The sequence below is a fragment of the Solanum tuberosum genome, unplaced genomic scaffold (genome assembly GCF_000226075.1).
Source record: "Solanum tuberosum cultivar DM 1-3 516 R44 unplaced genomic scaffold, SolTub_3.0 scf00251, whole genome shotgun sequence".
In the NCBI taxonomy this organism is placed as follows: Eukaryota; Viridiplantae; Streptophyta; class Magnoliopsida; order Solanales; family Solanaceae; genus Solanum; species Solanum tuberosum.
This window is the reverse complement of record NW_006239173.1, coordinates 591,624-663,554: the sequence shown is the minus strand read 5'-3', so window position 1 is coordinate 663,554 and position 71,931 is coordinate 591,624. Positions and strand designations below refer to the sequence as shown.

Below are 71,931 nucleotides of genomic sequence, written 5' to 3'. Positions count from 1 at the left end.
TGATTTACACATTATTTTATAGTTATTTTTTATTTTACTTGATGAATTTAGAAAAGAATATTTATTTATTTTACTTTTTTTATTGGTCGAGTTAAAGGTATTTTTCGTATTTGATTTGTTTTTATTTTTTTATTTTTGTTTTTATTTATTGTAGTCAAAGATAGAAAATTGAATTAGATCGTATCTTTATTGTCATTTGTCATTTTTTTATTTATTGTTAGTCAAAGATTGATAATTGAATTAGATCGTATCATTATTATTATTTGTCGTTTTTGAGTTAATAAACTGTTTACTTAGAATATAAATAAAATGGTATAATTTGGTGAAATAGAAGACTCAAGGTAAAGGGATTTTCAATGTTTTGGATGCAATATCTATAGTTGTTTTTTAATTTTACTTTATTAATTTAGATAAATAGATTTATTTATTTTTATTGGTCGTGTTAAATGTATTTTTTTTTTGTATTTAATTTACTTTTATTTTTTATTTTTGTAATTCATTTATTTTTATTTATTGTTAGTCAAAGATTGAAAATTGAATTAGATCATATCATTATTATCATTTGTCGTTTCTGAGTTAATAAATTGTTTATATAGAATGTAATAAAATGATAGATTTTGATGAAATATAAAGACTCAAGGGAAAGGGTTCTTGAGTATTTTGTATGCAATATTTATAGATATTTTTTAAATTTAATTTACATTTAGAAATAAAATTATTTATTTATTATTATTATTGGTCATGTTAAAGGTATTTTCGAATTTGATTTACTTTTATTTTTTTATTTTTGTAATTCATTTGTTTTTATTTATTGTTAGTCAAATATTGAAATTTCAATTAGACAGTACCATTATTGTCGTTTGTCGTTTTTTATTTATTGTTAGTCAAAGATTGAAATTGAATTAGATCGTATCATTATTATTATTTGTCGTTTATGAGTTAATAAATTAATTAATTAGAATATAAATAAAATGGTATATTTTGGTGAAATATAAGACTCAAGGGAAAGGGTTCTTGAATATTTTGTATGTAGTATTTATAGTTATTTTTTATTTTACTTTATTAATTTCAAAAAAATATTTATTTTATTTTTATAAATCATGTTAAATGTATTTTTCGTATTTGAATCGCTTTTATTTTTATTTTTGTAATTTATTAGTTTTTATTTATTGTTAGTCAAAGTATGAAATAAGAATTAGATCATATCATTATTATCGTTTGTCGTTTTTCACTTAATAAATTATTTACTTACTATATAAATAAAATGAAATATTTTGGTGAAATATAAAGACTCAAGGGGAAGGGTTTTTGAATATTTTGTATGCAATATTTTATTTTATTTTATTGTTATTGATCATTTTAAAGGTATTTTTTGTATTTCATTTACTTTTATTTTAATATTTTAAGGAATTTATTTTATTTTATTGTTATTAGTCTTGTTAAATGTATTTTTTTCTATTTGATTTACTTTCTTCTTTTTTTAAAGTAAATTATATTTATTGCTAGTCAAAACTTTGAAATTTGAATTAGATCGTGTCATTATTATCGTTTGTCGTTATTAAGTTAAAAAATGTTTACGTCATATATAAATAAAATGATATATTTTGGTGAAATATAAAACTCGAGGGAAAGAGTTCTTGAATATTTTGTATGCAATATTTATGATTAAAAAAATTGTTATTGGTTGTTTTAAATGTATTTTTTGTATTTAATTTACTTTTTTATTTTATTTTTGTAAATTAGTTTCTTATATTTATTGTTAGTCAAAGTTTGAAAATTGAATTAGATTGTATCATTACTGTTGTTTGTCACTTCTGCTTTTGAGTTAATAAATTGTTTACTTAGTATATAAGTAAAACGATAAAAAAATATCGAATTTATTAATTTAAAAGCATTTTATGGAACGATGAATTTCTTAGTTGATATGAATAGACTGTATTGTTGATTAATACCTTTTATTAAAAAAAAATGTTGATTAGTAATGAAAAGTGAAGAAATAATCGATAAGATATAGAGTTTTATATGCAGAATAAAGATATTAAGATTTCTTTTTAAAGAATGTAACAATTTTTAAGTGTGTATTTTTTGCATGTATATGTATCACCGAATCAAAGCGAGAAAGGGAGAGGGAGAAAAGAGAGTGTTATGTTTTTTAGTGAAATATAATACTCAAGGGATAGAGTTCTTGAGTATTTTGTATGCAATATATATTTATAGTTATATATTTATTTTACTTTATTAATTTAATTTTTTTTTTATTTTTTTACTTTTTTATTGGTCGTGTTAAAGGTATTTTTCGTATTTGATTTAAATTATTTTTTTAATTTTACTAATTTATTTCTTTTTATTTATTGTTAATCAAACATTGAAATTTGAATTAGATTGTATCATTATTATAGTTTGTCGTTTCTGAGTTAATAAACTATTTACTTGTATTTTGGTGAAATATAAAAACTCAAGGGAAAGGGTTCTTGAATATTTTGTATGCAATACTTTTGATTTATTTTATTTTTTGTTATTGATTGTTTTAAAGGTATTTTATTTGTATTTGATTTACTTTTATTTTAAGGAATTTATTTTATTTCATTGCTATTAGTCTTGTTAAATGTATTTTCTTTTATTTGATTTTATTTTATTTTCTATTTTTATAAAAAAAGTAAATTATATTTTTTGCTAGTCAAACTTTGTAATTTGAATTAGATCGTATCATTATTGTTGTTTATCGTTACTGAGTTGATAAATTATTTACTTTGTATATAAATAAAATGATGTATTTTGGTGAAATATAAGACTCAATGGAAAGAATTCTTGAATATTTTGTATGCAATATTTATGATAAAAAAAATTGTTATTGGTTGTTTTAAAGGTATTTTTTGTATTTAATTTACTTTAATTTTTTATTTTTGTAATTTAAATTTTTAATATTTATTGTTAGTCAGAGTTTGAAAACCAAATTAAATTGTAGGGAAAAGGGTCTGATATACCCCTCAACTTTATTATTTAGAGCTGATATACCCCTCATTATGAAATTGGCTCACATATGCCCCTATTGCTATACAAATGGCTCACATATACCCTTTTCCTCTAACGGAAATGAAAAAATTAATTTTAATTATTATTATTTAAAGAAATATATAATCCCATATGGGTATATTTATTCTCCTCACACATTTTTTTTTTTGACTTTTTCTGTTTCAACGACTAATTTAAAGTTATTATTTTGGTCTCACCCACTGGACCTCGAGGCGTGTTGCCCCGAGGTCCCACTCTACCCCCCACCCTCGCCTCACCCACTGAATCTTGAGGCGCCGTTCCCCGAGGCCCCACCCCTTAATCATTTGAACCTCGAGGCGTTGTGCCTCGAGGCCACCCAAAGAAATTTTAATCTATATCGTTTTATTTGTTATTTTTTAAGGGGAAAAGGGTCTGATATACCCCTCAACTTTATTATTTAGAGCTGATATACCCCTCATTATGAAAGTGACTCATATATGCCTCTACTGTTATACAAATGGCTCACATATACCCTTTTCCTCTAACGGAAATGAAAAAATTAATTTTAATTATTATTATTTAAAGAAATATATAATCCCATATGGGTATATTTATTCTCCTCACACATTTTTTTTTTTGACTTTTTCTGTTTCAACGACTAATTTAAAGTTATTATTTTGATGGTCAAATTTATTTATGTTTCACTAATTTTCTTGTAAACTTTATTATAGATGACCCAATTTTTTTTCAATACAAAAACTAAATAACAATATAGTCGAAAAAATAGTTTTAAATTATAATATAGCCACAAAAAAATTAGTTTTAAAATTTTCTCTTTACACTAACGAACGAAAGAAAAAAAAATATAAGAATAAGAAACTCAAAAAATAATAATCAATAAAGACGTTAAAAAATATTTTTTGTATAAAAAAGATTAAAATATACCTTGAAATTCGCTAGAAGGATCATATATACCCCTACATGATTTTTTTAAAATTTAAAAGTCAAAAACATAAATTTAAAACTATTTTTTTCACTTCGGTTAAATTAAGGGTATATGTGAGCTCATTTTGTAACGGTAGGGGTATATGTGAGCCGTTTGTATAACGGTAAGGGTATATATGAGCCACTTTCATAACGAGGGGCATATCAGCTCCAAATGGCAAAGTTGAGGGGTATATCAGACCCTTTTCCCTGAATTGTATCATTACTATTGTTTGTCGCTTCTGCCTCTGAGTTTATGATTTCTTTACTTACTATATAAGTAAAACGATAAAAAAAATGATTTTATTAATTCCAAAGCATTTTACGGAACAATGAATTTCTTAGTTGATATGACAAGACTTTATTGCTAATTAATAATGAGAACTGAAGAAATAATCGATATGATATAAAGTTTTTTATACTAAATAAAGATTAAGATTTATTTTTAAGGAATATATCAATTTCTAAGTGTCTATTTTTTGCACGTATATTCAAATCAATTAATATATAGTATTAAAAAGGAAACGTTTTTTCTTCTTTTTTCCTTTTCTTTTTTCTTTTTTTGCTATTGATCGTGTTATATGTATTTATTGTATTTGATTTACTTTTATTTTTTCTTATTGTATTTGATTTACTTTTATTTTTTCTACTTTTTGCACGTATATTCAAATAAATTAATATACAGTAATAAAAAGGGAAATTTATATGTTGATTTACTCTCATTATTTTATAGTTATTTTCTTACTTTACTTTATTAATTTAGAAAGAAAAAAAATTTGAACTTTTTTTTCATTGGTCGTGTTAAAAGGTATTTTCTTTTTTATTTACTATTTTTTTGTAATTTATTTATTTTTATTTATTGTTAGTCAAATATTTATATTTGAATTAGATCATATCATAATTATTATTTTTCATTTTTGAGTTAGTAAATTATTTACTTAGTATATAAATAAAATAATATATTTTGGTAAAATATAAAACTCAATGGAAAGGGTTATTGAATATTTTATATGCAATATTTAAGATTATATATTTTCTCATTGATCGTTTTAAAGGTATTTTTTGTATATAATTTACTTTTATTTTAGTTTTTATTTTAAGGAATTTATTTTATTTTATTGCTATTAGTCGTATTATTTTTTGTATTTGAATTACTTTTATTTTTGTAAAAAAAGTAAATTATATTTATTATTAGTCAAACTTTGAAATTTTAATTAGATCGTATCATTATTATCGTTTGCCGTTTCTGAGATAATAAACTGTTTACTTTGTACATAAGTAAAATAATAAATTTTGGTGAAATATAACATTCAAAGGAAAGAGTTCTTGAATATTTTTATACAATATTTATGATTAAAAAATTTATTATTTTGAAATTTGAATTAAATCGTATCATTATTATCATTTGTCGTTTATGAGTTAATAAACTGTTTACTTTGTATATAAGTAAAATTATAAATTTTGGTGAAATATAACATTCAAAGGAAAGAGTTCTTGAAATAATTTTGTACAATATTTATGATTAAGAAATTTGTTATTGGTTGTTTTAAAGGTATTCTTTGTATTTAATTTACTTTTTAAATTTTTTTTAATATTTATTGTTAGTCAAAGTTTGAAAACCGATTTAGATTGTATCATTATTCATGTTTGTCGCTTTTGCTTCTGAGTTAATAATATGTTCTTAGTATACAAGTAAAACGATAATTTTTTTCGAATTTACTGAATTTAAAAGCATTTTATGGAACGATGAATTTCTTAGTTGATATGAAGAGATTATATTGTTGATTAATAATGAGAAGTGAAGAAATAATCGATATGGTATAGAGTTTTTTATGCTAAATAAAGATATAAGATTTATTTTTAAAGAATATATCAATTTATAAGTGTGTATTTTTTGCACGTATATTCAAATCAATTAATATATAGTAATAATTTAAAAAAAATCTTTTTCTTTTTGCTATTGATCATGTATTTATTGTATTTGATTTATTTTTATATTTTTACTTTTTGCACGTATATTCAAAATCAATTTATAAGTGTGTATTTTTTGCACGTATATTCAAATCAATTAATATATAGTAATAATTAAAAAAAATCTTTTTATTTTTGCTATTGATCATGTATTTATTGTATTTGATTTATTTTTATATTTTTACTTTTTGCACGTATATTCAAAATCAATTTATAAGTGTGTATTTTTTGCACGTATATTCAAATCAATTAATATATAGTAATAATTAAAAAAAATCTTTTTATTTTTGCTATTGATCATGTATTTATTGTATTTGATTTATTTTTATATTTTTACTTTTTGCACGTATATTCAAAATCAATTTATAAGTGTGTATTTTTTGCACGTATATTCAAATCAATTAATATATAGTAATAATTAAAAAAAATCTTTTTATTTTTGCTATTGATCATGTATTTATTGTATTTGATTTATTTTTATATTTTTACTTTTTGCACGTATATTCAAAATCAATTTATAAGTGTGTATTTTTTGCACGTATATTCAAATCAATTAATATATAGTAATAATTAAAAAAAATCTTTTTATTTTTGCTATTGATCATGTATTTATTGTATTTGATTTATTTTTATATTTTTACTTTTTGCACGTATATTCAAAATCAATTTATAAGTGTGTATTTTTTGCACGTATATTCAAATCAATTAATATATAGTAATAATTAAAAAAAATCTTTTTATTTTTGCTATTGATCATGTATTTATTGTATTTGATTTATTTTTATATTTTTACTTTTTGCACGTATATTCAAAATCAATTTATAAGTGTGTATTTTTTGCACGTATATTCAAATCAATTAATATATAGTAATAATTAAAAAAAATCTTTTTATTTTTGCTATTGATCATGTATTTATTGTATTTGATTTATTTTTATATTTTTACTTTTTGCACGTATATTCAAATAAATTAATATACAGTAATAAAAAGGAAAATTTATATGTTTTATTTGCACATTATTTTATAGTTATTTTTTATTTTACTTTATTAATTTTGAAAAGATTTTTTTTTTTTTACTTTTTTATTGGTCGCGTTAAAGGTATTTTTTGTATTTGATTTGTTTGTTTTTTTTTTGTAATTTTTTTTTATTGTTAGTCAAAGAAAGAAATTTGAATTAGATCGTATCATTATTGTCGTTTGTCATTCTTTTATTTATTGTTAGTCAAAGATTGATATTTGAATTAGATCATAACATTATTATTGTGTGTCGTTTCTGAGTTAATAAATTGTCTACTTAATATATCAATAAAATGATATATATATTTTTAATATAGTTGAATGTAAAAGCATTTTGGGAAGGATAAATTTGTTAGTTGACATGAAGAAATTTTATGATGGACAAAGATATTAAGATTTACTTTTTTAAAATTATATTTACTTTTAAGTGTTTATTTCTTGCACGTATATCCTAATCAATTAATATATAGTAACAAAAAGGAGAAACATTTTTTATTTTTTTGCTATTAATTGTGTTATATGTGTTTATTGTATTTGGTTTACTTTTATTTTTTATTTTTGTAATTTATTTCTTATAAATATTGTTAGTCAAAATTTGAAATTTGAATTAGATTGTATTATTATTATTGTTTGTCGTCTGAGCTAATCCATCCATTTATAAAATTTACAAATTCTACAATTCAATGACTATCATTGCAGAACAAGACGTACCATTCGTGAGGTTTCTCCATGACGCTAGTCGGGAGAGATATGAGGACTATCGATGGACAAGTTTCTGCTATGAGAGGGCCTTTTGTATGCGGATGTGACGAAGAAATCTAAGGACTCTCCATGCTCAGACTGATAAGTTCGGCTGGGCCCATTAGTGAAGGCTCCCCTGCCTGGCATTTAGGTTAGATGAGAGAGTTATATACCGTACTTTCTATCGTGCATTGGGATGGCCCCAACTCCACTATTTATATTAGATGAGTGAACATCCAATGTTCAGACTAACAATGAGGTGTTAGAAGTGCTTGATGTTTCAAATGATGCATACGAGACCAAATTCCGGGGGATGATCATGAAGTGGTTGAGGGACACAGTAAGGGCATTACTAGCACTTACTTCACATTCGATGCTAGGAGGTGGATGAGCTCGGTGTCTTGGAGGATCCATCCATCGAAAAACCTCAGTGATATGACCTACCCTCGATCTTTGGTGGTGTCCAACACCATACGGGGCATTAAGCTGAATGTGGAGACTCAGATTGAGTCGGAGTGAAAGGACTTCTATTGGAGTAACAAAAAAAACCCTTTTTCTCCCGGATCTGGTGTCGTAACTATGCCGGTGAGTTGGGGTACCACGAAGGATACCAACTTGGAGATTGGCATAGATGCCCTTTTTAATCCTCTCCGGTGAAGATGGTTGGCTCTAAAGGGAAGAAGTTGAGTAAAATGGGTGAAGTAGCTAGGCTGCAAAGGAGTTAGATGGTTATGATGACGACCCTGCCCCCTTTCCACTCTCAGTCACCGATCACTGGCAGTCGCTTGGAGGATGACTTGGCTGCAGTCATGAGATTCATGGAGGCTACCCCTGCCGGAGCAACAACCCCCCTCCCTCTATCTTCCTCATTGTATTTTGTATTTTTTTCCACTCCCTCTTTATATTTTGTAATTTATATTTTTATCTCCTTTTTTTATTTTCTATTTTTACCTCTCTTCTTCATTGTATTTTGTATTTTCACCTCTCTTTCTTTTTGTATTTTGTATTTTCACTTCTCTTCCTTTTTGTATTTTGTATTTTTACCTCTTTTTGTATTATGATATTTTTTTGAAAATATCATGCGAATGTATTTGATGTATTCCTGCTTGCATTTAGGTTGTATACTATGCTTCCACCTCTCTCCCTCTTGTATATATCACTTGTATTGATTCGCTCTTGTATCATTTGTATTCAATATATTTAGTATCATTTGTATTCAAAAATTTAACCACTTATATTTATTAGTTCTTGTATTATTTGTAATCATTCGCTATTGTATCACTTGTATTCATTTATTCTTGTATTAAATAATGTGTATCAAAAAGACAAAAGAAAAAAAAGACTAAAACGGGAGAAAATATATAATCACAAAGTTGAAAATATAAGAAAAAGGGCAACATAAAGCGATGGAGAGAGAAAGAGAATATGCAATTGATATAGATATACAAAACTACTACAAGAAAAAAAAGGCTAGAGAGAGAGGAAACGAGAGAGCAAAGATATATAATTGATACAAACACACAAAATAAATAACAAGAAAAAACGCTATAGAAAGAGATAAAAAGAGAACAAATATATAGTTGGTACTTGGTACAAACAAACAAAGCAAGATATATGAAAAGAAGCTACAAAAAGAAGAAAGACAGTGAGAGAAGAAAAAGGAGAGAGAGAAAAATATACAATCTATATATATATATATATTTCTCTCTCTCTCTCTATATATATATATATAAATGAGAAACATAGAAAATGTGATGTGACACCTCACTATGACCTTCATTCCTATTTATCTTTTTTTGGCTTTTTTTTTCTTTCATTTTCTCAATAAATAATTTGTTTATTAATTTGAATATTCAATCATATTTACTATTCTAATTATGTCTAATAAGTTACAAAAGAACTTCTATCTATTTATCTTCTCCACTTAAATAACATGTCTCTTCAACTTCTTTTTAACTATTGTTATGGTTTACCCAATCTATAAATAACAATGATCTATAGAGATGTTTAATGTTCATTTTCATTTTTTCATTCTTTCTCTTTATTAGTATAGTTTTTTCCTCCTTTTTTTTTCTTTCATCTTTCATCTTTCATGTACTTAATAATGTTATGATATGATCTTCACTTTGATAAAGGTCATATATATATATTCTTCAAAGATTCATCATAGAGATGTTCACATTAGTTTTGTACAAGTTCATCAAAATGAAGAAGAAAACTTAATTATCTTGGAAGATTCATCAAAAGAGATGATCATATTAGTATAAAAGTTCGAATAGTTTTCAAATATTTTGAAAATTCATTAATGTATTAATTTGATTTCCATTAATATTATTTTATTCTTTTTATTTTATTTTGATCAGATATATAAATTTCCTTTTATTCAACAAAATTAAATTATGAAACTCTACTAACCAACATATTAGAAAGTTCAATTAGCATTTTTTGTTAATTAACTTTGTTCTTCTTCTTCTTCTTATTATTATTATTATTGTATTATGCAAATGAATGAAGATGAAAAGTATCACATTTTTGTTTTTGTGTATATTTGTTTGTCAATTTCTAATTAATATTCTAATTTTTTGTCATTGTTGGAAGGTATAATATTACCTATGGTACATTTCTCATAGATATTAGATATTGATGCCCCTAAAATATATATGATATGGTCTATTATATTGGAAATCAATCACAAAATAAACAAATAAACCATCTTTTTAGTATTTTTAATTAATAAATAAATTATTTAATGAAAAGAATGAAGAAAAAAATCTCATTTATGTGTACATATTTAATAAAAAATTATTTTATAGTTATGTTATGATAAATGTGCATTTGTGATTAATATGTATTTAACTTATAATTATTTAAAGAAAAAATTATATGTAACGACCTGATTCCATCGTTATGGAAAAGCCAACGGGGAATTTTTTGGGCCGGAAAACTTTTTGGTAGTATCTTGAAATTTCCAAACCTATTCCAAATGTGGACGAAATCGGAGTCAGTGAGGTCTAGGAAAATCTGGTAACAAATGGGAGATCTAATTATGATTTTGATCACATGAGTAAATAGCTAAGACGTTAAGGAACTAATACGACTTTACGGAATTCAATTCAGGTGAATAGAACTCCCAGAATTGATCTTAGCGTGAACGAGTATTTTCTGAGTGTCGTGGGATGAAGGTGTGTCGTGAAATGGGGGTATTGGAATTATTAAATTGCTCACTATTCCATGCAAGCCACTATAGCGGGATTTCTGCCGCCAGGGCTGGGCCGTTGTAGCGGGGTGAGACCGTTGTGGCGGGACAGACGCGACTTAAAGTCGGAAATAAATCCCAAAAATATTTTATTCTGCAATTTTCGAACTTGAGAGCTAAGGAACGAACCCAGGAGTCTTCTTGACAATTTTTCACCATTTTTTCGGCTAAAAGTAAGGTTTTCACTCCCCGAATTCATTTTTCGATCCGTGAAACCTAGTTCCTTAGATTATTATCGATGAAGAGGGTTTTGATATGTGGTTTATGGTGGAAGAAACCCTAACCTGGGTATGGGAATCAAGGGTTTGGCCTAGGATTGATAATGTTGATTATAATCTGGGTAATTAGGCCTTGTTTATTGATCCTTGCGTTAATTGTATGTTTTTAGACTACGAACAAGCGAAAAGAATCCGAAAAGGGAAGATTCAAGTGTCTTAGGGGATTCAAGCTTGGATTCGAGATAGATGATGGTTGTGATATATGTTTGTAATTGCTCATTATAATGCATGTATGTATGCGAATGTTGCATTATTGATCACCCTAATCGTAAATAAGGATAATTGAATAATTGTAAGTCATAAATCACCTCTTGTTGTATGATTGTCAGAATATACATTGTGATTGTGATTGTGGTTTGTTGAATGGATCGAGTGTTACGTTCCGACAAACTAACTTTAGATCGGTTGCCACGTTCCGGCATAAATATGGGATCGGTTGCCACATTCCGGCATAAACGTTGGATCGGGTACCATGAACCGATACACTAACAGTCTGGATTCGAGTTCCATGAGAGAACCATTGAATTGAGTTTCATGAGAGGACCATTGAATTGTGTTATGTATCTACCTGTGATGATTACATTCATATCTAATGGTGATTGAGGTTGAAAGATTGTTGTTGCTCTAAAACGATAACCAATGTGTATTATTGAGAACGTGGAATGCTACATTGATCCTGAAAAAATGACTAATATTGTATATGTTCGGTATATGCATGTTTATAATGTTGTGGTTACTTGTAGGGGTGTACAAGTCAAACCGAAAGAAAAAACCGATTTGTGGTTTGGTTTGGTTGGTTTGGCAGTTGAAAAAAAAAACCGACCACTCTTGGTTTGGTTTGGTATTAAAAGAAAAAAAGTCAAATCAAACCGACATAATATATATATATATATATATATATATTTATTTATTTATTTTTATTCATAGATAAATAATATTATTTATAATCTACTTTGTTAATATATTTTTAGTTAGTTTATAGTTTTCAATGTTTCTATATTTTATTTCAAATTTGGGCTTGGAAATTTTTGTAAATACTTTTTAGGAAAAAGTAAACATATACTAGTTAATTAACTAATATAGTTATAGTTTGAATTAATTACGGCTTGCAACTTAATTTTAGCTTTAATTACGTCACTTGTCCTCTTTTTATACATATACAAATACAAATTATACACATATATATACAATTATATGACATATATACGTATACAATTAGCCTCTCTCCACTCTCTGACCTTTCTCGCTCGCCTCTCTCCTCTCTCTCCCAATCTTGCTCGCCTCTCTCCTCTCTTTTCCAATCTCGCTAGCCTCTCTCCTCCCTCTCCCAATTTCTCTCGGCATATATACAAATACATATGTATATCAGTTATATATCTACAATTATCTGACAAATATACATATATAGTTTGCCTCTCGCCACTCCCTGCCCTCTCTCGCTCGCCTCTCTCCTCCCTCTCCTAATCTCGCTCACCAGATATACAAATACATATGTATATTAGTTGCATATATACAATTATTTGACAAATATACATATATAATTCGACAAATATACATATACAATTTGCCTAGCTACGAATCGTAATTAGCAAACTATAGCTATGGAGAGTAATTAAGCTATTTTTGAGTGGCTATACGCGAAAGTTTCCCTATTTTATAGTATAAAAAATACTATTTATAATCTACTTTGTTAATATATTTTTAGTTAGTTTATAGTTTTCAATGTTTATATTTTATTTCAAATTTGGGCTTGTGAAATTTGTAATTTTTTTATTTTGTATTATGATCCGAAGTTACAATTATATTGTTATAGTTTTTCAAATTCAAAGTTAACAATTTACTTTGTAAATATTTTGTTTTGTATTCAGTTTGCATGTAATCTTTAATCTTATTAATTTAACATAATGTACGTTGATATTTCAAAAAAAATATTTTGTACTCATGTGAATTTTACCGTCTTTTCGAAAATTTCTATTCATTTAACATATTTTAAGTTTAGCTTATCACACAGGTAAGTAAAAATATATTTGATCTCTTTTTCAAACACCGTATAGTTGTAAAAAATCGAAAAAATAAAAAAACCGAAAAAACTGATTTTATGTGGTTTGATTTGGTTTTTAGATTTAATAAACCGACATAATTGGTTTAGTTTTTTTTTAATGAAAAACCAAACCAAACCGAACTATGTACACCCCTAGTTACTTGCATGTGTTTCGCTTATTGGGATAACCGCGTGATTCTACCAGTACACTGTGGTTGTGTACTGATACTGCACTTGCTTGTTCTTTGTTGAGTACAGGGCATCTTCAGGCGGCTATTGATAAACCTTAGCTAGGTGACTATTGAGCGTGACCGAATTCAAGGGTGAGCTAGTTCTTTCAGGCTGCCATGGATCTTTCTTGTTTAAGTCCACTCTTTTCGGACTCAAACTATTTGTTTAAGGTGTTGTTTAGTTTTGGGGTTGTACCCCATGTTCTTAGATTTGTCGTTAGTAGAGTTTTTGTACAATGACTTTCAGGTATTAGGGGTTGAATTTTCGCATTAGTTTGGTTAGTTAATTGTTTAAACCTTTGGAGTTTATGGGGACTCCATTTCTATTGTCATTTAAACATGCTTCCGTATCTTTAAATTCCCTAGTTTTTAGTTAAGTTGTTAGTTGGGTTGTAGTAATGGTTCTCCCACCAGAGGGTTAGTGTGGGTGCCAATGACGATGGTCTGGGTCGTGACATTAACTATCTTAATTTTTCACATAAGGAGTTATCTTTTGAATAGTTATTATCATATATTAGTTTTTTTTTTAGTGATGACTACAATAATAATTAGATTAATGTTATAAAACTCTTCCACTCCTCTACATATGCTAGAGACAAACATTGATCCAACTCTTGGTATACCTTTCTACAACTTCACACTTCATGTACTCTAAAAAAATTAATATTTTATCAATCTATGATATTTTTTATATAATTGAGTAGATAAGTAACACATCAAATTACTAATGACATCATGACTTCTTATAAATATACATTTTATTTTATATTATGTGTTTCAATTCTTTTATTTTCTATTGCAAAGTATAACCTATGATGTAATGTTATATAATCAACTTTTTTTTTTCTTAAGATACTTTTTATGTTTTTCTTCTTTTTATCGGTAATGTTAAGCGGAAATTAAAGTACAATTTTTTGTATAGACAACATCAAGACCATGAGTTGATTTGTATTATTTTTTATACACTTCTTATTGAAAATAGTCAATGAACGATATCAATTATTTAAAAATATATATTTAATTTTGCACGAAGCGCGGATAAGTACACTAGTTAATACAAATACACAAAAAATACAAAAAAAAGCTATGTATAGAGAAAGGGAGAGCATATGTTAGGGACAAACATTGATCAAACTCTTGGTAGACCTTTTTACAATTTCACACTTCATGTACTCTAAAAAAAATAAAAATTTATCACTCTATTATAATTTTCAGGGAAAAGGGTCAAAAATACCCCTCAACTTTGTTTTATTGGTTGACTTTGCCCTTACCGTTAAAATGAAGTTATTTTTACCCCTACCGTTACTAATTTCACCATATATACCCCTCATTTGACGAAAAGTCCCAAATTACCCAATTTTATTTAAATTATCCAAATTTTAACCAGACCCGACCCAATTAATGATATAACCCATTTCTTTTACCCAAATAAATTTTGTTTTCCCCCTCTACTTAAACCACCACCAAAGCCACCATCCTCTTCGAGATCTCCTACACCACCGTGGCACCGTCACACCGAAACCACCACCTCGATCTCCCACTACTCTACCCCCTCCAAGTCAGCAGTCCTATCAAAACCCATCAATGTCTACAAAAGTAGCAAGAGAACTTTCTTATATCATCATCCACGTCTAGTTCCTCAAAACCCATTAACATTTCCGCCTCAACATTCTCCCATTTCATTCATACACCAAAATTAACAACATAAATCACATAAAAATCCAATCTATAATTGAAAAAATCCCAATACTTCTAACACACAAAGGGAAACTTATCAGATCGAGACTGAAAAGTAGATTGATAGCGCCTGGAAGCGAAAGATTAACGAGCAGTCGAGCACTCCATGAATCAACATCCATATTTGCTTCACTCTACTTTAGAATTATCAAAGATTAAGATCTAACTTCTTATTTGAAACCGTGAAATTCAAGTACCAATTCAACTCAATCGTTCGTTCATAAACCCTAAGAATGATGATTTGATAAAATAATGAATTGTAAGGAATGTCGGTGCGAGAGAGAGAGTGTGTGATTTGTTGAACGATGAGAAAAGAGTGTGATTTTGATGTGAGAAAATGACGACGAATCAATGAAAATGATGTAGAAGAAGAAGAAGCAGATGATGGAGAGGAGGTAGTGAGGTCTTTAGGCTTAAAGCAGGTGAAAATGTGAAATTCCACCAAAAACCAGACGAGAGGGGTCGGGGCAATTGGGTTAAAAATAGGGAATGTTTTTTTTAATTCTTTTTGGGTAATTTGGGTCAATTTGGGGCTTTCCGTCAAATAAGAGGTATATATGGTGAAATTAATAACGGTAGGGGTAAAACTAACTTCATTTTAACGGTAAGGGCAAAGTTAACCAATAAAACAAAGTTGAGGGGTATTTTTGACCCTTTTCCCTAATTTTTATATAACTGAGTAGATAAGTAACACATCAAATTACTAATGACATCATGACTTCTTATAAATATATATTTTATTTTATATTATGTGTTTCAATTCTTTTATTTTCTATTGCAAAGTATAACCTCTGATGTAATGTTATATAATCAACTTAATTTGTTTTCTTAAGATACTTTTTATGTTTTTCTTCTTTTTATCGACAATGTTAAGCGGAAAGTAAAGTTTGAAAATATCTTTCTAACAATTTTTTCTGAATAGACAACATCAATACCATGACTTGATTTGTATTATTTTTTATACACTTCTTATTGAAGATAGTCAATGAACGACATCAATTATTTAAAAATATATATTTAATTTTGCGCGAAGCACGAATAAGTACACTAGTTAATACAAATACACAAAAAAATACAAAAAAAGGCAATGAGAGAAGGAGATTTTTTTCCCTGATTATTTTTTATTTTTTAAAACGTCATCTCCATCACAATCGATAAAATTTAATATAACTAAATATCCAAAAATCTCAATAAGATAAAATATATATTTTTGATTTATAATATCAAATGCAATATGCCTATTATTTTCATCATAATCATATGATGTACTAGGAGTTATTATGAAAAGGTTACTAAAATTGTATTAGATTTAAATTGAAATCTATAATTGAGTTAGTTGATTAAGTAAGTTTGTCTATTTTAGCATCCTTTGATAACAAGATAGTTTGTTATAGTTGTATGTGATCACTATTCTATCAAGCAAGTGTTTCATTTCATGTAGTTCATTATAGAGATTTCAAGTAATCTACAACTAACATTATGAATTGAATATGACTTTTGCAGCTATGCAAAAACTTAATGTTTAGATAATCATAAAAAATAAATTAGTGTTGAGTATTTCTGTTGTCAACGTTGAATTTGATATTAAATTTCGTTTAAATAAAATTCACTCAAATTGTATATATATATATATTCGGTTCAAGAATTTTTTGATATTTCTATAAAATAAATTGTTCATCTTAATTATTTAGCATATTTATAAATTTATATTGTAACCTTCAATTTTATTTTTTAAAATATAAAAATTGATTTAGTTCAATCATTTTGTTAATAAAAAATCATTGACACCATAATAAAAATTAAATGAAACCATTAAAATATGTAATGAAGTGAATGTGTCTTCTCGTCATTAATCATAAATTTCGATTTCATACCAATCACACAAAAGTTAAATTGATATCGGCCCTATGAAGTTTTTTTTAAATCAAAAGTATATAACATCAAATAGGCCTAGCCAATATGATATGAATTCAAATTAATCCGATTCCAAAGCGGATATCATACATGGGAAACCAAAACAAAATTGAAAGCAAGAAAGTTTCTAGAAGCTCCATACCCTAGCCTTTGTATATATTGCACCATAAAGCCCCAATCTTCCATTGTTGTTCCAACTGATATTAAATATACACAGCCACGAACCCTAGCTTTACGTTTACATTTTTTCTCAGATCTGACCATTCTGCAATACCCAATCTCTTCCATGGGTTCCAGGAAGAACGATTTCGGCGATGGCGCTAGTCCTGGGTTCGTTTTTTCTTTCTTTCTCTTTTTGTTGGATAAATAATGAGCTCTTTAGGAAAAGATGTAGATGAATTCCCCAAATTATTGTTTTACATACGAAGTTTGATGTGTATTGATTAGGGATTTTTGTTGTTTTGTTTTTTTCTTAAACAGAAAAATCTTTATTGGAGGTGTAGCGAAAGAGACGACGCGAGGTTAGTGTTTTTGAACACTTGTTTTGATGTATTAACTGTTTCTTGCTAGTGGGGTTTTGATTTGCTGACGAGGGTGTTAATGAAAATTGCGTAGAACAATTTGTGAAGTACTTTGAGAAGTATGGGGAGATAATAGACTCGGTGATTATGAAAGATAGGCAAACAGGTAGACCCAGAGGTTTTGGGTTCATCACTTTTGCGGATCCAACAGTTGTAGACACTGTTATAGCTGAAAACCATATTATCAATGACAAACAAGTGAGTAGTTTAGCTTCAGTTTTATACTTTGAAATCGAACTTTTGATCTTATTCTGCTAATTTTTTGTTATATAAGTACTAATTAGTTGTACAAGTGAGTAGTTTAGCTTCAGTTCTTTATGTAGCTCCTTCTTGATGTTCAATTGTAGTCGAATTTGAGTTGAAATATTAGAGAACTATGGTGAATTTTGTTGACTACTTGCAATATGTAAAAGTACTGTAGTTAGCAGACATATGCTTGTGAGTTGTGAGTTCGTGAGCTTGGTTGAGGGGTTTCATTTATTTATCAGAGTTCTAAGTTTTACTGATTTTCTAAGCTTTAGCTGAAAATCATATTTATTAAAAGCACCTGCAAATTGTGGTATTGATTTTTCCAGCTTAATGTATTTGAATTGAATTGAAACATTATTGATTACTTGCAATATGCACAGTTAGTCATATACTTGTGAGACTGTGAGCTTGGTTGGTGGGTCTCAATTATTTATTAGTGTTTTGAGTATTACATGTTTTCTTTAGCTTCAGCTGAAAATCATCTTATTATAAGTCCTTGAAAGATTGTGGCTTGCCAATTGTGGTGTTCTCTTTTTCCAGGTTGAGATTAAAAGAACCATCCCAAAAGGATCTGCTGATTCAAAGGATTTTAAAACAAGGAAGATTTTTGTTGGTGGCATTCCAACTACCATGACCGAAGGTAACATTGTGCCATTTTGTTCTATACTAACTAGTTCTGTTGTCTGACAGTTGCAGTAGTATTCTTTAAGCTTGAAGTATTTAAACTGTTGTCTCTTGTACATTAATTGTCAGATGAATTCAAGAACTTTTTCTCTAAGTTTGGGAAAGTAACAGAGTATGAGATCATACGAGATCACGTGTCCAAGCGTTCTAGAGGCTTTGGATTTATTGTGTTTGACAATGAAGAAGTAGTTGATAATTTGCTGGCTGAGGGAAATAGGATGGACATGATGGGTACTCAGGTAAGTTTTGTAGGATATTTCTTCATGATCTCAAATGTTCTGGGACATGACTGTCGTGCGTACATAGTGGATCCTCAGGATTGTGCTTTCATAGCATACCCCAGCCTAATTTTCTCCTTTTAACATATACCTATATGCCATAAGGAGCTGCTGCATATGTGGTAGTTTAATGTAATGCAAGGAGTATAGGTTTGTAGGTTTCTCCATTGAGTATGCATCTTTTAGTGCTCAGCTGTCAGGCTATTATGCAGGTGGAACTTCTAGGTTAACTTGCTTCTTTGTTGTAGGTTGAGATCAAGAAGGCAGAACCAAAGAAACCCTCAAACCCAGCTTCTGCTCCTGCATATGGTAGTAATTCTAGGGGGCGTGGATATGGTGATAGTTATGGAGGATTTGCCGATTCATATAGCGGTTATGACAGTGGAGGTTTTGGCCCTGCTTCTTATAGGTCATTTGGATCTAGGTATGGTGACTATGGATATGGTGGTAGATATGGAGACTTTGGCAGTAGTGAATTTGGTGGTTACCGTGGAGACCCCTCACTTGGTTATTCCAGTCGTTTTGGCTCGTATGCTGGTGGTTATGGTGGGGGATACAGTAGCAGTGGGCTAGGAGCATATGGCCGTGGAGGTGGTTATGGTGGTTATGGGGGAGCTGGCCCTGGTGCTGGTTATGAATCTGGCCCTGGTGCTGGTTATGAATCTGGCCCTGGTGCTGGTTATGAATCTGGCCCTGGTGCTGGTTATGAATCTGGCCCTGGTGCTGGTTATGAATCTGGCCCTGGTGCTGGTTATGAATCTGGCCCTGGTGCTGGTTATGAATCTGGCCCTGGTGCTGGTTATGAATCTGGCCCTGGTGCTGGTTATGAATCTGGCCCTGGTGCTGGTTATGAATCTGGCCCTGGTGCTGGTTATGAATCTGGCCCTGGTGCTGGTTATGAATCTGGCCCTGGTGCTGGTTATGAATCTGGCCCTGGTGCTGGTTATGAATCTGGCCCTGGTGCTGGTTATGAATCTGGCCCTGGTGCTGGTTATGAATCTGGCCCTGGTGCTGGTTATGAATCTGGCCCTGGTGCTGGTTATGAATCTGGCCCTGGTGCTGGTTATGAATCTGGCCCTGGTGCTGGTTATGAATCTGGCCCTGGTGCTGGTTATGAATCTGGCCCTGGTGCTGGTTATGAATCTGGCCCTGGTGCTGGTTATGAATCTGGCCCTGGTGCTGGTTATGAATCTGGCCCTGGTGCTGGTTATGAATCTGGCCCTGGTGCTGCTTACGAATCTGGCACTGGTGCTGGTTATGGTGGATCAGGAGGTTTATATGGAAGTAGGGGAGGGTATAGTGGCAGTGGCCGTTACCATCCTTACTCCAGGTAGATTTTCCTAAGCTTTGTAGGAGTTGCATTCAGGTATCTTGGTTACTGCATCCTCAGGCAAGGGTTGAGTAGATATCTTGGATCACTAGCAAAGGAGACACCACCTAGAAGATTTGGAGAGCCCTAGTTTGCTACTTCTTATTACGACTGTGCGACCAGAGAACCATATCTAGATAGATATGATATAGCTTGTGCTTTGTCTTAGTTTAGATATTTTCTCTCTTTATGAACTATGGATTAGCTAGAACCTTCTTTTGGAGTTCTTTTGTGTTTCTTGTAAGTTTGGTTTCATAGATACATATGATGCTGGCTCGTATTGTTCTATACTTAGTAAGTACTCTACTTCTCAGGTATCACTCTATGATAAGTTCACGAGCTTTTTACTTTTAAGAGATCTATGGTGTCTGCTGGTGTCTAGTTATCACTTTGTGTGGGTTAGTGGGCTTAGCTTGGTCGTGCTCAATCATAGTTGTGGATATTTTAAGTTATTTCCTTTTGTGCCACTTAAGTTTATCAGAAATGTGTGCTGAGCCAGATCCCTGAAAGAATTTGATGAAGCCATTTACCTAAAACAGTAGATTGTTGGTCTGACTGTTACTTTGTTTTAGAACCTGTTTATATTGATTTATTTTAAGGCTCTTAAGCTAGCTCTCAAGTACTTCTTGAGTAAATTTAAGAAGTGCTTATAAGCTAGGTTGCACGGACTCTTCAAAAATGTCAATGTCAACATGTACGTGCCAGATACTCCAAAAGTAGTGCATTTTGTTGAATTTGACACGGGTGCGGCAAGAATTTTGGAGAGTCCAAGCAACATAGCATAAGCACTTGGTTTAAGCTAAAATGCTAAAAATAAATGAAAAGCCATAAGTCAGAATTTCTTATGACTTTTGGCTTAAAAGTAATAAACGAAAAGCAATCCAATCAGGCTTAGTTTTGAAAGGATCTGCATGTCTCGTTTCAACCATTCATAGCTTAGGGTGCCTGCATCTTATATCTTATTAGAAGTGGGAGTGGAGGGGTGCGCGTACAGCTTACTGGTTTGTGCAGGAACAACAGTCCTATAGTACTTACTTTCTTTTTGTATTTTCTTTATCTTTATTCCGTCACTTAAATTATTTTCTTTTGGTAATCAAGATCTAATTTTTTTATAATCTTTGTAAATGGCTGTAATTCATATTTTAATTTGTGTTGAATATGTTGATGATGTACCTGTAATTCAGCTCATGTTCTTTATATTATCATTTAAAATGTGAAGATGTATTTAAATTGTGTTGATTTGTTTTTGGAAGTACTTTTACCTTTCAAAGTCTCAAATACAATCTGGGGCTAATTAGCATTGTAGCTGTTTTAGTTGGTCTTTTATCATCACTGATATTAGGCGTTTGATGGAATTACAAGTTAATTAGTTGGTGTGATCTATGTAGGTGTGTCTTTTTGCCCCAAGAATACTGGTAACACGATTCCATCTTCGGCTCAAATTGTATAATAGTAATTTATTTCAATTTCCAATTATTTTTTTACTTTTAGTTTGGCGCACTAGGAGGATCAAGGATCTTTAAATGGAAAAGAGGGAGAATAGATGCTCATGAAGTGGTTGAGGGACACACTGATTGAGGAAGAGTTCACGAGTCAATTTCAGTACTGAGGGCATCACTAGCACTTACTTCATATTCGATGCTAGGAGGTGGATGAACTCGGTGTCTTGGAGGATCCATCCATCGGAAAACCTCAGTGATGTGACCTACCCTCGATCTTTGGTGGTATCCTACACCATACGAGGCATTAACGAGTCGGAGTGAAAGGACTTCTATTAGAGCAACAAAAATCTCCCTTTTCTCCCGGGTATGGTGTCGACACTATGCGGGCGAGTTGGGGTACCCACTTGGAGATTGACATAGATGCTCCTTTTAAATCCTCTCTCCGGGTGAAGATGGTTGGCTCTAAAGGAAGAAGTGGAGGAAAATGAACTAAGTAGAGAGTAAAATGATTATGGTGAGCCACCGATCACTGGCGGTTGCTCGGTGGATGACTTGGCTGCAGTCATGAGATTCATGGAGGCTACCCTGCTGGAGCCACAACCCACCTCCCTTTATCTCCCTCAGTGTATTTTGTATTTTTCCCTATATCCCTCTTTATATTTTGTATTTTATATTTTTATCAATCCACTTTGTATTTTGTATTTTTACCTCTTCTTTATTGTATTTTATATTTTCACCTCCCTTTCTTTATGTATTTTGTATTTTTACCTCTCTTTGTATTTACTTATTTTTTAGGAATCATGTGAATGTATTTGTTGTATTCATGCGTGCATTTAGGTTGTATACTATGCTTACACCTCTCTCCCTCTTGTATATATCACTTGTATTCAATTTACTTATTTTTTAGGAATCATGCGAATGTATTTGTTGTATTCATGCATGCATTTAGGTTGTATACTATGCTTCCACCTCTCTCCCTCTGGTATATATCACTTGTATTCATTCACTCTTGTATCATTTGTATTTAATCTCTTTAGTATCACTTGTATTCAATTTTTTTGTACCACTTATATTTATTCGTTCTTGTATAATTTGTAATCATTCGCTCTTGTATCACTTGCGTTCATTTATTCTTGTATTAAAAATGTGTATCAAAAAGACGAAGGAAAAAAAAAGACTTAAAAGGGAGAAAATATATAATCACACAGCGCAGAATATGCAACATAAAGAGATGGAGAGAGAGAGAATATACAATTGATATAAATACAAAACTAAATACAAGAAAAAAGGCTAGAGAGAAGGGAAAAGAGAGCAAAGATATATAATTGAGACAAACACACAAAATAAAATACAAGAAAAAAGGCTATAGAAAGAGAAAAAAAGAGAGCAAATATATAGTTGATACTTGGTACATTCCAACAAACAAAGCAAAATATATGAAAAAACTACAAATAGAAGAAAGTGAGAAGAAAAAGGAGAGAAAGAAAAATATACCATTAATACAAACACACAAAAAATACAAAAAAAACACTTTGTATAGAGAAAGGGAGAGCAAAAAAGATAGAGTAAATATACAATTGTTAGAAATACACAAAGCAAAATATATGAAAAAACTAAAAAAGGCAATGAGAGAAGGAGATTTTTTCCCCCGATTTCTATATAGTTTGATTATTTTTTATTTTTTAAAACGTCATCTAACGTCCGTCACAATCGATAAAGTTTGATATAACTACATATCCAAAAATCTCAATAACATAAAATATTCTTTTTGGATTTATAATATCAAATGAAATATGCCTATTATTTTTATTATAATCACATGATTTACTAGGTGTTATTATGAAAAGGCTGCTAAAATTGTATTAGATTTAAATTGAAATCTTTAATTGAGTTTGTTGATTAAGTTTGTCTATTTTAGCATCCTTTGATAACAAGATAGTTTGTTCTAGTTGTATATGATCACCATTCTATCAAGCAAGTGTTTTATTTCATGTAATTCAGCATAGAGATTTCAAGTAGTCTACAACTAACACTATGAATTGAACATGACTTTTGCTGCTATGCTAAAACGTAAAGTTTAGATAATCATAAAAACTAAATCAGTGTTGAGTATTTATGTTGTCAATGTTGAATTTGATATTAAATTTCGTTTAAATAAAATTCACCTCAAGGCCAAAGTATATATATATATATATATATATATTCGGTTCAAGAATTTTTTGATATTTCTATAAAATAAATTGTTCATCTTAATTATTTAAATTTATATTGTAACCTTCAATTTTATTTTTAAAAATATAAAAATCGATTTAGAAGGTGTTAGGATTGTCTTAAAAGTTGGTCCAACCTACTTTTAAGTCAGTTTTTGATTTCTGAAAGTGTTTGGTAAACATAAAAAATAACTTAAAATAAGTAAAAAAATGACTTAAAATAAATTATGAAGTGTTTGTCAATGTAAAAATGACGTTTAAAATAAGTCAAAAACTAAAAATAGATCTCCCCTACTTTTTATTTTTGACTTAAAAAAACTACTTTTAAAGCCAATTCAAACTCTCAGTTCAATCATTTTTAAATAAATAAAAAATCATTGACACTATAATAAAAATTAAATGAAACCACTAAAATATGTAGCACAGTGAATGTGTCTTCTCGTTCATTAATCAGAAATTTCGATTTCAAACCAATCAGGCAAAATTTAAATTGATATCGACCCCTAAATATGAAAAAATTCTTAATCAAAAGTAGAGCCGTCAAAACGGACTTAGCCCATGGGGCTGACCCAATCCAAACCGTTATTGGGATAGGGTTGAGATAGGATTTGTCAAGCCCATTTAAAACTAGGACTTATAAGTCCGACCCATATAAGCCCTTTGTCCTTGAGGCTTGATCGGGGCCAGGTCGGGGTCGGCCCATTGGACAAAACTTTTTATTTAAGGGTAACTTACAATAATCTCACTAATATATAATCTAATTACTTAAACGGTTGTTTGGTTATTGGTTAGAGTTATTAAGGTATTAGTTATGCATGATTTAGTTATGCAAGTATTAGTTATGCATGATTTAGTTATGCGGGTATTAGCTATGGAGATATTAGTTATGTAGGTATTATTTAGTTATTTAGAGATTACAATACATGAATTATTAACTATTGAATATTAAACTTGTTGTAAATTATTAATATATATTATTTACAAAATAATACATGCTAATAGAATGCAAAATATATTGAATAATATATAATGCTAATATTTGATTAGCATATGTACCGTAAAAAAATATACAATCAAATTTCTAATATTAAAAAAATATTTATATTTGCATAAATAAATAAAAACTGTAAGTATATAAAAGGGAAAAGGGTCTGGAAAATACTCCAACTTTGGCCGAAATTGTTGTTATGATACCAAACTTTATGGAGGACCTTTTACCCTCTTGCACTATTTAATAGTGTATTTTAAAGGTATATATGTGCCCACGTGGACACATTACTATTTATAATGATGCAATATTTATGATGTCCACATGGACACATATTGTCACGACCCGATTTCTCGAGTCATAATGGCACCTACTATGCCCTACCAGTAGGTAAACCAACTCGTAACCCAGAACATCAAGCAATGAGTGAAAGAGCAGAAACTAGCAAAAACAATAATCTAAACAAGGACAACAAGGCGGAAGCAAACCAAAATAAATATATACAGAAATCTCTCCAGAACCTAGAAGTCACTAGTACAGAGCTATCTAATAAAGGGTACAAGTCCCAAAAGTGGACCACAACAAAACGTGTCTCAAAGGCAACAAGACTAGCTAAAACAAAAGAAGGAGACAAGACAAACCCAAAACGCCAAGTGCTCGCCTTCGTCTTCGAATCACAGATGCAAAAGAAGGCTGGACCTGCATCACGAAGTAGATGCAGAGTGTAGCATGAGTACCAAAACAACATGTACTCAGTAGGCACCACAGGCCTGCTGAGCAAAAAGGGTAAAAACAATAAGAAATGATAGAATCTAGACACAGAAAGGTCAAAACGGATATGAAAAGAGAGCACACGAGCATACCAGGAATAAACTAAGTACAACTAAACTAAACCTAACTGGACCCCCCATAAGCCCAGAAGGTACACTCGTGCGCAATTTTAAATAAAAACCCTGAAACGGACCCCCCATAAGCCCGACAGGTACACAGAATAACTAAGTCTAATGAGAAAGAAGAAAACCAGGCTCCCAGCCCCAAGTAACCAAGATAATCCATCAAATTCCACCCAGCCAGCAGTGCACTCTTAGCCCAGCTAGAAAAAGTGACCCAAGGGGGCACCCAACCAAACAGTCCACTCCCAGCCCAGCTAGAAAGAGGGACCCGTGAGTGAGGTAGATATCACGAGTCGTCCTACCATGCAGTCAGCTTCCAACTCAGCTAGAAAGAGCGACTCGGGGACACCCAGCCAGCAGCACACTCCCAACCCAGCTAGAAAGAGAGGCCAGGGGGCGATCGCCGATATCACCGAGTCTACCCAGCCAGCGATACTCTCTCAGCCCAGCTAGAAAGAACGACCCTGGGGTGATGGTATCTCTAATAGGATCCAATCCAACAACAGCCACCATGGAGCGCAGTCCACTCTAAGAAATCACAAAAAAGGCTCCAAGCCTATACTATCTCAATCCCACACCTTTAGTGATGCACCAAACCTTCGAGAACGCGTCGGAACTAGAGGGAGAAGATACAGAAGTGTAACAAGCAACGATAACGCCTAATCTAAGGCTCAAACTATCAGACTCAAGTCTGCTACTCCAGTCTACAAGGAGCTAAGTCATCCGAACGACGTCGGCAGAAATTCAAGGCTATCCAGCCCACACGGGTCATAAGTCTAAGGCAATGCTAGCCTAACCTAGACTAAGGATATCATGCTTACGGTTAAGGATAAACAAGGCATACAACACATAGCATAGAAGCATACAATAACATTTAGCACATAAACATGCAACTCTACTAAACCGGTTAACATGATACTACACCCGAAATATGACCAATCGATCCTAACATAAGGTATCTAATTAAAGTAAAGTAGAAAATTGGTACCCACCCCCATTCACTCCAATCGACATACTTTTGCACAATTAAGCTCAATCTAAAAGAAAGGAAGCCGTAGCCTACCTTAAGACCGACCGCGCGCGCTCCAAATTACTTTGCCGGAGCTTTTCCTTCCCGAACGACCCTTGAACGTTGCCACTCTATCGAATATAGGATCACAACGTTAGTACGGTCGTTTAGACACCAAAATCACAACAAACAAAGACGAGTAAATTTTGGAGTCACAACGAAAATCGTGGAACCCGCACCGAACTGTTCTAATTTGACTCCGTCAAGAGACCCAAAACAGTACCCCGAACTTGTGTTTCAAAATGGAACACAATTTGAGGCTCAAAACACAACAAAAATCAACAAGCAAGAAAATCACACTTTAATTAACTTAAAAGAAAACAACAACAGTCTAAACTCGGAATTAACGAGAATCAAAAAGTGCCCAGCACTCCTTGAACACTCTACGACAACGACAATTCCCAACATGTGGGACTTCGAATCATCCAAAACCGAGCTAAAATGACTGAGATATGACCAAAACAAGAATGCCAAAAATAAAAGCTCAAAAAAGGGTACAACAGTCAGGTTTATCGCGAAATTACCTCAAACTACGTGCACCCAACAACTTTCGAACACTCTACAACGAAGCCACCGAAAATATGAAGCTCCCGCACTTCGAATCGCCTAATTCGGTTGAGAGATGAGAATGAGGGTTTTAAGTTTGGAAAGGGTTGCTTATATTTTCTGCATTTATAGTAGACCTCCTGGTCATTTCTCATATATACCTTTAAAATACACTATTAAATAGTGCATGGGGTAAAAGGTCCTTTCCAAAGTTCGGTATTGTTACAGCAATTTCGATCAAAGTTCGAATATATTTTAGACCTTTTTCCCTATATAAAAAGAAATGAAAATGGTCTATATATTAAAAGAAATAAAAATAACAAACGTAGATAGGAAAACAATAAAGTTTCCAATTAAAAAAGATTAAAATTAATAGGGTAAACATGTAATTTATCATTTTAATACATGTATAACTAATACCCATCTACCCTGCATAACTTTATACATAGATTCCCTCATAAGTTATGTTGGTGTTAATTATGTAGGACTACAAAAAATGCAACCAAACACAGTATAAATTAATACATGAATAACTTTTATACAACATTTAAATTCTTACCAACCAAACATGGTATACGTTATGTTGACTTTTATACCTAATACAAATTACAAAACTTCTCTCAAACATAGTAAAGCTAATGTAACTTTTTATACACGAATAAGATGTATCTTATACAGTAATCAAACGACCCCTAAGTACACACTATGTTGTAATATTATGAATCTTACTAGATTTTGGTATGTCCAGATACATGTATCTCGGAATATATAGACTCAAAATTAGATTAATTTGTTCTAGATAACTCTATTCAAGTAGATTCACATGCATTTGAGATACATAAACAAATATCGCTCCTTCGCCTTCCTCCCATCTTGCTTGTCATTCTCTTATCTCGCTCGCGTATTTGGTGTACGAGATACATGTTAATTACACTAGATCTTTTGCTAGTGTTATTGAAACAACACCATTGTTTGTCATATTTAATTTAAAAATCTTCTTATTTTACTTGATGTTATGGAATTATAAGTTTAAAAAGAAAAATAAAATAAAAATGGCTAACCCGCCCCAACCCTCGGCCCTTCTATGATTAGATTGAGTTGAATATTTCCAGGCCCTTCAAATGAAGGACTGATCCGCCCTAGCCCTTTAAATTCCTTGGCCCGTGAGACTTGGACCAGCCCTTTTTGAAAGCTCTAATCAAAGGGATAGCCTCAATAGGCCTGATATGAATTCAAATTAATCCGACAACTTGTCGAAAACCAAAACAAAATTGAAAGCAAGAAAGTTTCTAGAAGCTCCCAAGCCTTTGTATATAAAGCACCATAAAGCACCAATCTTCAATTGTTGTTCCAACTGATATTAAAACACAGCCACGAACCCTAGCTTTCCGTTTACTCTCTCAGATCTGACCAATCCGCAATACCCAATCTTAGCCATGGGTTCCAGGAAGAACGATTTCGGCGATGGCGCTAGTCCTGGGTTCGTTTTTTTTCTCTCTTTTTGTTGGATAAATAATGAACTCTTTAGGAAAAGATGTAGGTGAATTACCCAAATTATTGTTTTACATACGAAGTTTGATGTGTATTGATTAGGGATTTTTGTTGTTTTGTTTTTTCTTGAACAGAAAAATCTTTATTGGAGGTCTAGCGAAAGAGACGACGCGAGGTTAGTGTTTTTGAACACTTGTTTTGATGTATTAACTGTTTCTTGCTAGTGGGGTTTTGATTTGCTGACGAGGGTGTTAATGAAAATTGCGTAGAACAATTTGTGAAGTACTTTGAGAAGTATGGGGAGATAATAGACTCGGTGATTATGAAAGATAGGCAAACAGGTAGACCCAGAGGTTTTGGGTTCATCACTTTTGCGGATCCAACAGTTGTAGACACTGTTATAGCTGAAAACCATATTATCAATGACAAACAAGTGAGTAGTTTAGCTTCAGTTTTATATGGCTTTATGTAGATCCTTGATGTTCAATTGTAGTCGAATTTGAGTTGAAATATTAGAGAACTATGGTGAATTTTGTTGACTACTTCCTATGCTTGTGAGTTGTGAGTTCGTGAGCTTGGTTGACGGGTTTCATTTATTTATCAGAGTATTTTCTAAGCTTTTAGCTAAAAATCATATTTATTATAAGAACCTGCAAATTGTGGTATTGATTTTTCCAGGTTAATTTATTTGAATTGAATTGAAACATTATTGATTACTTGCAATATGCACAGTTAGTCATATACTTGTGAGACTGTGAGCTTGGTTGGTGGGTCTCATTTATTTATTAGAGTTTTGAGTATTACATGTTTTCTTTAGCTTCAGCTGAAAATCATCTTATTATAAGTCCTTGAAAGATTGTGGCTTGCCAATTGTGGTGTTCTCTTTTTCCAGGTTGAGATTAAAAGAACCATCCCAAAAGGATCTGCTGATTCAAAGGATTTTAAAACAAGGAAGATTTTTGTTGGTGGCATTCCAACTACCATGACCGAAGGTAACATTGTGCCATTTTGTTCTATACTAACTAGTTCTGTTGTCTGACAGTTGCAGTAGTATTCTTTAAGCTTGAAGTATTTAAACTGTTGTCTCTTGTACATTAATTGTCAGATGAATTCAAGAACTTTTTCTCTAAGTTTGGGAAAGTAACAGAGTATGAGATCATACGAGATCACGTGTCCAAGCGTTCTAGAGGCTTTGGATTTATTGTGTTTGACAATGAAGAAGTAGTTGATAATTTGCTGGCTGAGGGAAATAGGATGGACATGATGGGTACTCAGGTAAGTTTTGTAGGATATTTCTTCATGATCTCAAATGTTCTGGGACATGACTGTCGTGCGTACATAGTGGATCCTCAGGATTGTGCTTTCATAGCATACCCCAGCCTAATTTTCTCCTTTTAACATATACCTATATGCCATAAGGAGCTGCTGCATATGTGGTAGTTTAATGTAATGCAAGGAGTATAGGTTTGTAGGTTTCTCCATTGAGTATGCATCTTTTAGTGCTCAGCTGTCAGGCTATTATGCAGGTGGAACTTCTAGGTTAACTTGCTTCTTTGTTGTAGGTTGAGATCAAGAAGGCAGAACCAAAGAAACCCTCAAACCCAGCTTCTGCTCCTGCATATGGTAGTAATTCTAGGGGGCGTGGATATGGTGATAGTTATGGAGGATTTGCCGATTCATATAGCGGTTATGACAGTGGAGGTTTTGGCCCTGCTTCTTATAGGTCATTTGGATCTAGGTATGGTGACTATGGATATGGTGGTAGATATGGAGACTTTGGCAGTAGTGAATTTGGTGGTTACCGTGGAGACCCCTCACTTGGTTATTCCAGTCGTTTTGGCTCGTATGCTGGTGGTTATGGTGGGGGATACAGTAGCAGTGGGCTAGGAGCATATGGCCGTGGAGGTGGTTATGGTGGCTATGGGGGAGCTGGCCCTGGTGCTGGTTATGAATCTGGCCCTGGTGCTGCTTACGAATCTGGCACTGGTGCTGGTTATGGTGGATCAGGAGGTTTATATGGAAGTAGGGGAGGGTATAGTGGCAGTGGCCGTTACCATCCTTACTCCAGGTAGATTTTCCTAAGCTTTATAGGAGTTGCATTCAGGTATCTTGGTTACTGCATCCTCAGGCAAGGGTCGAGTAGATATCTTGGATCACTAGCAAGGAGACACCACCTAGAAGATTTGGAGAGCCCTAGTTTGCTACTTCTTATTATGACTGTGCGACCAGAGAACCATATCTAGATAGATATGATATAGCTTGTGCTTTGTCTTAGTTTAGACATTTTCTGTTTATGAACTATGGATTAGCTAGAACCTTCTTTCGGAGTATTTTTGTGTGTTTTGTATGTTTGGTTTCATAGATACATATGATGCAGGCTCGTATTGTTCTATGCTTAGTAAGTACTCTACTTCTCAGGTATCACTCTATGATAAGTTCACGAGCTTTTTACTTTTAAGAGATCTATGGTGTCTGCTGGTGTCTAGTTATCACTTTGTGTGGTTTAGTTGGCTTAGCTTGGTCGTGCTCAGTCATATTTGTGGATATTTTAAGTTATTTTCCCTTGTGCCACTTGAGTTTATCAGAAATGTGTGCTGAGCCAGATCCCTGAAAGAATTTGATGAGCTAGCTCTCAAGTACTTCTTGAGTAAATTTAAGAAGTGCTTATAAGCTATGTTGCACGGACTCTTCAAAAATGTCTACATGTACGTGTTAGATACTCCAAAAGTAGTGCATTTTGTAGAATCTGACAACAGGTGCGGCAAGAATTTTGGAGAGTCCAAGCAACATAGCTTATAAGTACTTGGTTTAAGCTAAAATGCTAAAAATATATGAGAAGCCACAAGTTAGAATTTCTTACTTATGACTTTTGGCTTATAAGTAAAAAATGAAAAGCAATCCAATTAGGCTTAGTTTTGAAAGGATCTGCATGTCTCGTTTTGACCATACATAGCTTAGGGTGCTTGCATCTCATCTTATTAAAAGTGGTAGTGGAGGGGTGACTACAGCTTACTGGTTTGTGCAGGAACAACAGTCCTATAGTACTTACTTTCTTTTTGTATTTTCTTTCATCTTTACTCCGTCACTTAAAATGTTTTGTTTTGGTAATCAAGATCTAATTTGTTTATAATCTCTCAGGTTAAAGGCTTAATCTGTGTACATACTCAATTGTAAATGGCTGTAATTCATATCTTAATTTGTGTTGAAAATATTGATGATGTAGCTGTAATTCAGCTTATGTTCTTTATATTATCATTTAAAAACATGTATTTAAATTGCGTTGATTTGTTTTTGCAAGTACTTTTTACCTTTTAAAATCCCAAATACAATCTGGGGCAAATTAGCATCGTTGCTGTTTTATCATCACTGATATTAGGTGTTTGATGGAATTGCAAGTTAATTAGTTGGTGTGATCTATGTAGGTGAATCTTTTTGGCCAAAGAATATACTTGTAACGCGATTCCATTTTCTGCTCAAATTGTATAATACTAGTAATTTATTTCAATTTCCAAGAATTTTTTACTTTTAGTTGGCGCACTAAGAGGATCAAGTATGTTTAAATGGAAAAGAGGGAGAATTGGTGTTTTAATAACCTCTTGAAATTTTCTAAAAGTTACTATTTTCAATGATGTCCCGTTTAAGAAACGGGTTGTTGAAGGTGTAATGGCCTGTGCGCATCGGCCGACCGACGTCGGCCAATGGTAGGCAGCATCAGCCAAGGCCAGGCCTGCACATTGTGCATTGGACGTGGCCTGTGCGCATTGGCTGGGCGACATTGGCCGCCCTTCCCCACTCAAGAAAGTAAAGAAGATTCCTTGAATCTTTATTCTTACGGTTTTATATTATAGATATGTGAAATGTATCAAAATGTTTTTAAACATATTACGACTAAAATTAAACAAGCTGTACCAAAACTAAGCATAACGATATGACTAAAATTTAAGCTTTCTTCTCGAGTTTGGACGATACTTTATTAAGACCCAATCAAAAAAATCAATGAAGTAGGAAAATAGTGAATAAGTCAGGACACAACTGTTGAACAATCCAATCACAGAAACCCTAATACCAGCGGCCTGTGAGCTTGTCACGAATTTTCAGTTACAAATTTTACTTTGTGAAAATTCTATTTTTGCCAAAACTTCTTTTTAAAGAAAAAAAGACGAAATAGGACCTGTATTTTCTTTTACTCTTTTTCGTTGTTGGAGGAGCTCCGGCTATGGGTGCAAACTTGTATTTGTGTTAATTTTTATGTGTGAGAATTTTTATTTTAAAAGTGTGCAATTTATGAAGAGGAGAAGATCAGCAGAGAAATGGAGGGATATGCCGAAAAAATGAATGTAATCTCTTTTTCCGATGTAAAGTTGAGTGTCGATTTAGAATTTACATTGGGTATGTTGTTGTTATTGAACTTGAGCTTGCCATGTAGTTTTTGTTTTTATTACAGTGAATAAAACACAGGCAATAGGCATTTTTATATTATCTTTTTCTTGTTAGTCTTTTTTACCGTTGGAGAAAACACGATGCACATTATTTCTTGCGATAATTAATGGTTCACAAGTTTATTTTATCTTCAATTCATTCTACTGCAATCTTCATAAACATAAAATAATAAATAAAAAGGAAAACTTATGTCCAGATGGCAGAGACAAGAAGAAGTATTAAATCAATTAACTTGTTATTCTTAGGCCTCATATTCGTGCTCTATGAGGTTTTGCTAAAGGAAGCCAAAATACAAAAAAGTAAACACGTGAAGAAGAAAAAAGAAGGAAATTCAACATGTATGAGTCATATAAAATTGAAGTCTCCTCACTAATTCAAGATTACAGTCCCAATCAAGTTAAGAATGTACGAACAAAGGCATTGATATGAAAGCTTTCCCTAACCATTGAAGGACCTTTTGGCTTACAGTAGACTTGGTTGATATATCGGGAGGATTTGATTCTGGGTCGGAACTTGCTGATAGGAATGGAGAGAAAACAAAGCAATGCCAAGACATCCGTCAATCATGAACAGATGCAACATCCTTTTTTCTTCTCACGAACCACGGGAGTGCCTAGTGCCCAAAGGAGCAAAATTCATTTTCTTTCGGGGCAAGGGCTATGATTAAATTCACCTGTCGCTAGACAAGAACAATCAAAAGCAACATAGGAGTAGTCAGAGAATAACAGTTTGCATATGAAATGAAATTTGATCTACACATGAACAAAGCAATCATCATAAGTTTCAGCTTGGAGGATCTCAAGAAGAAATGGTCAAAGATTACAAAATTACTAGTATTGAAAGATAACAAGAGGTATGACCAGCTCAGGACCTTCCCAAAAAGATTAAGAAAAGGCCAATGTATGCAAGTACCAAAATGAGCATAAAGACAGAAATTAAGGTGCACGATTTACAGTGTAACAGGAACAAAGTCCACATAGGCAGAACCAAAACGTCAGTTGCACTTAACACCAGCTTCTGCAGCACGGCAAGGCTTGTTTTTCCGCCTATGACGGAAAACATTATTGGACCTAGCAGGTTCATCAGTGCTTGATCTTGTTCCATTACCATTTTCCTCTTTTACTGAATCATGCTTCTCTTTCACCCGAGTATTCCGTCTCCTCTTCTTCCCATTTTCTGTTGCAGAACCTTTTATCTCCAAGTTTTGAATTCCAAGTTTTTCACTCTCAGAATCTTCCTCTTCAATCATCTCAACTGCTTCTTCATCAATGTCATCTTTGAGTGATTTTTGTGGCCTTCCTCTCCTCTTCTGTGTGGGGATCTTTTCTTCCTCATCACTTCCTGGATCATCAGGGTCAAGTACAGTCAATTTCTTACCCTTTCCTCTACCTCGACCCATTGCCTTGAAAACCCCAGAGTTTAGCAAAATAGCAGCAGAAACACCTGCTAAATAAAACATCAGGAGACATGAATCAACTATGTTTTCCAATGGAATGATTCAAAAAGACAATTACACAGACGGATGTTCAGGTCATATATAGAAAAGTGCACACAACACTTAATAATCATGGGCACATCAACAATCATACAATCTCTCTTTTATCCTTTTTAAGTATTTGCAGGGGATTACAAGCATGGGAATGGGAGGTGAGAACTGGCTGTCCACAGAGAAGACACAAAGGTACCACTGTGATACAAAGAAAAGGTTCACATGGTTTTTCTTTTCATAGCTAGAAAACGTACATTAATTGTCTAAGTAACAAGATGTACTACCCAGAGAACATAAATTATGTGACAATGCAAGGAAGTCAAGACCTCCATTACCAGGTAACTCTGATTGATATGAGCTAAAGTTTGAAGTTGATATATGATTGGTAAGTTAGAATTACCTCCTGTTCCTACTCATTTTACTATAGAAACAAACTGTCCACTCTTTTTTTACTAATTCACACCTACCAAAACCCATATTTGGAACAAAGAAAAACAGGATTTGATATGTCGAAACCTAATCCAGATAAAGATGCATGCAGATATGTAATTTCAGCAGAATCCTTTTGCAGGCACAGGCCGTGAAAAGTAGAGTATTTTTTCTTTAGCACTATCAACTATGTCTAGCTTCAGTCAGTATATTTCAGCTATCCTGCAGCCTCCACCAGTATTACTCAGAAAAAATAGCTGAATTCCCTATGTAAAAGATCAGCTATAGTTACTCTCAAGTAGGTGAATATAAAAACAACAGTAGAATCATATCATCAGAAGGCTTTAAAAGTAGGCAAATGCAAATATGCAAGGCCCTTACTTGTGCATAAATTTAAGAAACTATGATAACCAATATTACAGGTCATAACATTGTGTAGAAATCAACTTAGTGCTACTTTACATTCCATGTTAAACACATTTAATCTACACACGGACAGGTTCACAAGGCAAGTGGAGGAATGTTTGATGGGGGTGAAAGGAGGAATGGGTGCACGAGTGGAAGTAAAAGGGGAATGTACAGATTGTAACCCTCATTTTTAAGGAAGTGACAGAGGAATCCAAGTCCTCCAATTCAGATTTTTCATTACAGAGAGGAGGAAGTACAATAGCTTTACTTTCATTTAACTTGTACTAAGCAACTGGATGCAAGTATTTTAATGTAACTGTTTGTAAGTATTAATACACACCTAGAGAAAGTAATCCAATCAAATTCTCTTCAGTCTCCCACATCCTTTCTAGGAAACAACACAGTTAAACCAAAACTACTATTATAACAATCCTTGTGTCCATTCCAGCATAGCATTATCTTGGAAAGAGAAGACAAGAAAGTTGTTTGACATTATTTTTTTTATCAGTGTAAAAAAGTCGAACCTCTTGGGGACTGGGGTAACAAGACTCGCTGGTCAAGGGTGAAAAACATATGAATAATCCAGTTCCCAAAACAGATACTACGACAAGGTTGAGAGAAAACAATAAAAGGTTAGACAGTTGAATTGGACTTTGCAACAAAAGTATTTAGAACACCAATTAGTTTTTAAGAGTCCTAATCAGTTTGTGGCTCCAACCGAAATTAGTAACACACTGAAATAAACTGCTCAGTGTATTTATTGAGATATAATATGATCAAATAATTAAAAATGTGTTCAGTCTAACAGTGAGATAGTCACACATTTCAACATAGTGTAAGGAATTTTCACGTATTTAGCCCAAGAACAAGAAAAATAATCAGGCCTGCACGTAAGGGGGCGTATTGAGATATGATATAATAAAATAATTAAAAGTATGCCTTCTCTAACAACTTAGCTTTTAGCTTATAGATGAGACATACTTCAACAGTATAAGCTTATTCCACAACTACTACAACAACATGTACAGCTAGTTCTGAGGACAAGATTGCATCCAAGAAAAGAAAGAGAGAAAAATGAAACAAAGAAACAACCAAACCTAACAACCAGTAAAATACTAACTTATTGAGTTGTGGACTTCACAGAGTCAATCGGTCAAACTAAACTCAATCCCGAAAATTGGACTTCATAGTGTAATATCATAACTTAAGGTGACCAAACTAAAAGGTCACTTCAAAGTGAAAGAGTACACTTTTCAAAGAATTTCTTCTTTTTTCAGGCAATATGAGCCAAGGAGCACAAAATAAGGAAGAAATTCAAGTACGACTGCCCCAATCCACTTGTTTTTAAAAACAAAGGTTCTCTATTTTATTTGGGCATGGATGAAGAATTCTCAGATTTGCACTCAATGCAGCTGAAACTACCATCAAGATAAGCAAGATTTCCAACTTGTGAAGGGTAAAGGCACAACGCAGAGAACTCAGATCATTTAGGTAAGTGCGGAAGTATATTTATATCATGTAAACGACATTTCTCATTCCCAAAACATAGGTTCTTTTGAAAAGGAAGTGAGACCTTGATTAATCATTTTCAACACTATTGCAAAAAGCAAAGAAAGTATATCTTATACGTTCTTACCATTATCTAATAGTTTAAAAGCCAATGTTACTTCACATTCCTAGATCTATTTCTGTGTATCATGCTATTCCTATCCTCTACAACCAACTGGAACCAGGCATCTTATTGAATCCCTTGTGCTTCATCATGTTCCTCACATTCTCAACATTCTCCCACTCTCCCTCAGCAGCATAAATGTTTGAAAGGGCTACAAGACCTTCAGGCTTCTTCAGATCCATCTGCAATATATCCTTAGCCATCTTTTCAGCAAGATCTCTCCTTGCATAGACCTTACAGCCACTGAAGAAAGCACCAATAATTGAATCTGTAACTTCTATTGCCATATCTTTGACTATATCGTAAGCCTCCTCCAGCCTCCCGACACGACACAAAAGATCAATAACACAAGCATAATGCTCTTTCCTTGCTCTAATGCCATAAGACTCCTCCATGGACCAAAAGATCTTCAAACCCTTCTCAACTAAACCACCATGACTACATGCAGAAAGAAGAGAAGTTAAGGTTACTTCATTTGGCAGCACTCCTTCATACTGCATCTTCTCAAAAAGTTTGATTGCATTTTCTACTCTGCCATGCTTCCCATAACAACCTATCATAGCATTCCATGATGCAACATTCTTGAAAGGAACAGAACTGAAAACATTCCAAGCATCTTCTACACTCCCACATCTACTGTACATGTCAATGAGAGCACTAGCAACAAAGACATTAGCAAAAAGCTCTAATCTATATGCTAAGCCATGAATTTCTTTCCCTGTATACGCAGAGTCAATCAACCCACAGACGGGAAGAAGCCCAGTGAGCGTGACTTCATTAGGCTTCACTCCAGCATCCAACATATCCTGCAATAATGCTAGAGCTTCAGTTGATCTGTGGCTCTGAACATACCCTGAAACCATTGCATTCCAGGTAACCAAATCTGGAGTCAACCCCTCTTCACTCATTTTAGAGAGTAACATAAAAGCTGTGTCACAGTCTCCTCTCCTAGCATATCCAGCGATCATTACATTCCATGTAAAATCATTAGGCTTTATGCCTTCTAACCTCATTTTTTCAAACAAAATAAAGGATTCTTCAATTTTCCCCACGTTAGCATATGAATATATCATTGATGTCCAGGATACAATATCTCTCTCGACCATTACATTAAAAACTAAACGAGCATATTCCGTATTGCCACATTTACCATACATATCAATCAAGGCATTGGCAACCGATAGCTCTGACTCAAATCCCATTCTATATATCATACTTTGCACTTCCTTTCCTTTGTTCAGATCCATTAGACCAACACACGCTTTTAACACAACAGCAAATGTGTACTTGTTTGGAATAGTTCTTGATTGTTGAAGAAGAGAGAAGTATTCAATGGATTTCTCAGGGTAGCCATGGAATGCTAAAGCTGAAATCATCCAATTGAACGCAAAAATATTCAGGTTTGTTGTTCTTTGGAACACAAGCTCAGCAGAACCTAGATCCCCACAACTTGCATAGGCACCAATGAGCTTTGAATTCAACGACAAAGCATTCATGTCAGTGTGTGATGTTAACATTAATGCATGAATTTGCTTGCACGGTTGCAGCAACTTCTCTTTCAAGCATTTTTGTAGTAACAAGCCAAAACCGCTTACAGACAGGTTGATTGGGGATAAGAGGTACAAATTCATGTCCAAAAGGAAGTCCCAAATGGGAACACTCACATGTTGTGTTGATTTTCAATATTCTACTGGAATCTGCAATTGTAAGACTGTAAGATAACAAAGTCAAATATAATAGTACCCAATTCAAAACCCAAAAGCGCAACCTTTAACATCAATCTTGTTCATACAACCACGAACACGAGAAGATCAAATCCCCATTCCTAAGCACAAAAAGATATAAAAACAATTCAAAAGGGGTTCTTTATCATCCTGCGAAGATCTGAGAGAGAGCAAGGGAACGAAGGTCGTCAGTCCTACTAATTCAAGAGTCTGAATCAAAATCTAAACTATTGCAAACAAAGCCACAGAAGCCTCAATTTCTACATCTGGTAAACATATCCTCCATTTGTAAACTGAAGACTCACTGAAAGACATATACTGCTAATCAACAAGTAACAGTACCCTACATCCCCATTGGAAGCAAAATCAAGAAAGCAAGACACCCTTTACACTCTTTTAGAAAGATTTGAGTTAAGTGAATCACTTTACAGTCACAAAGGAGATCTCATTGAACATCAACACAAACATGCAAATCCAAACTAACAAAAGAGAAATTAGATCCAAAAGATTAGAACAGAAATCACCATCAAATTCAACAACTCTTATAAAATCCAAAAGACACAGTGGGAAATACCAAGAAACTGATATATGGGTACTCACCAAATGACTTACTGGAGCAAAAAAAAAAGCAGTCAAACCATGAGATGAAACTTCAAGAACACGTCGACCCAGATTTGTTTACCTCGAATATATACCTTCTAGCCACTAAAATCAGCTTAAACAAAAAGGGTCAAGAACAGATCCAGAATAGCTTGCCACCCGAATACAGAAAGTTAATAAAAATGAAGTCTTGGTCGTTAACTGAGATGACAGTAGAGTTCTTCCATCAGCAGAAAAAGAAACAGGGAACAGAAAGAGAGAGAGAGAGAGAGGAGAGCTAAAGAAGAGTGGAAAAGGATATTTGCTCAACGGTTGTGTAGACTGTAGAGGCTGGAAGTGTGAGTAAACTTAGCTACATAAGGAGAGAGTATGGTACTCAACTACTCCGAATCTCTCATCTGCTTACCAGTAAAATGGGCGTATTTGAAACCCAACCAATAGTCAAATCGCAGTCCGACTAAATTTAGATTCGCTTTTTAAATTAGAGATAAAACATTTTCTAATAAAAATGGTTTCTTACCTAAAAGAACTCGATTTTGAGACCTCTTGATTAAAAATAGAAGGAATACTTATCGCTTTACTACCATAGTAATTGGTTATATGAAAGTTAATTATAAAAAAAAAGACCTTTGGATAAATTTTAAAGTGTGAAAAGTATGTGTATTGCCAAATATTAAATACTACTCATATTTATAAGTAGTACTAGTAATAGTAGTATTATTGAATACATACGTTTTAAAAAAAACAAGTGGAATGATATGGGTGACTTCTATATTTGGTTCTGAACTCTTCCGTAGAGTTTATTAATATATTATATAGGAAAAAAGGTCAAAAATACCCCTCAACTTTAGTTTATTAGTTGACTATACCCCTGCCGTTAAAACGAAGTTAGTTTTTTCCCTGCTGTTACTAATTTCACCATATATATCCCTCATTTGACGGAAAGCTCCAAATTAATTCAAATTAACCCGAATTTCAAAAAAAAGACCCATTTCCCATTTTAAATCTAATGCCCCGACCCCTCTATCTTTTAACTCGTATAACCCGTTCCCATTTATCCATCCATTTCTCATTCATCTCCATCAATTTCTTCTTCCCCAATCTCCTTAACCTTCTATACAATACTCATTTCTCTGAAAATCCGTCGTCATTTCATCACCAAAAATGAAAAATCCTCCAAATTCATATCATCTTCATCATGATCTTCTTCTTCTACTACTAATAATTCCTTTCCCTTAGAGCTGCATTTCGACCCCAAATCTTTCGCCCAATTTTCTTAAATCTCGCGGTCGTGTGGAGTTTTGATTTGGGATTTGGATCTAGCGAACTTGTGGTACTTCTCTTTCAGTTTCTTCAGTTTATACGTGATCTGCGCATAGGTGAAGTTTCCGGTACGGAGGTCGTTGTTGTTTGGGGATTGTGAAAGGGTTTTGAGGAGTGCGATTTCGTCAGTTTCAGTGATGACTCATGTGATTTTCTTGCATCTTTTGTGATTGTTTTGGTGATCGATGGCTTTGGATTTCCCGGTGATTTGGGAGAGTTTGTACGGTGGTTCACGGCGGAGGCGGATTTTTCCCGAGAGCGGAGATAGAACCCATTCCCTTTTACCCATTTCCATTTACCAATTCTCATTTAGTAACTTATTTTTGGAGTGTGAAGCTTAAGTATTATACTATAATTCATTTTGGTCTTTTAATCTGGAAATGCGGTCCAACAATGAAACAAACAAGCAAAGCTGCAAAGCAGATGCATACAACAGTAATTGAATGGTTTATACGGGTTAAAAGATAGATGGGTCGGGGCATTGGGTTTAAAATGGGAAATGGGTTTTTTTTTTAAAATTTGGGTCGATTTGAATTCATTTGGGGCTTTCCGTCAAATGAGGGGTATATATGGTGAAATTAGTAACGGCAGGGGCAAAACTAACTTCGTTTTAACGGCAGGGGTATAGTCAACTAATAAACTAAAGTTTAAGGGTATTTTTGACCCTTTTCCCTATTATATATGAGCTCATTAATTTACCTCATCTATTTTAAATGATTGATCAACTGAATTTTTTTACTCCGCAAAGTTTCAATTAGATATTTGAATTCATTTAAAATAAGAATTTTAAGCATTTCTAATATTGTGTGATTCTCACATGCTCTGACATGAATTACACATCATATCCACGTTAGAAAAATTAATATCACATCATATGATATATAATTGGTCACAACATTTTTATATTCATCTACTAAAAAAAATCTTTTTATCTTTTATTTTATTTTCTTTTTAGAATTTAAATTTTATATGAAATTTTTTTAGAGTGACTAAAAATGATACTTTACAAACACTTATAGCCATTTTTTCGATAATAGTTCACGAAGGAACTCCACTATTGTTTCTACTTATATAAAACAAATCTATCCAATGAAACATATACAAAAATATATAAAATATAGGGTCAGAGAAATGAAGCTTATCGAAGTGGAACACAAAATGATAAAGTTTATCAGAGTTGCAATTTAGAAATTTTGACTTTAGCATAGTGTGGTGTGCTAGAGTTCCACATGTCAAAACTTCAAAAATTAGCATTGGTTGATTGAGGATATTTTGTTCAAAAAAACTTTCATGTCAAAAGAGTGGCTAAATGTTACTACTAACAAGTTTTAAAATAGTGATTAATATTTAATAGCAAGTATAAAAAATGGCTATTTACCAATATTACATGATGTAATTGTTCTACCTTTATTAGGTTCAATCTTGCATTGACCAATCAATTATCTGATCAGACAAATAATTTAAAATTATGTAATTGCACTCTATTACAATGTGGCACTACATGAAGGGGTCGATTGATGGATTGTATTGGCATAATTATTCTAACATAATAATTAGCATAAATAATTTTAGTGTTTGGTTGGTTGCATCAATGCAATATTTGATTGGTCATGTAATAAAAAAGTGATTGACTAAACTTATAAGTTCATCAAAGTATTTTTTTTTTATTAATCAAATGTTTATAAGTCAAAATTAGTCGAAAGCCATAAATTGACCCCAATTTATGAATTACAACTTATAAAAATATTTTCAATTTAACCAAACTTTTTATAATTATGTCCTTAATATTTTTATAATCTTTGAAATACTTTTCTTATGACATAGTAATCTTTAATTATCTCTACTTTTTTACTACTTATTAATCCTTTTTTTTTGTGTAAAAATACTTTAAGGATATTAAAGTCATTTTAATAAAAAAAAATGTTTATCATCTACTTCTGCGAAGTATATTTTTCTTATAATATAATTTTTGAATCTATTAATCAATTGAACTATCTCAATATACAAGCTATGTGACATCTCTTTTGGCCAAAAACACTGATTTTTTTTCTTTTTCTTTTTAAAAGAAAGAAACTCTCATTAATTTTTAGTTTATCTTAATTTAGAAGTCTAAAATGCCTAAATTATTACTCAATTAATTAGGTGAAGACAAATACTCAAAAAATTGAAAGACGTTAGTTTTCAAGACTTGCTTATTTTTCAAACTATTGATCATATGTACAAATTAAAGACTCACGTGCTGAAGCACAAATCGAGATAACGATAACACAAGAGTTTATCAAGCACATTTTAAAGAAGAAAGTTACCATAAAAAATCTCTCTTTTTTTATTGAAAAATTCATCCCATACAGTCTCTAATTTCAATGAAAATATTATCTTTGTGAATTAAAGTATATATATATGTATATACACACACACTTTAATTCATTGTAAAGGCAGCATTTCTCCACTTCTGATAGTAGAAGGATTGTATGTTGTAATGGGCAACTGAGGTTGTAGAGCCTTTCTGGTACATAAGAAGCAGTTGTTGTTAAACTAGCTTACCACTATTATCGACTTAAAAGCTTAGTTCGATCCTCGTTTAGCACATTCTTCAGCTCGTGTAAGTGCGTCAGTTATAACATCTATTGTCCAATCCTTGACATCTTCCTGCATATAAGCAATCAGATGAAACAACATAGTCATTCAAATTTTGTAATGCAGCTGAACCAGGAAGAATATTGAGGGAAATAGTTAAGGTATCAGAAGAAGATAAGCATAAATGGTACATTACCACTTTATAAGATAACTAAGACGTTTAAGACACGATGATATTGCATGATCTCAGGAACTGGTTTCCAAATAAAACATACCAAAAGAATGCACTTGTCCTAACATATTATGCGAGAGTTGGAGACATCAAACGTGTCAATATTAGGAAATTGTGAATATGACAAACTAGAAGGAAGATCTGAACAGCAAGGATAAGAAGTTAGAAAGGAAAGAAGCAATTCATCATATGGGAGAAAAAACTCAAGGTCGGGTCAACAACAGTAAAGTGGTTTGGGAAAGAAAATCGAACCCGATAGAAAGTGAAAGAGAAGATGAAGCAGGGGACTTGGTTGACCTTGATAGAGTGATCGCGGTAGGAAGGTTGAAAAAGACCCATGAGCCTGTGGATGAAACTCTGCCGAAGATGATGGATGGCACGTAAGACACAAACTCATGGCTTCCAGTGCCAGGGTTTTGGGGTTGGGGTTGCTGGAGACTGGGAAGCCTTTCAATGAGGGACGTGAGACTAGAAACTTGTCAGGTACTCTCCTGTCAATGAACCAGATTTGCAACTTCCTTTCTTCCTCACTCTCTTTCTTTTTGGGAACAAAATAGGGAATAACTTTTTAACAGTCCGGGGACCCGAACCCTCGGCTCCGACATCATGTAAAGGAAAGGAGAATGAATTTCTTGATTCCTCAAGCATGTTGAGATTTAAATAAGCATTTACAAGTAATACAGAAAAGGAAAAGAAACTATTTCCTGTTCCTAATTACACAATTACATGGACTACAAATCTTTCCCATATTACAAGGTACCTATTCTTGCAATATTTAGTATTTCATAATATTGACATTCTTAACTGGAGAGAAGGAAAAGGAAAAAATTTTAGGGCATCGAAATGAACAAGGCAAGTTCAATTTACAAAGAAAACTCAGGACAAAGTTTCCTCATGTCGGTCCATGAGAATAAGAATACAAAATCCACAAAAAAGGCAATTTCTTTTTTTGATAACCGTAGTGTCCGGACCTATTTGGTCACACCTCAATAATTCCATGAGGTACCTACTACCTCCCACCAACACAAGTAACGGGTAACTCTATCCACCAAGGGTTGGACAGATGTGAAGAAACCACCTAGTGTTTTTTTTTGCCTCCACTAGGAATTAAACTTGAGACCTCATGGTTCTCAACCACTTCGTTGACACTAAGTCATGCCCTTGGCACCCAAGGAATGGGATGCAAATACCAAGAACGAAATGGGATGTCAAATACCAAGAAGTTCAATTTTGAATAAGTTCAAACTTGACTTGTGCTTGATTTCATGTTAAATGCATGATACTATGTGTAGATTGTTGACACCCAATTTTGAACTAATATTTTTCAAAGTTATTACTTTTAGGCTTCTTATTTGTTGAATTGCACAAAGTACATTTTTTGAAACAGGTAACTTTGTATATTACTACAACAGTACTTGGGCAGTACTGAGCCATATTTACAATAAGATCATCAAATCCAGCTATCTGATCCTAAATTGAGTCTAGTACATCAATTAGGGAGATAGTGTCATTGGAGTATAATTGATTACACCAAAAACACAGTAGCAACAAGCAATTAAGCTTGACTTTTTGCATACTGTTTTCTATACTATCAAAACATCTAGAATTCCTCTCCTTCCATATTGCCCACCAAATACTAGCAGGGACAATTCTCCATCTCTCTGCTCTTAGACTGCATTCCAGCTTCTTCCCAACTCTGAATGGCTTCAGTGATCTTGCTTGGCATGACCCATGACATGCCCTTGAGATTTAGGAATAGTCTCCAAAGCTGGCTAGTTACTCTACAGTGTAGAAAAAGATGGTTCACTGTCTCAGCAGTTTCCCCACAAAATAGGTACCTTGAGCACAATGGAATCCCTCTCTTCATTAGGTTGTCTTGGGTCAGAACTGCTTCCTTGGCCAATAACCACACAAAACATGATACTTTGAGGGGTATTTTGGATTTCCAGATTCCTTTCCAAGGCCAGTTACTTGTCAACTGGTAGGAGTTGTTCAAACAGTTATAAGCACAATTCACCTTGAAAATACCTTTTTTTGTTTCCCTTCCACCATAAAGTATCCTGACCATCCTCCAATCCATTGAGTGGACCAATGGTGTTGTAAAAATCAGCAACTCTCTGAATCTCCCAATCATTCAAGTGTCTTCTAAAAATGAAGTTCCACCCTTGAGGAGACCAGTGATCAGCTATGGACTTGTGTTGGTGTGACACTAAGGTACTAATATCTGGAAACAAATTTTCTAGCCTGCCAGCCTCATGCCATACATCCATCCAGAAGTCAGTTCTTTCCCCATTTGCCACTTTGATCCTTGTATTTTTTTAAGTCAGGTCCAGTAGACAGGTCTAAGCCCCTGTTCTTGTTCCTTGACTTGCCTATGATTGCTGAAATTTGCCATTCATTCAGGGAATTGCAGACCTGGGAACTTGTTTGAGAAAGTTCCAAATCTCTGAAACTTGATAAAATCCAACTTATTTTATTAATAATGTCAACTCTCTTAAATAGAGGTTTACAATAGCAAGAGTCCTAATAAATTAGAAATAACAAAGTCCTATAAAACTAAAATAATAAGAATCCTAATCCACTCAGGAAGTTATGTTCGACTAAAACAACTAAAACAATAATTCAGAAATATTAATCATTCTTGCGTCTGTTATATTGTTTCCCGACAAACGCATCAATAACAGTAGTAACAGCTTTGGTCATCCAGTAATCTTCCCCTTCATACTTTGCACTAATGACTTCCTTCCAGTAGGATTGATTTTCATTGCAAAACCTCCACAGCCATTTCATTCTGAGAGCCTAGCTCTGATTTTTCAAGTTCTTTAATACCCAATCCCCCTTGTCTCTTACCCACTGTTACAACATCCCATTTGACCAGGTTATAACTCTTTTTCTCATTATTTCCCTGCCACAAAAACTTTCTTCTAATTTTGTCCAATCTGTCAATGACTGTCCGAGGAATTGGAAACACTGACATCATATAAGTTGGGAGGGCATCAAGGACAGAATTTATCAAAGTATCCCACCTCTGGACAGATATTGTGATTTCCACCTTGCTAACTTCATCTCACACTTTTCTACCACCTTGTTCCAGATCTCATAAGACTGAGAACTAGCTCCAAGAGGTATCCCTAAATATGTTGTTGGCAAAACACCTATTTCCCCACCCAATATTGCATTTAGATACTCCATGTTTTGCACTTCATTGATAGGGTACATATAGTTTTTCCTCCAATTGATATGCAGACCTGAGAACCCTTCAAAAAGCACCAAAATCACCCTTAAAATCTTGAGTTGGCCTTCTTCAGCGTCACATAGAATAATAAGAGTATCATCTGCATATTGCAGATGAGTCACTTCCATACTGTTATCTCCATTTTTGCCAACCTCAAAACCACTCAACCATCCCCTAAACTTTGCAGTTTTAATCATGCTATTCAGACCCTCCATAACAATTAAAAACAGAAAGGAGATAGGGGGTCTCCTTGTCTAAGTCCCCTCTGTGCACTGAAGAATCCAGCAGGGGATCCATTAATGAGGACTGAAAACCTCACTGTGGAGATGCATTGCTTGATCCACTTCCTTCCAAAACCCATCCTCTCCAGAGTGTTCAACAAGTATTCCCAATTTACATGATCATATGCCTTCTCCATGTCAAGCTCACACAAGATTCCTGGCTTCTTTTGTTTCTGTTAACCATTTTTAACACAATTTGTCGATAATCAATCCTTCTTTATGAGAATATGAGAATTTTTATCAATTATCGTTTCAGTTAATTTCGATTATCACTAATTTCCAATAAAATATTTTTTCATAAAGTTCACTATTTATGGGGCCTCAAATTTTTGGAGGTCTAAAGCAAAAGCTTCATTGATTTTCCGCTTGAGCCATTCTTGTCCTTTTAATGGAGACACTTAGAAAATTTCTTGTGTGCGCCACTGCCTCCACACCCTCCTATCTAAGGTCATGTCTTTGGTAACCTGAAGTTGTGTCATGTTCTGTCTAATCACCTGTCCCCAATACATCTTTGACCTACCTCTACCTCTTCTCGTACCAACTATAAACTACAAGAGGACTCAAGGATTTAGTTAAAATTTTATCTGGATCCCTCGGATCTATCTATGCAAAAGACCTCATGATAGCTCTATTACAATTAGCAAGAGACCTTACAAAAGCACTAACACAGTTTCAGATTTTGATCTTGTCATAAATACCAGTGTAAGTGCACATTCACAATAATAGTGACAAAGGGCTTCACCTGTAAATTCACTGATAGAAGCAAATAACAGGGCAACAGAAAGGAATAATGGGGTTACGCCAAACAAGGATAAGGTCTAGATGGGTTGGAGTAAAATTGAGAGAAGCCCACTATGGAAAGCCACAAGGAAATATCGGGAGGAAGCAGATACCACGATAAAAGAAGGATTTGGTGCAGGCATGAACCATTGAAAATGTTGCGTCAGTAACGACTATGACTAGTCAAGAGTAAGCTGTTTGCAGAAGGAGATGGAGGCGAAGTACTGATAGGATCCTAAAAGGTAGTGCAAATAATAAATGGAAGGTATACAATTAACAGGAATATAGAGGCGAATATGGGAATAAAACATAAAGTGAAACAAGAATCTTATAATAGAGTGTGTCGTCTCAATATCCGTCCATACTAGTTAGTAGTCATAGTATTGCTCCTATAGTTTCTTGTCCTTTGATTTCTGTTACTATTTGTACTTCCATTACTTCTTTTTTTGGACTGTTTTTCCTTGAGCCAAGGGTCTATCAGAAGCAACCTCACTACCTCTTAGGTAGGGGTAAGGTCGGCGCAAACTCTACCTTCCCTTGACTACAATGATGGGATTACACTCCAATGAATCACAAGATTTCATTTTATTTTATATATTTTATGAAGTGAGATTTCATTAAGGCATCCAGTAGATATTAAAAGGAGACATCTATTCACATTGAAGGGTCGTGACTTTTCCAAAGAGTTATAACTTTTTTGATGAGTTATAACCTATTCGAAGGGTTGTGACTTTTCTAAAGGGATGTGACTTTTCCAAAGAGTTATGACTTTTCTAACGAGTTATGACATTTTCGAAGTGTTGTGACTTTTTTAAAGGGTTGTAACTTTTTTGACAAGACACAATAACCATTTTTTCGTACTACCTTCTATTGGTTATAATAAAAAAGGGTTTTCTCACATTTTTAAACTACAAACTTTTAAAGTTTTCTATTGTTCTTCTTCTTCAAACACTCAATTTGGCATATCTTTCTATATTTTATATTATATTTTATTTAAAAGCACACACCTTTTCGCATTGAATGGTTATGACTTTTAAAAGATGTGACTTTTCCGATGAATTGTGATCTTTTCGAAGGGTTGTGACTTTTTTAAAGGGTTATGACTTTTGTGATTAAACACAATAAGTACATGTTCATACTACCCTCTGTTAACTATAAATTGAGGGGTTTCCTCACATTTCTAAACTATGAGTTTTTTAAGTTTTCTATTCTTCTTCTCTTCTTAAAAACTCAAGTGTGATTTACAGATATTGAGAATCTCAAAGTTTAGTGGAATTTGAACACTCCATAACTTCAATTTTAAATTAGTATAATACTCCAACTAAAAACATCTAATGTAGTTTATCTTCTATATTTTATAGCAATATTTATTTATTTATATAATATTAAAAGTATGAACTCCAACAATACAATAATAACTAAGTAATGCACTATAGGGAGGGAGGAAAAACTATATTTAATAGTTGTAACTAAGAGATTTTAAGAGTGAAATTTTTATTTTTACATATCACAATTAATTTCAAAATGAGAAAAAAATCTAAAAAAAGAAGGAAAAAGATAAATCTAATTGGAGGCCATAGAGATGTGTCACATTACCTTATGTATATCTAGCTTTATTGATTTGACAATTTCAGTAGTAAGCATAAGAAAATTCATATCCACTATTCATAGGAACTTATGCTTTATAATTTCATTTATACTTATTTACTTAAAGTATTAATTTAATAATATTGACATTATTTTTAAAAAATAGTGTAGTACATGATTTGATATTCAAGTGCAATGCACGTGTCTCAAAACTAGTATTAGGTAAAAAGTATGTAGTGAAACATTTGCTTCAAGTAGAAACATATGAAGAAGTAGACTAAACATGTAGATCAACCAACATAATTTTTTTTAACTAAACGTGGCAAAGGCCACCATTTATTACAAAACAAAAACAAAGTTCACAGAGAACAAAAACCATTTTTTTAACCAACATAATATATTTATCACTACATGTGAAGAAAAATTAATATAGACTTACTGGTCATCAAAAGCATACCATCGATTCTTGATCAAGAATGAGAAAATTTGTGTTGATAACGTGTTATAAAATAAAGAATATGTGATAAAATAAAATGATAAGAAGAAAAGAAGAGAGAGTAGTAGTAAGTAACTTTGTTTTCACTTTTATGTTTTTCTCGTACTTAAGATGAGTAACTAATAGACTATTTATAAGCCTCATGAATTTAAGTTACTTGGGCATAAAAACATGCTATTGTGTGTTGGCCTTATTACTTGAGCATAATAGTTAGGTACAATGAATGGTCACATGGTCATCCACATAGTTTTACAACATGTTTTTTTTCTTTATATGAGAGACAATGTTATATTTGATTTTGAGTCGTGCACTTTATGTGCTTGATAAGTCTAGTGAGATGGTGTGTGTAAGTGTGTGATAGTTATCTTATAGGGTAATAGAGAAGAAAATCGAGTTCATCCTATAATTCATTAGAACTAAATAAGTATATCTCATGATCCAGTTTATTTTACCTATTTTTTGTCATATTATCACGTTTGATCTTAAAGTTTATTCTATTAAAAATATAACATGTGGTATCAGAGCCTAAAAAGCATAATTTAATATCAAAATTTTATTACTAGAAATTATGATTTTATAATTCCAAAATTGGTTGTTGAAATTTTTACAAAATAAGGTTGCAACCTTGTAACTTTTTTCCTCTTGTTGAGTGCTTTGATTTGATAAGTCACTCATTTTCTAACTCTTAAAATTGAGAGAAAATCGTATTTTCAAAATTTAGGATCCATAAGAATAAATCCACTTGATATTCTTTTTAATTTTTGAAGTTTCGATGGAATTTGATGAAATCTCAATGTATTTTTATTCTAAAGTTGTTGTTTGAAGCATTTTAAATTTATGTTTAGGTGTTTTAAGTTGTCGAATATGTATTTTTTGTAAACTGACTTTATATTATTTTAATATTTAATTTATATTTTAATTATATGGTAGTCCATCAATGTAAGTCTAATTATAGTGTGATAATTGATATTAAGTTGTGCACTGTATGTTTTTGGTGGATCTTGTGAGATGGCATTGTAGGCTTAACCCAATAAGATCCATACTGGGATGACCCATTGGGTTTCACTAATTACAACTAGATCCCCTCTCTAACCCTATATATTCACACTTTTGTCTTCTCTTATGGTCATATCAAGAAAGTGACAAATATATCTATGAAAGTGTTCCCATTCCACATCTCGAGGAAGGGTGTAAAGACTCAGATCATTTATGTTATTTTCTGATCTTTTCAACGTTTAGAGCTTTCACGTAGCGACCACAATTAATTTATGATTTGTTGGGACTGACAGTTTGATGGTCTGGCCATTCGTTTGTGTTTTGTGCAAGTTTCCGTGTTTTGGAGCATTTAAAACTTGAACGATTGACTTCGGTCAAAAGTTCAGGAAGACGGCCTCAAAATGTAAATGGTTTCATTAGCTCCAGAACATCGATTTTAATCTTGAAGGATCTTTCGTGTGGATCCCGAGACTTCTGGCTCATTCTGAGCCCCTTATAGAATTTGGCTTAAAATGGAGCTTGGGTATTGACTCACTTTTTGTCGAGATGACCTTGGTTAGAAGTTTCAACATCTATGCTGAGTTCGAAATGTCAAATTTGTTGGGATAGCATATAACGTTTGTGTGTACAGGGTTCTGAGCGAATCCTGAGCACCCCGTCGAAAATTTCAAAGTTGGGGCACAATAATTGATGTGCATCAGTTGGTGCAGGCAAAATTGCCCTTCACGTTCGCAGACTCCAGGCTGCGTTTGCGAAAGCTAGTGAACCTATATCTCAAGATAAATATATCTAATGTTTAAGTTTGACCAAGGTCAAAATAAAGTGTCAACATTAGTGTTCCATTCAAGTGATGTAGCCATTTGGCAAGGTGATACAGTAAGGAACTGAAAGAAGAGTGATGTTTGTGGGACAAGATTTTACTGGAGTTACATGATTATGATTAGCACTTAAGTCTATGATCCAAGGATTATCAACTATACTAAACATATTACAAGCAAAGAAACAACAATTACAAAAATCAGATGTGTTAACAAAACATGCATAAATGGCAGAAGCAGAATTAGAGGTAAATCCAGGCAGTGATGTAAGTTATTCACAGGGGAAAAGTTGGCCCAACTAAAAAGGTTAACCAAACAACTAGCCTTAAGCTTACAAATTGGAGTTAAAACTCCATCGAAAAATCTATTGTTTCTTCCATTCCAAATAACCCAAAAAATACAAGCTGGGGTCATGAATCATGGTCCAGATTTTCCTGATAGATTTTCTAACTTCCATAGAGCTCCGACTAGTGTAGGCATCTCTGATATTGAAGGCAAAAAAATACAAGCTGGGGTCATGAATCATGATCCAGATTTTCCTGATAGATTTTCTAACTTCCATAGAGCTCCAACTAGTGTAGGCATCTCTGATATTTAAGGGCATGGACCAGCTAATACCAAAAAGTGCTCGATTTCATTTTCTTGAAACAATAACTTAAATGATAGGTCTGCAGCTAATGAAAAGAAGAGAAATGGATTAAATTTGTTGTACAGCACCCAAAAAGTCATGGGAAAAGATTAGTTCTGACTGCTAGGAGATTGTCATTGTAGTTGCAGGAACAGTGGACAAACATTCGTGCTGCCAGAATAACTGCTGAAGAAAATAAATGCAGGTAACTGCAGGAATGGTCACCAAAAAGGCGTGTGGTGTTGCTGGAAAGATGCGCCAAACCACCAAAAAAGCCACGGAAAAAATGTGAGGTACGGTAAATAAGAGTGATGCCCATTGGAATGAGGGTAATTTAGAGTGATTTAGGTACTGAAAAGGTTTCCAGAAACACGCTCAATGCTACATAACGATCACCAAGAATAGGCACGGTGCCATCACAACAATCACTGATATTAGGCATGATATTACGAAATGGGTACGGTAAATAAGAGTGATGCCCATTGGAATGAGGGTAATTTAGATTCTACTAAGATCATAGAAGATTCTGATAGCATGTGAGGAACTAAGAGGAGAGAAAATATGTATTAACTACTTTACGATAATTAATACAATACACACTTACTTTATGTGAAAAGCAAAAGATCTTGCATCTAACCCATTCGAAAACTAGAATATCACTAGTATAGAAACTTTACTAGCTATCTAACACCTTCATTTTGCACTAAGGTTGGCATGCCTAGTTCTAGGCCAACAGGCAAACAATGTGACCATACTGATAAACATCTAGACTCTACAACATCATTTTAGTCATTATTGATATTCTGCTAAAAAGCATTCCCACTAGTAGCCTGAATGTTTTACAACTATAGGAAGCTTTCTAACCCACTTTGTTTGTTCTCTAGAATGTTAGCAGGAAAAATACCTATCACCAGATGAATGAAAGGTTAAAGAAGTAATGCATTTACCATCTTCAAAGGCTCCCCTGTCCTAAGCTTTGCATTTGGACGGGCTAGTTTAGATTCAAACGGAGTCCTTGGTCGCACTTCCTGAACTGATTCCCATTCTTCGCGGGTAAGCATCCTAACTGTTCCTTGACCAGCAGGCGCATTCTTTATTTTTCGCTCAATCATATCTTGCGACTTTGAGTCATCATACTGCATGCAAACACAACTGAAACTTATAAGCTACTCAGCTGATTTATAGATTGTAAAACATACAAGCAAGTTTACTACACCGAAGAATTAAAAATATCTTAGTGTTCACCTCAAGTCCAACACATCCCTACCTGTAGAATAAACTTTTAAAAGTAGCGACTCAATGCAATAAACCTTGGATTGTATGGGGAGACTTCAACGCTCTTCTACAAAGTCAAGATAGATTGTATGGTTCCCCAGTAACAAGGGTTGAAACCAGGGACTTTGCTGAATGTGTTCAAGACCTATTATTAAATGAGGTGATGTGGAAAGGAGAATTTTATTCATGGTCAAACAGACAACTTGGATCAGCCAGAATATTTAGTAGACTGGACAGGGAAATGGGGAATGATGAATGGATGCTACAGTATGGCCAACTGGTGCTGGATTACAGATTGCCACACATTTCAGATCACACACCTATGGTCCTGGAGATGAAAATGACTACACTCAGCATTAAAGCTCCATTCAGGTTCTTTAATGTGTGGACACAACATGAGACATTTCTTCCAATAGTGCATAGAAGCTGGACTGGTAGGTTCCAAGGTAGCAAACTTAGATGTGTTTGGCAAAAGTTGAAGGAGTTGAAACCTCATCTTACCCAGTTGAACAATACAAATTACAAAGGAGTTACAGAGAAGATCCATCACCTGAATACATTACAACTCACACAGCTGAAACTTTCTTCACAGTATACTGATGCTATAGCACTGGAAGAAAAGGATCTTTTGATCCAACTAGAGAAATGGAGACATATAGAGGAGAGCATCCAAAAAGAATAATCCAGAGCTATGTGGATTAAATTGGGGGACTCAAATACTAAGTATTTTACAGCAATATTGAAAGAAAGACGACAAAAGAAACAGATTGTCGAGCTTACTTCAGCGGATGGAGAAAAAATTGTGGATCCGGATGCAATTCAAAATGAGATTATAACATTTTACAAGTCTTTAATGGAAACTGCTCAAGTAAGCACAACTGCAGTCAGTAAGAGTATTATGAAGCAGGGGCCAACACTGAATCACTCTCAACAAATGGCCTTGTGTGTAGAGGTTACTGAGATGGAAATTTATGATGGACTATGTTCTATTGGTGATGATAAGGCTCCAGGAGTTGATGGCTACAATGTTATGTTCTTCAAAAAAGCCTGGCCAGTGATTAAACAGGATGTTTATGCAGCAGTTAAGGAGTTCTTTCTTACTGGAAAGTTACACAAAGCAGTGAATTGTACTGCAGTTACACTGTTACTCAAAGTTCCCAATCCCTCCAATATAAGGGAGTCTAGGCCCATAGCATGTTGTACAGTCCTATACAAACTCATAGCAAAAGTGTTGGCAAATAGAATCTACCAGGTGATAGCAACTGTGATCTCAGAAACGCAAGCTGGATTTGTACCCGGGAGAAAAGTGGCAGATAACATTATTCTTGCACATGAACTAGTCAAGGCCTATAACAGGAAGAATGTCTCACCCAGATGTATGATAAAGGTGGAGATCCAAAAAGCTTATGATACTATTGATTGAAAATTTTTAGAACAAATAATGTCAACATTGGGGTTTCCTCTCAAGTTCAAAGGCTGGGTGATGCAATGTGTAACTACTGTCTCCTATTCTTTCTTGATCAATGGGGAACTAACAAAACCTTTTGAGGCAGCTCGAGGACTACGGCAAGGGGATCCAATGTCCCCCTTTTTGTTTGCTATGGTCATGGAATATCTAAGTAGGAACCAGAATGACTTATCCAATCACAAGATATTCAATACCACCCTATGTACAGTAGGCTTATGATCACACATTTAAGCTTTGCAGATGACCTCCTCATGTATGCAAGAGGTGACCAAATATCAGTTCAACTACTCCACGACAAGTTCACTGTGTTCACAGCAGCTTCCGGATTGAAAGCTAACTTGTCTAAAAGTGCTATATATTTTGGAGGAGTATTTGGTACTGTAATGTCTCACATCCAACAAACTCTGGGGTACAGTCATGGGGCCTTACCTTTTCGATACCTTGGTATACCTTTGTTCACTAAGAAACTCAATCTTATTCAGTGGCAGCCATTACTGATCAAATAGTGGCAAAAATATCTTCCTGGACAACTAAAAAACTATCCTGTGCAAGGAGAGTTCAGCTTGTTAAGACAGTGATTTTTGGGATTCAAGCATACTGGACACAACTTTTTGTGATACCAACTAAGGTGATGAAAGCAATCCAAGCCTAATGTAGGAGTTTAATATGGTCTGGACTCAACAGCATAACTAAGAAGGCCCTAGTCTCTTGGGAGAAGATGAGTACACCAAAGGTGGCTGGAGGATTAAACTTGGTGAATTTAAAGGTATGGAACAAAGCAGCAGTTCTAAAGATGCGTTGGGATATAGAGAAGAAGCAGGATAGACTTTGGATCAAATGGATACACAGTTATTACATCAAAGGCCACCATATGGAAGCTCTCAGGTTCCTGCTCAAGCTAGTTGAATGGTTAGAAAAGTTCTTGGAGCAAAGGATCAATTACATGTACTGCATCATGCTATTGATGGCAAGAGAAGCAAGAAAAGGCAAGCCTATAATCAAATGCTAGGTGATTACCCAAAGGTTGATTGGAGAGGTCTCATATGTCGCAACTTAGCAAGACCTAAAGCCATTTTTATCTTATGGCTGCAAATCCAGAACAGACTCCTTACAACAGATAGGTTGCTGAAATGGATAATGCAAGTAGATCCTAAGGGGTCGTTTGGTAGAAAGATTGATAATGCAGGGATTAATCTTATGGCTGCAAATCCAGAACAGACTCCTTACAACAGATAGGTTGCTGAAATGGATAATGCAAGTAGATCCTAAGGGGTCGTTTGGTAGAAAGATTGATAATGCAGGGATTAACAATGCAGGGATTAGTAATGCAGGGATTATTTTTTATCAAGTGTTTGGTTCATTATTTCTCACCTAATTTTGTGTGTGGTTTAAAACTCTACAAGAAGCTTATTTCCAATTATACCCTTGAATTATAATTTGATTTTTTTATTTTATATATAGTATTATGACATATTTTCATGTTCTTCCATTTATATATAGTATTATGACATAAACAAAATCAATACACATAAAATGAGCAGAAATCCATAAATTTTAAACATAAAAAGTTTCAACCCACAAAATACTAATTTAATTTTCAAGCACAACTCAATACACCTATTTAGAACCATTTTGGGAACAAGAACAAAAGAAAAGAAAAAAGTTCAAACCTTGTTAGAAAAGCAAATAGTTGGAGCTGGCTAATAGTGAAGATGTTGTTCAGTATTAACCCTACGCTGCTACACCTTCTCCATCGCCAGAGAAGAAAAAAACCCGCCAAAGTAAAAGGAAAGGCGCCAAAAGCAGAAAATCGTGGGTTTATTTACCAATTCTGAAGAGCGTATAAAGAAATTGAGGGGCATTTCAGTCATTTTGTTGCCTTATCCAAGGCTTACTAAACATGGTATTAGTAATCCGTAGGTATCCTTGGTATTAGATAAGACCACATATGCTGTATTAAGTTATCCATGTATTAGGTATGTTTGAGTTGAATTGTGCAACCAAACATTGTATTAGGTGGAGTAAATTTTAATCCAAGGACTATTTTAATTAATACATCCTACCAAACGACTCCTAAAATGTGTTATGTGTAAGCAGGAAGATGAAACAAGAGACCACTTATTTTATGAGTGTGCATTTGCCAACTCCTTATGGAGGAGATTACTCCAATGGACTACTATCAGCCATCCTCCAACCATTACTTGGAATGCAATGCAACAGTGGATCATCCAGAAGTCTAAGGGGAAAAGCCACCAGGCCCAACTACTACAGCTAATATACACATAATTTATTCATGCCATCTGGAAGGAGAGGAACAATAGAGTTTTTGAGAAGACAGAGACTACAATGGAGGCTATTGTTCGTAGAATTGCTTGTGTTTGTTGTGTTAGAGCTACTGCCCGAGCCAGGTTTTAATTCTCTAAGTTTGTAAGCAGACTGCAGATATTGTGATAACCAGTTGAGTAGGACTGGTTTAGCTTTGTAAGTATCTACTTTGGTGATTAATAAAATCCTAATTACCAAAAAAAAAAACTTTTAAAAGTACCTATGATGGAGACTTTGGGGTTTGTGAATTAAGTCAGCTAAATTCCATCAACCTCCTCAATCAATATCAACAAGATTCAACTTAAGTTCCTTTAACATTATAATGAATGTAAATAGAAATAAGTGCCATTTATTCAAACCAAGAAAAACGAAGGTATTCTACGGTCTATAAGCAGTTCTATATCGAGATACCATTTCTTTGGTACATTACAACACTAAAGTAGTTCTCCTATTAAGATTATGAATACTAATGAAACCATCATGTAGTACACCTATGAAGCAACATTTAAACCTTGTCAAGTATCAATTTCCCCAAGCTTCTCCTCTACTTACCATTACAATCCACCAAAATCACAACCAACAAATGAATATATATATTAGGGGTTTGTCCAATTTTAAAATCATTCAAATTTCATCCAAATACTAAAATAGGACTTTACATAAACAGCAATGGAGCATCATACCATCATAAGGAGCTTTGCGAAAAGTGCGGTCCCAACAACAGTGAGTATCATGGGCATAGTAGCAGTATCAAGAAATGATCTTGAATCAGGAACCTGAACAAATAACTGATTCTTCCGAGGATCTTTCCGTTTCTTCTTCACCTTCAATTCAGCAACCTTCCTCTTCAACGTCTCGCTAGGGCCAAATTCACGAGACAATGTGTGAAGTTGTCTACAAAATTTGCGAATACCCATCATGATTCACTGAGAAATTGAATCAATTATCAACTGGTATCGTAGATAGTGCATTGATAATTGAGAAGAAGAGAGAATTTGGAGAATTTGAAATGAGGGTTTAGGGTTTTCGATTGCCGAGACTGTACAACGGCAATTAAACAGATTTTCATTTCATTTGTATTTGAAAAATATTTATATGTTCTCGTATGTCTGGAACCGTACAAATGTGAATTAGAGAAAATGCTTTTGAGTCCAAAATAATATTCACCCAGATATATTATGAAAATAATGATAAGATATAATAAGTTTACTATTTTAACGCTACTAATTGATAGGATCCTAAATATATATAGTCACTATATTTTTTAAAATAATTAACTCAATATTAATAAATTAAAAGTATAATAGAAAAAAATATTTTGCCTCTTTCTTGATTTATCAAAAAAGAGAAATCAAATTAAAAAATATTTAACAAGTAAATAGGAATAGAGAGAATAATTTTAAATGTATTTTGAGCAGCTTTGATCCTTCAAAATTTTCAAAGTAAGTCAAATATCATAAATAAATAAATATAAAATAAGAGCAATTTTCACATATAGCAAACATAAAAATCATATTTGTATGTTATAGCTATAGTTTGCATAATTGCGCTCCATAACAAATTTTATGTTTGCTATGGAGCTTTTGATTTGTATAATTCGCTAGATACATCCAATTTTATACAAATTGTTCAGTTTTGTATAAATTCATTTATACATTGTAATTTATATAATAAGATCTGTATTTGTATAATTATAAGTGTATAGGACGAAAATATATGTATTTGTATTTGTATATACACTTTTCTCCCGCTTTATACAAACACAAATGCATTTTATACATTTGTATATCGAATGAGTAATTGTATACGGAAAATGGCTAATTGTATACCGAACCAAATGGCAAAAAAATGAGATATTTGCTGCGAATTACAAATAAAATAAACTATGGCTAATTGTATGAAGTAGTTTGCTATTTCATACAATTTTTCCAAAAAATAATACTCCCTTCGTTCAATTTTATTTGTCATTTATTACTAAAATATATTTTTATTTTTACTTGTCATTTTTGACATATCATATTTTACCCTCAACATTAAATACTTATTTTCCAAATCATTTTTTAAGACATCATTTAATATGGGCTAGTTTGGTAAAATACCTATATCATTAATTATTTTCTTAATGGTGTGTCAAGTCAAACTGTGACACGTAAAAGTAAATAGAGGGAGTATAAATTACCCAACACAATACGAGCTTGTTTGAATTAGGGGTGGACGTTCGGTTCTTCAATTCGGTTTTTATCAAACTTCGATTTGGTTCTTCGATTTTAGAAAAGTGTGCACCGTACACCAAATCAAACTAATTCGGATCAGTGCGATTTTTCTACTTCGATTCGGTTTAATTCAGTGTTTTTAAAATGATTTTTTGGTGCGAACGAAAAATAAAATGAGGACAAAATTGTAACATCTCGCAACTAGAAAGAACTAGATGGAAGTTTAAAATCTGGAAATAGTTATTTTTGGAAAGTATGAGGAAATCTGGAAAATTTTAAGTAAGTTAAAGTGAGTTTTTGGTCAACTTCAAACGACCATAACTCCTAGCTTAGGATGAGTTTGATGTATTTCTAGATATGGTTGGAAAGCTTTTGGAACGATCTTTCCAACGCCGCCAATATTGCGCGAATATGAGTTCGTATGAGTGAGATACGCCCATTGGAAGTTGGGCTGTTCAAATAAGGAAATGTCCAATCCGGATTTTTGAAGGGTATTTCAGTCTTTTCCTTAACCAATTAATTAAATTCGTTTTAGTGAATTAATTAAGGGTCTAAACTGAACCTTGTCAGTTTTACGCTTTCGAAAAAGAGTTAGGGTTTTAGAGAAGAGGAAAGAAGAGGAGGAAAGAGAAGGAGAAGCAAGGAAATCGTCAAGTTCGTCGAGTTTAGCTTGTGGATTTCGTCGAGGGTGATCCCTACAAGGTATGTGAGTCTCTCATAGCGTTGGGTTCATTCACCCACGCGCCAAACATGTTTAGTTCAGCGAAATTCTTCCAAAAAGAGTTTGAAAGTTGATGTTTTTGACATGAATTCTTGAAGTTGAATGTTGTTCTTGAATTGGGATGAATTGAGAAGTTTCTGAGTTCGTTACGTCGCATTATAGAGTCGTTTTGAGTTAGGTTCTTAGGTACATTTTCTGGGTATCTGTATCTAAAGGTAATCTGAGAAAAAGAATCGAGGTTGGGAGATTTGGGGCTGGAAAATGAAGAAGAAATTTCGTCGGACGAAATTTGAGTATGGAAGCGCGTCGCGCGACATGTTCCCAGAATTGAAAAATTCGGCTTTTCCTGACATGAGGTGTTCTACCTCAATAGACGTTTTCAGAACCAAAATTTAATTATGCCTCCGCGTCGCGGACCTACCTTCAAATCTTGATTTTCGGTCTCTTTTCATGTTTAGCTATCTAAAATCATTCCTAAACAACATGAGATCTTTCCAAACACCAATCATAATCCTTGAATTCATAATTTAATTCAACGATCAGTTAAGAGCCAAGTCAAGAGCACTTGAGATCAAAGTCAAGAGAAGTCAAGAGTCAAGTAAGAGAAGTTCATTTCAAGTTTTCATAAGTCTTTTACAAACGTTTTAACTTTGTTTTAAGACTTAAGTTTTGAGTTCAGTAAAGAGTAAAGCTTGAAGTTCATTTCTTCAAAAGTATATGGGGACTATGTATTCCCAAAGAGTTTAAAATGTTTTCACATTTAAACAAGAAAGGAAACCTCGATTTCCAAAGAGCCTTCGGGCTAGTTTTTAGAAAAGAGTAAATGCTTTCATAATTAAGCAAGAGGGGAAACTTTGATTTCCAAGATAGCCTTTGAGCTAAGTTTTTGAGCACTAATCTCAAATCACAGAAGAAGTATGTTTTTAAACATAAGAGCTAATATTATATTTTTTAGAGTAGTATTGAGCACTGACATGGGGATGCGAGTTCACATTAATTCAAGTCTCCATAAACCATGTAGCCACCATGGGTAGAAAAGGGTCATACTTTTTAGATGAACCCTTTTCACAATAGACTAGTGGATCCACTTAGTAGTTCAGATCCTATACCACGGCAAGGTATAGGATGGCCAGGGCAGCATGTGGCTAATAACGCAGTATCATCACTATAGTTCTTAAGTGATAGTTGTCGGTTAGAGAAACTCCCACAACAGTAATTGCATGGTTACTCAAGGGGTTCTGCTTAGTATGGATGGAGGTATGGTACTTCATTCATGCATTGCACAAGTAGACTTTGAAAGGGATCATGATATGTCTTTTATGATTTTATGATTATGAGTTGACAGTATGTTTTAAACAGTTTTCTTTTTCTTTCTATTGCACTTGTTTTAAACTGCTTTATAATGAAATAATTTCAGTTAAGTATTCTTGAGTTGAGAAGAGTCAATGTATGTGTTTCTTTCAGATCCTTTTCAAGCCTATGTTATGCTTAGCATTCTAATTCGCATACTCGTACATTCAATGTACTGATGCCAGTTGGCCTGCATCGTCTTATGATGCAGACGCAGGTAACTAAGATCGGCATTCCGGCGCATCATTGATCCAGTGAGCAGTTCAGAGTCTGTTGGTGAGCCTCAATGCATTCCGGAGGATCCATTTCATTATTTTCTAGTTTAGTTCATTAGGATGTTGTGGGGTTTATCCCAACATCCATCTCAGTTATTACTAGAGGCTTCATAGACAGTTAGATGTTAGTTCTTTAGTCATTTCATTGTCATTATTCTATGTTGAGACTTGAGTTTGCATTAATGGCCAGTTGAATGTTCCTTTATAACATTCCAGTTTATTATATGAACTTATTTGTTTAGTTTAAGTCTTCTGCTGAGTTAAGTAGCCAGGCCAAGGGTTCGATTGTGGCCATCAATGGTCTTTGAGTGCCAGTCCCCCCAGGGTGTAGGCTCGGGGCGTGACAAAAATCAAAGTATAAGATACTTAAAATTTAAAAGTATGTTAAGAAATGATGTGTCTCGCAATAAAACACTTATCGTGCTAACTAAAAGACTAAATTTAACTTTATCAAAAACATTGTGCCTTCAACTACTTCTCGAAAAAACAAGAACGAAGACGAATTCCTTTACATAACGTACATTGATAAAAATATCTTTTGGTTCCTTGTGGAAACTAATATTTGAAGTTAACTATTAAATTGTTCATTTGTTGCTACTTTGATTCGTTCATGAATAATTTAATAGTTAATTGATTTTTTTATGTTTAGTTAAGAGCATGCCTATGTATATAATTTTATTTTTAAATTTTTCTTATTTTTTTTAATACAAGTTCGGTTCTTCGGTGCACCGAAGTTCTGAGACCCTTAAATCGAACACCGAATCGAAGAATCGAACTTTCGAAAAAATAACATCGATACCGAAGCGAAGAACCGAATTAGTTCGATTCGGTTCGATTTTTCAGTTTTCCTGTATTTATGCCCACCCTTAGTTTGAATTGGCTAAACATGTACTCCCTCCATTTCAAATTAATTGAATTGTTGAGGTGCTTCACGCCCTTTAAGAAAAGAAGATTAAGACATAAATTAAACATAGCTTTCCATTTTTACCCTTATTAATTGTCAAATTTATGATTAAATAACTAAACATTAATTATAATAACTAATTCCAATACTAACTAATGAAAGTAAAATTGGAAGAATACTCTAAAAGTAGTCTTGGAGATGGAACAATTAAGTTAATTTGAAAAATGAAAAATGAAAAATGTCTCAACAATTCAATTAATTTGAAATGGAGGGAGTAGCTTTTAAGAAAAAAGAAAATAAAAAGTCAAACTTAAATATAATAAAAGGGAAGTTTCACATATAGCCACTCAAAAGTAGCTTAATTATGCTCCATAGTTATAGTTTGTTAATTACGATTCGTAGCTACATGTTATAGCGATGAGAGTAGCGAGCGAGAATGGAAGAGGGAGGAGAGAGGCGAGTGAGAGAGGGCAGAGAGTGGAGAGATGCGAATTGTATATATATATATCTGTCAAAATAATTGTATATATGTAACTGGTATACACATGTATTTGTATATCTGGCGAGCGAGATTGGGAGAGGGAGGAGAGAGACGAGCAAGAGAGGGCAATAATTTGTATAATTCACATCTCATTTGTATAATTCGCGGGTACGTTCGTATAATTCACGTGTTTTTGTATAATTGAGTAATACAAAGTCTGAAATTATTCAAATATGATCAAACTCGAAATAACGAATTGATACAAACATAAGCATACGAACTTTAAACAGTTATACAAATTATATTATACAAAATTCAAAAACTACACGTTTATAGAAACTTTAAAAAGTTATACAAAAAAATAGAATGTATATGGTGATAAAACTGAAAACCCAAAGGAAATTATCGTCATACACAAATACAAACTATCGCATACAAATACAAATCAAACAAAGAATTGTTAGTTGCGAATTATACAAATGTGGCTAATTATACAGACTTGAATGCAAATCACGTAATTAATGGTTCATGTTAGTCATGAGTGGTAATTATAGCAAACTATAACTATGATGACTAATTAAATAGTATGAGTTTGGATAACCGCATAAATTTCCTAAAAATAAAAAGTAGGGGAGTCCTATTTTGATTTTTAACCTTTTTAAGTGATTTTAAACTTATTTTTTTAATTTTGTCAAACACTCTTAAAAACTAAAAATAACTTAAAAATAGATTTAATCAATTTTTAAATTATGTTGTTTAGTTAAGCTACTAATCAATGACTAACAACTTAAGTCATGTCACTTTCAACATTAATGGTGAGTGAAATAGCAAATGTTGAATAGCATGAAATATCCTAAACACATGTAAAATCATTTTCTAAAATTTATGAATTTTAAATTTGTCACGAAACTTACTATTTTTATATAACTTTCTCTTTCAAAAAATTAATTAAAAATATTAATTAAAGATAATTTAATAATATCATTCATTTGCTTTTCTTTTAATCTTTTTTTTTTCTTAAAATTAGAAATAATAAATGAAAACTCAATAATTTTGAAAAAAACATTTGAAAAAATTATTCATTTTAAACAACAAAACAAGTGTAAAATATTTCTTTATATTGAAATAAAAGAAGTATTCATCAAGTTCACAATTAAATATTTATACATAATTTAATAAACTTCATAAATACATAAGATTTGAACAAAAAAAATAGTGATTTCATTCAATCCATAATTAATAAAATTGGAATGTTCAATTATTAATAAAAATAAAAATAAATAAGAGACTAGTCAATTATTGATTTTTTCGGATAGGGAACGAACAGTTCAAAGATAGAAAAACTTCTCCTTCTAGATCCGGCACCTAAAATGACAAATTTAAACGGTGCGGAGTTGCGCTTATTAATTACTCTATTTATCTCTAATTATTTGTTCATTTTTTTATTTTTAGTTATCTCTAATTATTTATTCATTTCGATAAATTAAAGAAGAACAATTTTTTAAACCTATTACATCTTCAATTAATTACTTTGAAAAAAGGTAAAATTTCTTGAAGATCTTAAATTTTTAATTCATCCACTTATAATTAATAGGGATAAAATAGTAAACTCACTATGTCAATTACTCCTTCTGTTTAAAAAAGAACGTCATCCTTTCCTTTTTAGTCTGTTTAAAAAAGAATGACCTTTTTTTTGTAACATTTTAATTTCAACTTTTCACGTGGCATATTTAATGCCACAAGATTAAAGGATAATTTTGTACATTTGACATAACTTTAATTTAGGACCACAAGATTCAAAAATCTTTTTTATTTTCTTAAACTCCGTACCAAATCAAATTAGATCATTCTTTATAAAACAAATAAAATATTATTTTTTTAATAGATATATCAATTCAAAAATAGACATATAATTAAAGATGGAGGGAGTAATTCCTACAACAGACAATAGAGGTGTGTGCCAAAATATCATAGTGATGGGCCATGTGCACCAACTTATTTGCTCAAAATAAATTCAGGTACGGCCCTGTCAGTAGCTTCTTCCCTTGCTTTAATTCTACGAGCAGGGCGGCGGAATTACTAGTCGATATGCGAGTTTGTATAATTAATGCGTCCTTCATTTTAGATTTACGTCTCTTGAAACTATGTAAATTTATTACGTATTATAAATTTTTTTAAAGTTAAGTTTTTAATAAATGAATATAAATTAATTAAATTAATCAATGAATAAAAATAATCATTTAATTTTACTATGTTGATCAAATTTATACTTTTAAGGTTAATAACTGTCAAAGATAAAATAAGATGAATAATGTTATTTATATATTGATTTTGTGAAATGAAAAGTATTAAGAAACATCTATTTTTAGTAAGGACGACAAAAATAAGGACGGATGAAATAATTTTTTTCTTCAAATAATGTACTCTCTTTGTCTATCTTTACTTATCTGTTATACTAAAAACAGTTATCTAATAATACTTGTTTAATTTAAAAAATTAAGAGATAATTTATCCTTTTGTATTTGTTTTACCCTTGCATTTAATACATTTCTCAAAGTATTAAATTTAATACATTCAAACGGTAATGTAATATTATTATCGTATTATTTATTGTCTCTTAATATGTGTGTCTAGTCAATAGTAAGCAACTATTGTCGGACAAAGAGAATATTTATGTTAAAGAAAATCATTAAATATATTGGAATATTAAATTTGAAATCATTTTTTATCACTTAAAATATTTATATTTATTAATAAAATTCAGAACATCTTAGCTTCACCTGTAAGTCTATGTCTTACTTCGTTTCAAAGTACTTGTTGTATTTTATTGTAACATGTCTTAATTAGAACGAGTTTTGATTATTCTATTTTATTTATATTTTAAAACATAATTTAATTTATTGAATATTTATTTTGTCATAATTATGGTGTTTGTAATCTTAGAAAAATATTTTATTTTATTTTCCTTTTTAGTTGTCACAATTTGTTTTTGAGAGTCTACGCTATGAACTTTGATTAATTTTTTTGAGATATATTTTTTCATCATATTGATATGAATACAATTTATAGTACTTTTTGTATAATTTTTTAATATCTTAAATCCTTATTCAAAATATCAAATAAATCTAATCCAATTTAATTTTAAAAATTAATCAAATTGGCTCTCGGAAAATGCAACAAAACAATTAAAAAGAAACATATGGAGTAGTTATTACTCCCTCCATTTCTTTTATATGTCACTTTTTTACTTTGCACTTGCATTAAGAAATGATGTAACTTTACCCTTCTACCCTTATTTTATTTTTTTGAAACTCAAGTTTTCAATCAATGAATATGAATTAATTTATTTTGATTAATTAATTTAACCAATGAACATGAATCATTTACTTAGCTTTTCTAAGTTGGTCAAATGTATATTTTCAAGGCTAATAACTCACGAGTGTAAAAAAGAAACAATATGCTAATTTATGCATTGATTTTATGAAATGACAAGTCTTATGGACCAACTATTTATAGAAAATGATGACATATAAAAATGAACAGAGGGAGTAATAAAGACGAATCTTGAATTTCTAAAATGACAAATATATTGAGATAAATATTTTAAATAAAAATAACAAAGTATTTTGACACGAAAGAAAGTTCGATTAAGTTGAAACCAAATTTTCAAGTAAACTCCATCAAATTCGAGGCTCTCTCATGTTACTCATCACTTCTCACTTTAATCAAATTCTTTTTTTCTTAGAAATATTTGTTATTAATAATTAGTAATAAATTTGATAAGTATTTTGAGAGAGAAAAAGTATCAATTAAATAGTCATCCATTTCCAATTTAACTCCATTAAATTTGAAGGCTCTCTCACGTTAATTCTCACTTTACTTTAATCAAAGTTCTCCTTTGTTCTTAAAATAATTATTTTTTATCAATAGTTTATAAAAGGAAGAAAAGTCTGAAATATATTCGCATTTTGATCGAAATTATTGTAATAATATCTAACTTTGGAAATGACTTTTTACCCCTGCACTATTTAATAGTATATTTTAAAGGCATATATGTGCCCACGTGTACATCATAAATATTGCATCATTTTAAATAGTAATGTGTCCACGTGGGCATATATATACTTTTAAAATATACTATTAAATAGTGCAAGGATAAAAGATCCTTCATAAAATTTGATATTGTAACAACAATTTCCACCAAAGTTGAAATATTTTTTCAGACATTTTTCACTTAGTAAAAGTATTATTCTTCTTTCTATGATGTTTTCTGTGTCAAAGCATTAGCACCACATGAACACAGCGGATTTGCTTTACAAAAGCAACAACTTTTGCACTAATTGTCCTCTAACTACCTCCTTAAATTAACATTACACCACATACTTTCCCTAATCACACTTCCTTCCGTCGGTCATCAATTGAGTTGCAATTATTCTATTCTGAGACGTATTTAAAATTAAAATCATATATTAAATTAATTATTTTTTTTGTGAAGATATTTGATTGAGTATAAAATTTAAAAATAATTAAAAATTATGCGAATTAAATATAGATATTATCTTGAAAAAATGTTTAACGCTTGAATCTCATGAGAATAAAATATCTTATATATCAACAATATTAAATTAAGTTAAACCCATTATATTATCATACTTCATTTCGTGTATGGACCTCCTACTTTTGAAAGTAAGCAGAAACAACTAACTTTAGTTAATCGTTTGATATAGTTACATAAAAAATCATATAATATAATTAATTAGTTATAATTGAGTTAAATATACATATTATCTTGAAAAAAAAAGAAACTTATAAATGATATTTTGTTCGTGAGTATTAGTTAGACTATTTTTTATCATAACTTTCAAAAAGAAAGTTACTACTTACTAGCAATACTTTAGGTTCGACTTTATCAAATGTTTATATTTTCTGATATGATACATGCATTTCGTCACAAATAAATACTTCTTTCGCTTTAAATTTTTTTGATCTAATTTGACTTAACACAGAGTCTAAAAAAATAAATAGTATATCCAACATGGTTGAGCAATATTTATTGGTATGGGGTTGAATTTGTAACTAGAGAAAACTTATGAGCCTTATACAGTAAATACTGAAAACAATTGCTTCATTCAATCTCTACAAATGCTGAATTTTGTATTTTCTTCTGTAAAGTTACTCGTAAACTTTCCCAGCACCATTAGAGAACGGGAAAGTGAACATTCTTCATCGATAACCTTCTCTTAAGGTAAGCTAATCTCTGCGTCAATTTCAATTTCAGTATCTGCAACGATGAATTGATAGCTTTGATCTAGATCGCACGTATATGTATTTCGTTTTCTATTAATATATACTGATTTTGAGCTCTGCAATTTGGTGATTATGATCGTTTTTGTGTATTGATTTCTGAATCTGCAACTTTTGAGCTGCTTATTTTCACAAGTAATAATCTGTTCCCCGTGCCTTTTTTGTATATTTGTGATTGGATTTAAGTTTTATATACGGACTGTGTAGAGATTTTTTTACACTATCATGCTTATGGAGTATTAGACGATTTCTGAGGTATTTGATTTAAGTTGTATTAACGTATGTGTATTTGTTTTCTGATATGCTGATTTTGAGCTTTGCAATTTAGTGATTATGCTCATTTTAGTGAATTGATGTCTGTACCTGGAACTTTTGAGATGTTATTTTCATAAGTAATGATATGTTCCTTGTTCCTTTTTTTTTTAGTGGATTTAAGTTGTAGACGGTCTAGAGATTATCATGTCGGCTAGTCATGCTTGTGGAGTACAGTATTAAACAGTTTTTTGTATTGGACTGTTATACGATCTATTAAAGTAAAAAAATCTTCATATTTTATGTACATAATGCTATCATGTTTGGGTATTTCTTGTTCTTGTTACCGGGTTAGAGTTGAGAAAATTTCAATACTCCCCTGTGATTTATTTTTCGTTTGAGTACGTAGTATTTTTGGGATTCTCAATGGTGAAATATTCAGGGATAGTGCAGAAGTTTGAGGGACTATTTAGTGTACTGGGTGGTTGAATTCAGGCAATGGTGTTTGGACTTCTCATCTTCAAACCTGTCTTTGTTGTTTCCTAGAAACTGAAAAGTGTAGCATGTACATGATTTGTAGCTAATGACATCCAGAGGGTTAAGATTAATGAGTTAGAGAGTGAGGATTCTGTGTAGTGACACTATGTTTTGGGCCAATATTTTGGGGGTTCCCTGAATTTGTGAATCTACATTTTTGCATTTCTAGTACTCCTGCTGATTCTATAATATGTGACTTTTTTCTAGCATCTATGGGTTCAAGTCTTTGGCCATTCCTTTGATGTATACTTTAGGGCAAAGGATGTCATATAAATTCCATTTTTGAGATTAGGTCCAGGGGCAGGCCATTTGACTCTTTTGTTGGCTGGATGCCTTGTTAACATATCCTATGATGTACCGTTGTATTCAGATTAAAGTCAATGTTACTGATCTATGTATAATACGTTAGGTATCTGCTTGTTCTTTTTAACAGGTCATTGCTGAAATATAAAATTGTGCGATATATAAGATGGAAGATTCCGAGGGAAGTAATCCATATAAGAGTACACTGAAGAGACTGGCCAGCTATGATTATATTTCCAAAAATTATGGGTCATCTGGGATTGCTGGTGCATTTTTTATTGCCATTATTATACCAATATTCCTCTCTATATTACTTATGGGGAAGAAGAAGGCAAAACAGAGAGGTGTTCCGGTTCAAGTTGGCGGTGAGCCAGGTCTTGCAATGCGCAATGCTAAATCAGCCAGATTAGTTGAAGTTCCCTGGGAAGGGGCTACAACTGTAGCAGCTCTATTTGAGCAGTCATGTAAAAAACATTCCTCTTATCGCTGTCTTGGAGCTAGAAAGCTAGTTGGCAGGGACTTTGTTACTGCAAGTGATGGAAGGAAGTTTGAGAAACTTCACTTGGGGGAGTATCAGTGGGAGTCTTATGGACAAGTATTTGATCGCGCTTGCAACTTTGCCTCTGGTCTTATTAGTTTGGGTCATGATGTGGACACCCGTGCTGCTATCTTTGCAGAATCTCGTGCGGAGTGGCTCATTGCCTTTCAGGTATTCAAGCTGTATACTAAAACAGTCCCTTATTCTGTGTTACTAATTATTGTGAGATACAACAGTTAGCATGATGAAATTATTGTATTCAGGGATGCTTCCGGCAGAATATTACTGTTGTTACCATTTATGCTTCTTTGGGTGATGATGCACTTATATATTCACTCAATGAGGTGAGCCAGTTTTATTATTTACTCTATGTATGCATTTTTTCTTTGCTATTTGAGATGTCATATGATGCAATGAATTAATTCACTCTTGACCATTGACAGACTCAAGTATCTACATTAATATGTGATGCCAAGCAACTGAAAAAAGTGGCTTCTGTTAGTTCGAGCCTGAAAACCATCAAGAATGTCATCTATTTCGAGGATGACGAGACGGCAACAGATTCCACAAATATTGACAGCTGGAGGGTGTCGTCTTTCTCAGAAGTTGAAAAGCTGGGTAGAAATAGTCCTATTCAGGCAAGATTGCCTATCAAAGAAGATATTGCTGTGATCATGTATACAAGTGGCAGTACAGGCTTGCCTAAGGTTTGAACCCTACTTTCTATTGATCGATTTCTCTTGATGTACTGGAATCCAATATAAAAATATAACCATTGCAATTCTCATATAGACTATGGCTTCCCATGTGGCCCACACTTGTTGGTTATTAAGGGTTATGCTACCTGAAGCTGATGCCACTTGGGATTGTCGAATGCATTAAGCTTTGGTTATCAGAGCACTGATAATTTGTAAATTCAAAAAAGTTATCCAGGGTGAGATGTCATTCTGAGATATAAAAAGAAAGAAAAATGAGTATTTCAGCTTTGGCATAGTGCCACTTAAACACACAGTGTATCCCTTCACTGATGCTTGTTGTCTTTTTATCTTTTGGTTTAAACCAACTGAATAATTGTGTATTTTATCCTATATATCTATTGGGATAAGAGTACTGCTCTAACTCTTAATTAATTTCTTTTGTCTATGTTCTATAGGGTGTTATGATAACTCATGGCAACATTGTAGCCACTGCAGCTGCTGTTATGACTGTGATTCCAAAACTTGGAACCAGTGATGTCTATTTGGCTTACCTTCCTTTAGCTCACGTTTTTGAGTTGGCTGCTGAGGTAACAACTTAGGAGAGTATCT

At 32.7% G+C, this 71,931-nt stretch overlaps 6 protein-coding genes across 12 annotated transcripts in view; 3 read left to right on the top strand and 3 right to left on the bottom strand.

Annotated features, from left to right (window-relative positions):
- Positions 1 to 17,338: 17,338 nt before the first annotated feature.
- Positions 17,339 to 20,682, top strand: LOC102605451 (heterogeneous nuclear ribonucleoprotein A1-like). The gene is made up of 6 exons (XM_006357606.2): positions 17,339 to 17,493; positions 17,644 to 17,684; positions 17,779 to 17,942; positions 18,534 to 18,633; positions 18,747 to 18,916; positions 19,204 to 20,682. Exons 1-6 carry the CDS (start codon positions 17,450 to 17,452, stop codon positions 20,287 to 20,289), a joined length of 1,605 nt encoding a protein of 534 aa, XP_006357668.1. The 5' UTR covers positions 17,339 to 17,449; the 3' UTR covers positions 20,290 to 20,682.
- Positions 20,683 to 28,798: 8,116 nt separating this feature from the next.
- On the top strand, positions 28,799 to 31,423 carry LOC102605795 (heterogeneous nuclear ribonucleoprotein 1-like). 2 transcript variants are annotated; one of them, XM_006357607.2, is made up of 6 exons: positions 28,799 to 28,952; positions 29,098 to 29,138; positions 29,233 to 29,396; positions 29,856 to 29,955; positions 30,069 to 30,238; positions 30,526 to 31,423. In XM_006357607.2, exons 1-6 carry the CDS (start codon positions 28,909 to 28,911, stop codon positions 31,033 to 31,035), a joined length of 1,029 nt encoding a protein of 342 aa, XP_006357669.1. In that variant the 5' UTR covers positions 28,799 to 28,908; the 3' UTR covers positions 31,036 to 31,423. The 2 variants fall into 2 exon arrangements, with proteins under 2 accessions (XP_006357669.1, XP_015168998.1); XM_015313512.1 differs by having other exon boundaries at positions 28,799 to 29,000.
- Positions 31,424 to 33,744: 2,321 nt separating this feature from the next.
- On the bottom strand, positions 33,745 to 39,138 carry LOC102604107 (pentatricopeptide repeat-containing protein At5g59600-like). Of its 2 annotated transcripts, none has more exons than XM_006357601.2 (3): positions 37,366 to 39,138; positions 34,357 to 34,849; positions 33,745 to 34,082 (listed from the first exon to the last, which is right to left on the bottom strand). In XM_006357601.2, the coding sequence occupies exon 1, from the start codon at positions 39,030 to 39,032 to the stop codon at positions 37,443 to 37,445; it is 1,590 nt and encodes a 529-aa protein (XP_006357663.1). In that variant the 5' UTR covers positions 39,033 to 39,138; the 3' UTR covers positions 33,745 to 34,082; positions 34,357 to 34,849; positions 37,366 to 37,442. The 2 variants fall into 2 exon arrangements, with proteins under 2 accessions (XP_006357663.1, XP_015169005.1); XM_015313519.1 differs by having other exon boundaries at positions 33,745 to 34,076.
- LOC102604651 (uncharacterized) lies at positions 34,140 to 40,142 on the bottom strand. 2 transcript variants are annotated; one of them, XM_006357603.2, is made up of 3 exons: positions 39,808 to 40,142; positions 36,254 to 36,330; positions 34,202 to 34,846 (listed from the first exon to the last, which is right to left on the bottom strand). In XM_006357603.2, the coding sequence occupies exons 2-3, from the start codon at positions 36,300 to 36,302 to the stop codon at positions 34,398 to 34,400; spliced, it is 498 nt and encodes a 165-aa protein (XP_006357665.1). In that variant the 5' UTR covers positions 36,303 to 36,330; positions 39,808 to 40,142; the 3' UTR covers positions 34,202 to 34,397. The 2 variants fall into 2 exon arrangements, with proteins under 2 accessions (XP_006357667.1, XP_006357665.1); XM_006357605.2 differs by lacking the exon at positions 36,254 to 36,330 and having other exon boundaries at positions 34,140 to 34,846; positions 39,808 to 40,141.
- A 3,215-nt stretch (positions 40,143 to 43,357) lies between these two features.
- LOC102603770 (uncharacterized) lies at positions 43,358 to 58,792 on the bottom strand. The gene is made up of 3 exons (XM_006357600.2): positions 58,430 to 58,792; positions 53,626 to 53,814; positions 43,358 to 43,697 (listed from the first exon to the last, which is right to left on the bottom strand). The coding sequence occupies exons 1-3, from the start codon at positions 58,664 to 58,666 to the stop codon at positions 43,614 to 43,616; spliced, it is 510 nt and encodes a 169-aa protein (XP_006357662.1). The 5' UTR covers positions 58,667 to 58,792; the 3' UTR covers positions 43,358 to 43,613.
- A 10,033-nt stretch (positions 58,793 to 68,825) lies between these two features.
- The window catches only part of LOC102603429 (long chain acyl-CoA synthetase 8), a 9,106-nt gene continuing 6,000 nt past the window's right edge, over positions 68,826 to 71,931 (top strand). For 2 of the 4 annotated variants that reach the window (XM_015313515.1, XM_006357599.2), the window contains exons 1-5: positions 68,826 to 68,935; positions 70,217 to 70,795; positions 70,888 to 70,968; positions 71,068 to 71,331; positions 71,778 to 71,909. In XM_015313515.1, coding sequence (XP_015169001.1) covers positions 70,253 to 70,795; positions 70,888 to 70,968; positions 71,068 to 71,331; positions 71,778 to 71,909 — 1,020 coding nt within the window. In that variant the 5' untranslated portion in view covers positions 68,826 to 68,935; positions 70,217 to 70,252. Of the gene's footprint in view, positions 68,939 to 70,192; positions 70,796 to 70,887; positions 70,969 to 71,067; positions 71,332 to 71,777; positions 71,910 to 71,931 lie in introns of all 4 variants that reach the window. The other 2 variants (XM_015313516.1, XM_015313517.1) reach the window with 2 other exon arrangements.

Coding starts and splice junctions, on each gene's coding strand:
- LOC102605451 (XM_006357606.2), top strand. CDS start 17,450: ATGGGTTCCAGGAAGAACGATTTCGGCGATGGCGCTAGTCCTGG. Junction 17,685..17,778: donor AGCGAAAGAGACGACGCGAG/GTTAGTGTTTTT, acceptor AAAATTGCGTAG/AACAATTTGTGAAGTACTTT. Junction 17,943..18,533: donor ATATTATCAATGACAAACAA/GTGAGTAGTTTA, acceptor CTCTTTTTCCAG/GTTGAGATTAAAAGAACCAT.
- LOC102605795 (XM_015313512.1), top strand. CDS start 28,909: ATGGGTTCCAGGAAGAACGATTTCGGCGATGGCGCTAGTCCTGGGTTC. Junction 29,001..29,097: donor ATAAATAATGAACTCTTTAG/GAAAAGATGTAG, acceptor TTTCTTGAACAG/AAAAATCTTTATTGGAGGTC. Junction 30,239..30,525: donor TGGACATGATGGGTACTCAG/GTAAGTTTTGTA, acceptor TCTTTGTTGTAG/GTTGAGATCAAGAAGGCAGA.
- LOC102604651 (XM_006357603.2), bottom strand. CDS start 36,302: ATGTTTTTCACCCTTGACCAGCGAGTCTTGTTACCCCAGTCCCCAAGA. Junction 34,847..36,253: donor GTTACCCCAGTCCCCAAGAG/GTTCGACTTTTT, acceptor TTTATTTAGCAG/GTGTTTCTGCTGCTATTTTG.
- LOC102604107 (XM_006357601.2), bottom strand. CDS start 39,032: ATGAATTTGTACCTCTTATCCCCAATCAACCTGTCTGTAAGCGGTTTT.
- LOC102603770 (XM_006357600.2), bottom strand. CDS start 58,666: ATGATGGGTATTCGCAAATTTTGTAGACAACTTCACACATTGTCTCGT. Junction 53,815..58,429: donor TCGCAAAGCTCCTTATGATG/GTATGATGCTCC, acceptor GTTTGCATGCAG/TATGATGACTCAAAGTCGCA. Junction 43,698..53,625: donor CAGGGGAGCCTTTGAAGATG/GTAAATGCATTA, acceptor GCTTATATGCAG/GAAGATGTCAAGGATTGGAC.